Source organism: Lactuca virosa, chromosome 8 (assembly GCF_052849685.1).
Source record: "Lactuca virosa cultivar CGN04683 chromosome 8, Lactuca_virosa_CGN04683_v6, whole genome shotgun sequence".
Classification (NCBI taxonomy): domain Eukaryota; kingdom Viridiplantae; phylum Streptophyta; class Magnoliopsida; order Asterales; family Asteraceae; genus Lactuca; species Lactuca virosa.
This window is the reverse complement of record NC_136433.1, coordinates 145,873,016-145,945,104: the sequence shown is the minus strand read 5'-3', so window position 1 is coordinate 145,945,104 and position 72,089 is coordinate 145,873,016. Positions and strand designations below refer to the sequence as shown.

The following is a 72,089-nucleotide window of genomic DNA, read 5'->3' as shown; positions in this document are numbered from 1 at the left end:
TTTCATGTACTTCTTAGGATCGCGAGAAGGCGTCGGCTTGATTGTACACACGGGATGGAGTTATGTTTTTGAGGATCCTGGATTTTATTCAAACAATTATGAATATGTGTTTTCGATAATTTGATAAATTGGGGATTTTGTGAAATGTGTTGATGAGATTTATATGATTTTAAAATGAAAAAAATTGTTTGAAATTTTACGGTGTTACAATATGGTTGGCAAATCTTCCATTCCCTATAAATGCCTTGTACTAACTAAAGAGCTCTACTTTGTCTTCCCATGTAATACTCTAGTCCAACTTTCAATTTTGTCACATGGCCCATTCTTATGATTTCAGTTTATTGCGGTTTTGATCCCCTCGTCGACTAATTTAATGTTGGATTAGGTGTCTAAGCCCATAACTATAATTGGTGTGTACTTGAACTGATAGCAGCACAGTCCTTTTGGGTTGCCCTCAACCTAGCAACTGGACAAGGAAATTATGAAAGGAGAGATATTAATTTATAAGATTAATGAATTAATATAAATGATTTATTAATATGTTAAAAGATTAATATATTAATTAGAAATCATTATGTTTAATTAATAGTTAGCCAGAAATTAATCAGAATTAATTTTGGGGTTAAAAGTATTAATTATAAAGTGCAGGGACTAGTTTGCAATTATCTAATAGTTGAGTGGAAGGATCCAGAACCTCCTTGGAAGGAGGTGGACGAAATCTATAGGGGAAACCCTAAGGATTTCGTCCAAGGGGCTTTGGATAAGTCCTTTGGGTTAGCTTAGGCCCTAAGCAAAGGAGTATTAGGGTTTTCCCTAAACCCTAGATCCCTCAGCTATATAAGGAGCCTCCCAGCTCACAATTTCGGCCACTCCTACCTTGGAAGAAACCCTAGGCCGAAAATTGCATACCCTCTCTCTCTCTCTCTCCTTCAAGTTTCCTTCTTGCTAGTTCTTGGGTGTGATTCCATTAGAGGCATTACATTTGTGGTGCTAGGCTTCCAAGAAGATCAAGATCAAGAGGATTATCAATTGTTTGTTATAACAATTGAAAGGTATGTAACTCTTAAACCCTAGTTTGTTAATTTCGAAATTAGCCTCTCTCCTCTAGGGTTCTTGTTTGCAATCAAAGTTGTATGTTCAATAGTTAAAACATAGATCCAAAGTAGGTTGCATGTGAACTTAGGAATTGTTTTCTAGTTTATTTGTTTTACCCAAAACCCATCAGTGGTATCAGAGCCATTGTTTGTTTTAAATTGAATTGCTATAATAGTTGAATTGCAAATTAGGGTTTATAGCCATTAAACCCTAAAGGCCAAATTTTCGATTTTAGGGTTTTGGTTCAAAGGGTTTTTCGAAAAAAAACCCTAGCCACCATGAACCCTAATCGAAATTAGAGTTAGGGTTTTGGAAAACCCTAGCCTCCTCCCTTGAATTTCGAAATATGCTAGCCCCTTTTTTAGGGTTTCCTTGTTTTGGATAATAGTTGCCTTATTGGATAATTGAGAAAAATAAGGAAATTATCCTATCCCCATATTTTCGAAATCTAGAAGGGATATGGATTAGGATTAAATTAATTGTTTAATTTAATTAGATAATCCTTACAAGATTTAATAAATTAGTTAAAAGTTAATTAATAGATAAATATTAAATCTAGTTATTTGGTTTATTTTAAATTTAAAATTAATATCTTAATTTTCGAAATTTATATATAAACCTTAAAGTTTTAAAAAGTTTAAAACACACCTTATATATGTATTATAATTAAAAGTTTAATATTATATATGTATAAGAATATGGTCAGTCAAATCGCTAGTATGCCTCATTCACGAAGCTAGTCTATAAGGGGGGTATAAGGAAACTGCCTATAAAATGGTAGTTGAATGGGTGCCCACTCTCACCCACTGCTTCCTTGATTAGTGGAGGGTCGTTAGCAGAACGGGTTTGATAGGACAACTACATCTCATTAAAAGTATAATGTTATTAAAGAAAGTACTAGAACATTATTTTACAAAAATCCCAACTCTAGTTACTTTAGGAAAAATGTGAAAAGTATGCTAATCCATGAAATTGCACATTATGCTTTATTGGTCGTTAGTGGAGCGTGTGTGGTTAACCAGCACACTAAAAGGCACTAATAAAGAGTAGTAATGGGTATCTCATAATTGTCATTTTGATGGAGCGTGTGTGGTTTACCAGCACATCAATAGTTAATGATAAAGACAATGAGGTTACCAAGCACATTTGCATGGTTATTCACATCTTGTTTGTGATCCTCGGCACCCCAGTCACAAATAGAAGAGCATAATCTGAGATTAAAAACATGCCATTGAATAGTTTCAATGTATCTCAAAAGAATTAGGAATCTCACTTCGTTTATTTCGTCTAATGGTGGAATTGGTGAATCGTCATTCACCTACCTTTATGAAATTTACACTTGGATCTCGGCATCCCATTTCTAAGTTGTGAATCTTCATAGTTGGATCCTAACCTTGATATTATATCTTTGGGTTATTATATTAAGGTATCTTGAAATCTAACTAAAACTTTCTTTCTTTTCAGATGTCTACTCCTGGAAACACTTCTGCTTCATCCTCCTCCAACCACAACTTCTCTTTGCTCAACATTTGCTCCAAAGTCGTTATGGATGGCTCTAACTATAACGATTGGATGCGTAACATCAAGATGGCGCTTCGATTTGAGGACAAAGAATATGTCCTTGAAAAGGAGCTCAAAGAGCTTGATGAGTCTAAAGCTACTCCTGAAGAATATGCTGCCTACAAGAAACATTACGATGATGCTACCAAAGTGGCATGCATCATGGTGGCAACCATGTCCCCAGAACTGCAAAGGTACTATGAGGACTACTGGCCTTTTGAGATGAACAAGGACCTTATGGAAAAGTACCATAAGCGAGCTCGTCAAGAAAAGTTTGAATTAGTCAAGTCACTCATGGCTTGCAAGATGAAAGAGGGGGAGTCGGTTGTGTCTCATGTGCAAAGAATACAACGCTACATAGAGCGTTTGGTCAAGCTCAACATTCACTTTGATGAGGAATTGACCATTAACATGGTCTTGAACTCACTACCTGATTGTTATGGTCAGTTTATTCTAACTTACCATTTGAACAACACTGAGCAGACACTGGCCCAATTGCACAACTTGTTGCAGACAGCTGAAGCAGGGATGAAGGGTAAAAGTATAGCCTCCACTCCTGCAAGTGCCCCTGTCTTGGCCATTGGACAGGGAAAGGGGAAAAAGAGGAAAGGTCCTCCTAAGCAAAACTGGAAGAGCAAGGCTCAAGCTGGGTTATTTAGTAATGGCCCAAAGGCTAAGCCCAATGCTACCACTCCCCATGTTTCTGATCCAAAGGAGGCCGTTTGCTTTTATTGCAATCAAAAGGGTCATTAGAAGAGATCATGCCCACAATATCTGCAAGACATCAAAGATGGAAAAGTAAATCCATCTTCGGCAGGTATTTACACTATTTCTTCTAATAACTCATTATCTTCTCGTTCATGGGTCCTTGATACAGGATGTGGTTTTCACATCTGTTCTGATTTGCAGGGGCTAAAGGAAAGTGAGGAGATAGAGCGAGGAAGGATAAACTTGATCATGGGGAACAAGAAGTCTTCACCAGTGACCAAGATCGGAGTTTATCAACTTTTGCTTAGCAATGATGTTAGATTAGATTTATTAAATTGTTGCTATTCGTCTGAGATGACGAGAAACATTATTTCATTTCATGCATTGTTCAGACAAGGTTTTAAATATTCTTTTAATGATTTGAATGGTTCAATTTCTGTTTATAAGAATGGTGTTTTTGTGTTTGAAGCTTTTCCTTGTGATGGTGTGTATGAAACAGTGACTTGTGTTGATAGCTTAGGAAATAGTGTATTTAATATTGACTTGTCTAATAGTGTAGACAAGGCATGCTTGTGGCATTGTCGTCTTGGACACATTAACAAGAAACGCATAGCCCAACTCCAAAAGGATGGAGTGTTGGAATCATTTGACCTAAAATCAGATGATATGTGTGAATCTTGTCTTTTGGGAAAGATGACAAAATCACCATTCACAGGGTCTTGTGAAGGAGGTGAAGGTCTGTTGGATCTCATACACACAGATGTGTGTGGGCCCTTCAGATCAACTACAAGGGATGCTAATCGATTCTATGTGACTTTCACTGATGATTATAGCAGATATGGCTATGTCTACTTAATCAAACATAAGTCAGAAACCTTTGAAAAGTTCAAAGAGTTTAAGCATGAGGTCGAAAATCAATTGGGCAGAAAGATAAAGGTACTTAAATCCGATAGAGGCGGGGAGTATCTTAGTATCGAGTTCAACGACTATCTAAAAGAATGTGGGATAGTCTCACAATTAACTCCTCCTAGGACACCACAGTTAAATGGTGTAGCTGAGAGGCGTAATCGAACCTTATTAGACATGGTTCGTTCTATGATGAGTCGTGCTTCGCTTCCTATTCACTTCTGGGGGTATGCCTTAGAGACAGCCGCTCACATCCTCAATCTTGTCCCTACAAAGAAGGTTGCCAAAACACCTCATGAAATGTGGACGGGGAAAGTTCCCTCGTTGGCACATATTAAAGTCTGGGGTTGTGAAGCTTTCGTAAGACGAGAGACTCACGACAAGCTAGCAGCTAAAAGTGAGAAATGTGTTTTCATTGGTTACCCAAAGCAGTCTTTTGGATATTTGTTCTACAGACCTAGTGAAAACGTGGTCTTTGTAGCACGAAGAGGAGTCTTTCTAGAAAGAGAGCTCATATTCAAAAAGGACAGTGGGAGCACCATTGACCTTGAAGAAATTCAAGAGTTAGCCAGTGAAGGAACCTTAGATGACACTAGCACTCAACCAGAGGAAACAGTTCCTATTGAACCAGTTGATAACTCATTACCTCTTCGAAGATCCACTAGGGTGAGTGTGCCACCTGAGTTGTATGGTTTTCATATTACTTCATATGGTGACACATTCATCAGTGATAGGACACTGGTAAATTTAGATGAACCAGTCACTTATAAGGAAGCAATGGCAGGCCCAGAGGCTTCCAAGTGGAAAGAGGCAATGGACAGTGAGATTAAGTCCATGTATGACAACCAAGTTTAGAATTTGGTTGATAGTGCACCAGGTCGTAAGACAGTTGGGTATAAATGGATCTTCAAGAAGAAGACAGACATGGATGGAAATGTGCACACATTCAAGGCTCGACTGGTTGCAAAAGGTTTCACTCAAACCCCAGGGGTGGACTATGATGAGACCTTCTCGCCAGTAGCTAAGATTAAATCTATTAGGATATTGTTCGCCATAGCTGCCTTTCATGACTATGAAATCTGGCAGATGGATGTCAAGACTGCTTTCCTTAATGGGAAGTTGGCTGAGGATGTTTACATGAATCAGTCAGAGGGTTTTGTTGATGCAAAGTTTCCCAATAGAGTGTGCAAGCTTGAGAAATCCATTTATGGATTAAAACAAGCATCTCGCAGCTGGAATCTTTGCTTCCATGAGAAAGTCAAAGAGTTTGGTTTCTCTAGAAGTGAAGATGAGTTTTGTGTGTATATCAAGGCTAGTGGGAGTATAGTAACTTTTCTGGTGTTATATGTCGATGACATATTACTCATTGGTAACGACGTTCCAACCTTGAAAGATGTTAAGTCTTGGCTTGGAAAGTGTTTTGCCATGAAAGACCTTGGAGAAGCTGCCTATATTCTTGGGATTAGAATATTGAGAGATAGAAAGAAGAGACTAATTGGACTTAGTCAGAGCACATACTTGGATAAAGTACTAAAGAGGTTTAGTATGGAAAATTCCAAGAAGGGAGAGCTACCTATCCAGAGCAATACCAAATTGAGTAAGACTCAATGCCCGAGTACAGATGAGGAAATAGCAGACATGAGTCGTGTACCTTATGCTTCCGCTGTCGGATCGATCATATACGATGTGACATGTATTCGCCCTGATGTGGCATTTGCTTTGAGCATGGTCAGTCGCTATCAGGGAAACCCGGGTAGAGCTAATTGGATAGCAGTTAAGAATATACTCAAGTATTTACGAAGGACGAAGGACTGGGTCCTTGTACTTGGTGGCAATGATACTTTGAGAGTAGATGGTTACAGTGATGCCAGCTTTCAGACGGATAGAGATAACTTCCGTTCTCAATCAGGATGGGTATTTCTACTGAACGGAGGAGCAGTTACTTGGAAAAGTTCCAAGCAAGATACGGTGGTTGATTCTACTTGTGAATCAGAGTACATAGCAGCGAGTGAAGCATCAAAAGAAGCAGCTTGGTTAAGGAACTTCATCGGAGATCTCGGAGTTGTTCCAACCATCCAGGAGCCTATGGAACTGTTCTGCGATAATGAGGGAGCGGTTGCCTTAACAAAGGAACCGAGAGATCATGGTAAAACCAGACATATCAACAGAAAGTACCATTTTATCAGACATAGAGTAGAAGAAGGCCATCTTGTAGTAAAGAGGGTGTCATATGAAGATAACCCAGCAGACCCCCTCACAAAGGGTCTGAGTAGGGCTAAGCATATTCAGCATGCTCGGAGCATAGGACTGAGAGATGATATTAGTTTTAGTAGTTAGATTAGTTTTGTTCTGAAACTTGTAACAAAGTAAATGTAATTGACTTTTGGTGATTAAATAATAAAGTATTATTTATAAGTTTGGTTACTGCCTTTTGTCGATTGTTTATTATTGTGTTTCATATTTTGCATGTTTTACTTCCCGAATAATAAGATTATTCAAACTCCACAGTCGCTCGTACTTTTGGAAGTGAGTAGTGAATTAAGACTGTCGTGAATGGATTGTAGATTGTCTGAGGATAGACATGGCAATAGAATTGCTGCAATGTTCATGAGTACTCAGAATTGAGATTTGAGTATTGGATAAACCCTCGCTCAGAGTATCACTTCATGGAATTCATCACGAGTAATACTGAGACGATAATATCTTGTAATCTTGAAACGAAGATATATGAGTTGTAATTTACAAAGTCGGTTATACATTGGTGATACGAAAACGCATCAGTAACTTGGTGTTGTAAAACGTATTGTCATGAATAATTTGATGAGTAAAAGATACAAGCATATGAGTCAACGTTTATTCGTTCCTTTTGCCCTAACCGGAAAAGCGATATATGTGGGCCCCTCGATGATTTGGTGTTGACTTATGTGCTGGGCCCAGCCAGGACTAAATTGATGTGTTCAATTAGAAGTCCTACATCATCACAAATCAGAAATCGGGAAACTTAGATTCTAGACAAAGAGATTGATTACGTTCCATGTCTTATGTCTGGGGATATCTTGCAGAACGAAGGATTATATGATCACTTATATTAGGACATGTAACTGACTGGGTCAGAGTTCAGCAGCAGCTTTTGGAAGCTACAATTTGCTGGTCAAATTTAGAAGGCATACTAGCAATTATAGTTACAGACTTATCCAAGTGGGAGACTGTTGGATTAGGTGTCTAAGCCCATAACTATAATTGGTATGTACTTGAATTGATAGCAGCACAGTCCTTTTGGGTTGCCCTCAACCTAGCAACTGGACAAGGAAATTATGAAAGGAGAGATATTAATTTATAAGATTAATGAATTAATATAAATGATTTATTAATATGTTAAAAGATTAATATATTAATTAGAAATCATTATGTTTAATTAATAGTTAGCCAAAAATTAATCAGAATTAATTTTGGGGTTAAAAGTATTAATTATAAAGTGCAGGGACTAGTTTGCAATTATCTAATAGTTGAGTGGAAGGATCCAGAACCTCCTTGGAAGGAGGTGGACGAAATCTATAGGGGAAACCCTAAGGATTTCGTCCAAGGGGCTTTGGATAAGTCCTTTGGGTTAGCTTAGGCCCTAAGCAAAGGAGTATTAGAGTTTTCCCTAAACCCTAGATCCCTCAGCTATATAAGGAGTCTCCCAGCTCACAATTTCGGCCACTTCTACCTTGGAAGAAACCCTAGGCCGAAAATTGCATACCCTCTCTCTCTCTCTCTCTCCTCTAGGGTTCTTGTTTGCAATCAAAGTTGTATGTTCAATAGTTAAAACATAGATCCAAAGTAGGTTGCATGTGAACTTAGGAATTGTTTTCTAGTTTATTTGTTTTACCCAAAACCCATCATTTAACAACTCAGCGGTTAACTTTTATTAAAATGATCAATCTACTTTTGAAAAAAAAAATATTATACATACTAGGGACAAATTTTGTAATTACTCAAATTTTACTATTGAAATACAAAATCTAAATACTTCTATTAGGTCTCACCCATCCTTAAAATGACTATTTTACTTTTAAATTGGTGTACAAATGGAGTCGAGCGTGTTGCCGGCTTGAGTTAAGAAGAAAGCAAAAAAAACGAGTACTATTTGACTAGGATTTATTACTTTTAGACGCCATACGATCCGACATTTGACCAGTGATTGAATTTCATTTGTCTTTCTTCCTCTTCGTCGTTGATTCAATTGTTAATCAGTCCATACATATATTTTTTCATCAAGGGAATTAGAGAGAACGGTTTTTCAAATTATAATTGGTCGTGGAGAAAGGAAATAGTTGTTTTTCTCTAAAATTAATATTATCATAACCAAGAAAAACTTTTTGATTTAGTTGTAATTTATTTTAACAAATTATATAAAGTAGTCTGTACAAATTCAGAAATCAAACCGTAAACTTGAACAACTCTCTTTTATTATAAGATACAGATCTCTTTACCGTTACAAATCAAACATTTCTACATTCACACTCGGCACTCTCTCTCAAACTTACAAGAATAATCTCACTACATCATTTTTCTAATCTACACTAGACCTGTATTGTTAACCAAGTTAATTAACATATCTAAACCTAAAAGAGAATAAACAAGTTAGGGTTTCGTAGAGGAAAGAACATGACAACTTTTTAGAGACGCACACAAAAAACCCTAAAAAAATTACTCAAAAATAAGGAATCAATAACCTTATATAGGTTTCAGTATTTTAGCATTAGCCCTTTAAGATTTTCATAAATGCTTCGTTTGCCTTTCTATATCCAACTTCTTTTCACTTTAAAATCTTCTACAACTCACACTCTCACAGCAGCAAGTCACTCTATTTTCCATTGTTTATAATTAACTTCTACAAAACAATAAAACCAATATATCCATAGTTTACCATTTTCCATTGTTTATAATTAACTTCTACAAAACAATAAAACCAATATATCCATAGTTTACCATGACAATAATGGAACAAATATTTCTCATGAAACACATATAATATAATATAATATAATATAATATAATTATATATATATATATATATATATAATAAACAAATAGGTTAGAATGATAAACAATTTTCTATTATAGAAATCATGAATATATTAAAGAAAATTTGACTTACTTTTTCTAAAATGTTAGCTATATTTAAAAGGACGATGTCGTTGAAGTTGACAGAGTTTGGAGACATGTTATGCGGACAGATATGTGATTGTTGTGGAAGGATATTTGAGTAGGGTGATGGTGGAAATTCGGATTCCTTATGGATCGTATATGTTCACTTTCTGAACTGATGTTTCCACCTTATGCATTGGTTACAGGAAATCCAGCCTAGGATAATCCAAAAGAACACTTGTGTATCTAGGCACAGAAACACAAGCCAAATCGTGATAAGGTTCTGAGTTCGAATAGAAGAAGAAGAGTTAAGAAGGGTTCTTCTAACGCCTCAATTAAGGAGTCGTATTTATGCTAGACAGATTAGGGTTTTCGTCTTCTATATTAGTTAGGGGAATCACGAATTTAATGGCATAATCAATGGTTACCAAAATTGATAAGATTTATCAATTTTACCATAATCACCCATTACAATTTAGTTTTTCCATAATGTAACAAATTCAAATTTCTGAAGACCTTTTGGGGCGTTGCCCTAAACCCCGTGGGACCACCGCCAGGGGCTCTTCCCCTTGGACCCCGCTTGGGGCGCTGCCCTTAGGACCCTGAAAAGGGACGCGGCCCCCTTGACCCCTGCATTTCTGTCGTACCGGCTTATAATTCGATATTATATATGCATGCTCTATGCATTCTCCAAAGATATAATATATAATACAAATGATAAGCCCCTTAGCTCACATATTAGTTTCAGTTACATAAAATGTCTGGTGACACTAAAATCACTAACAATCTTCCTCCATTTTAGTGTAACACATGAACTAACATAAAATAATCTAAACAAACCAAACTAGTATATAAATGAAAATGTTGAAACGATTGAATTCCCATTTTAGTATCAAACAATTCAAATACTCGAGAACCTGGGTGTTCTAAGAATTGAACCCTTCAACCCAACTGAATACCTAAAAGTAGAATACATACTAGTTTATTGAACATTTTAGCGAAATACAACTTGACATTATTATAGAGTCGTGTGTCATAATCCTCTCATGATTGTATCAAGGCCAAGTCCTCAACCTCTTGAAATGCGGCTACACTTCGCAATCGCGTAGGTAATTCCTTTACTTCATATATCCGCATATACATTTTATCAAATGAATTATTAAGAAGTTAAACTTCAACTTGGCTAACTTGTAGAACCGAACACATACCTGGGATGTATACTTCATGTGTTCTAATCTATAAGTGTGAGTTTTCAACATTGAATTTAACTCCTAATGTCATATTAGAAGGGAATTGGGTGTCTCACAATTACATAATTGAATGGACTTTAATCTCATCCCTATAACAAACTTATGCACTAAGTCTATTATCAGACCTTTAGTCAAGTGATCAGCCAAATTTTGTTGCGATTTTACAAACTCTACCGAAATCACACCATTCATGATTAATTATCTAATCATACTATGTCTAACACCTAAGTGTCTAGACTTGCGCTTATAAACCTGGATGTAAGCCTTAGCCAAAGCGGATGCATTATCACAAAGGATAGATATAAGTGTTATCGGCTTTGACCACAAAGGAATCTCATAGACCAAATTCCTTAGCCATTTTGCTTCTATACCAACAGCAGCTAATGCAACAAACTTAAACTCCATTGTGGAGTTTGTAATGCAAGATTGCTTCTTGAAAGCATAGGAAATGGTACCTCCCCCAAGCAAGAACACCCAACCTTTTATTGAGGAATGTTCCTCCATGTTGGTTATCCAACTTGCATCCGAATGACCTTCTAAGTCTGAAGGACTTCCCAAATAACTCAATCCATAATTCATGGTTCCCTTGAGATACTTAAACACTCTATTGACCACTTGCCAATGTTGAGAACTAGGATTACAAGTGTACCTGCTCAACTTTCCCACTACATAAACAATATAAGGCCCTTGGACCCCATCAGCGGGCTCTGCCTCTTGTCCTCCAACGGGACCACCGCCAGGGGCTCTGCCCCTAGGACCCTGCAAGGGGGCGTAGCCCCCTTGACCCCCGCATTTCTGTTATATCAGCTTATAATTTGATCTTATATATGCATGCACTCTGTATTCTCCAAACATATAAAGTATAAATGATAAGTCCATTAGCTCACATATTAGTTTCAATTACATAAAATGTCTTGTGACACTAAAATCACCAACAATTACATAAAATGTGTGGTGACACTAAAATCACCAACAATTGTTATCATCTAATATAGTAGGGGTTTTAACAAAAGTATATAGTATCAATACAAAAACATAATTTATTATCATTACATATATTTAGTATTTATATTAATTTTACTTGAAAATGTTATAAAAAATTAGGGTATTCATGCTAAAGATGCACCCTTCAGGCCTTCACGTTATGTTATTTCTAACATAAATTTGTCCCGGCACAAGGTAACACATCAATTAAACGATGTTATACATCGTAGAGTTACACACAAGAATACAAAACAATTTGGCTTTTTCCTAAAAAATTACACACATAACATACATACCTTTAAATAAATTAGATATATTTTATCTTCTCGTTTCATTGTGATTGGGGTGTTAAGGTATCATCGGATTTGAAATATTGTATCCCCCCTCAATCATAACACTTGTGTTACAATTGTTGCAAGTTGGTGGAACGAGAGTTCAAATGCAGCTGTAGCCAACAAATTACCACCATATACACCTTGGCTCCTAAAAGCATCTTCTAAATAACCCAATGCTATGTGGACAGATATGTGATTGTTATCATAATATCATCACATGCAATATAGTAGACCTTCTTTCTTTCTTTCTTTAATTAAGTTCTCTTTTGTTAATAACAATAATACGTTTAAGAATTTGATTTCTATGGTATAGTAGAAATCATGGGCATGGACCTTATTGTTTATTTATTGTGGTTTTTGTTCTTAAAATGAGAATATCATTTTTTTCCCTATAACATCATGGTTGTCAAATTTGTATAAACTAGGGTTTGGACCATCCGCGCGTTGCTGCGGAAGCTCCGGTATGTTAAAAAACGCAATTTGACACCATATATACAACGAAGACGATTAAATCATATAAAGTGGAGCACAAAAATATCAAAATAAAACATGGATACAAACAATTGACTTGAAAGTGTATCTTTAAGAAATTAATAAAAAAAAAGATTATTAAAAAATTATATAAGGGGCCAAAATGTAACTTTAAAATATAGTAAGGGACCAAATTATAATGTATAAAATACTAATAATTTAATTTTAAAATTATAAGGGTTGAAAACTGTTAAATAAAAATTAATTAAGGAGAAAGAATATAAATATATATAAATTTTAAAATTATAAGGATAAAAATTGTTACATCAAAATTAGTTTAGGGGTACAAAATATAAAAACAAATAAAAATAAAGGGAGGAAAATGAAAAAAGAATTGAAAGTAACGAAGAGAGTGAATCCTCTCAAATACCAATTTTGGTAATTAATATATATATATAATTTGCTATGGCCAAATACTAAATCTTTATTTTCAAAAGACTTATTTTATATTTTGTCTTAAATGCATCAAAATATGTAACTTAATTTGATTTTAGACATTTTGACTCTATACATAATAAAATGAAATGAATAGTAAAAGCTCTCATATCACCAATTTGGTAATTAATATATATATATATATATATATATATATATATATATATATATATATATATATATATATATATATATATATAAAATGCTTATCTTTTTCATACACTTTCTTTTCTATTTAAAAATTTTAATAAAATTGATAGTGAACTATCCCTTTTGGGTGTTATTTACCTCATTTGACATTTTTTATGGGATAATGACATAAAGCTCTTAAGTCGTAAAATATTTACTTTTTGCGGATTTTAAGTTTGCTAAAAACGGATTTTTGCAACTTTTTTATTTTAATTTTACCTTTTTATGTATTTATGGTTTATTAAAGCTTTTATGTTTGACAGAAATGCTCGGTTTTACCCTTTAAACTGACTCATAAAAGCATTAAAGCTCTTCAGTTTTGCAGAAATATCCAGTTTTACTGGGTAAATCTGTAAAAAAAATATAAAATTAAAAAAAATTTGCAAACATCCAGTTAAGGAACCTAAAATCCACAAAAATATTAATTCGTACATTTCCGTCAAATTTAAAGACTTTTGTCATTATCATTTTTTTCATGTATGGAAGCCCGACTTAAAGTATTAGTAGAAAAGAGGATTTAAATTTGTTATTATATTCTAATTATAATTAGATTTCCGACATAAAAGAGCAAAATAAACTTCAAGGATTATTTTATTTTTTACTTACAAAAATTCTCGTTTTGTATTTATCTATGCGAAATTTATATTATAGATTAATATTTTTTATTATTATATAGAATTTTGTCTATAGTTATTTGAACAGTGTTTGTAAATATCTTTACTATATTATTAAACATATTAATTGTTTCTTGAAATTTAAGAGGTACAACTATTTGAACATCATGTATAATCATATTAAGCTTACAATCTAAAATTTTCAATCTACAAGTGTATACGCTATTATCTCCGAGGAGCCCTAATTTCCTTTACACGCTACCAGCTGCCGTCAAAGCGCATATCTTCCGTCTCTCTCTCTTTGCTCTCTTCAGTATCCGACAACCCTTTGTTACCACAAAGCCGCCGTTACAAACTCCGCCATCACCTCTCTCTCATCTGCCAATGGCACCTAAACCCCTAACCCTAATTTTCCTACACCATCGCTACATGACATCGGCAACATCACACACCATTCGTCAGTAGTATAACCCCCAATGACGAACCAATAATTCACCACCAACCATTCTTCGTTTCTCACACCACCAATTGTCTCCACCCAATTCCCTCACAACCCGACCACATGCCGTCTCAATCTCTGTCTTTCTATAAACCCTTAATCTAAAGATACACCATCACTCATCGTCATTAGTAGCACCATTGCTCTCACCTCTACAACCAATCGCTGACTAATCGTCGATGTCGATTTCCACCCTGTTAATCTCTATACAAAAAAAGGTAATACATTTTTTCTATATTTGATTGGTTTCCCCTAAAAGACTAAAAGTATATCCAGTCTACCATTTTGGTTTCTGAATAATAGCTTTTAATGATTGTTAAATTGGAATAAATTGTTATAGACATTCTTCCCCATGGTTTTTTTTCTTATTGGATCTGTTAGTTAAGAATGGAAGGAGGATAAGGGAGTTGACAGCAGGTTTGCTAACCAACCACTGTTTTCACATCTTTTCAGTGGTAAGGATCAGTTGTTACCAAGTCGACAAGAAGGTAAGACACTTCATCGACTACTACCAAAATCCGACATTCGTATATTTGAGGACAATGGTTACATGATCTTTATGGTAGCAATCCTCAACATTTGTTTTTTTTTTCTTTTTTCTGAATAAATGCTAAAGTATAATATCTAAATGTGACAACAAAATCTTTTGAAGTATTGAGTTGAAGTTGAAGTTGTTTCTGATAAAACTCGAACATGATATTTTAGAATATTTTGTTTATTTATGGTGTTCTTTTTGCAGTTTTTACCTTAATCCATGGATCTGGAAATGCAGTGTATGCATTATTGTGTTGTTCATCTAGGTATTTGATTTCTTAGTTTCATCTCGAAAGGTAACATTTTGATTTACCTAAGAAAGCATGTTTATTCTCTAAACTCAACCTTATTTTCTTGGTTATCTGTTCTCTTTGGTAGCCTATTCTCACTGGTTTAATAAATTATTCATGTTTTGTCAAAAAGGGGGAATTTGCTTGGAAAAAATAGATGTAACCGGTCAAAAGAAAGGAAGAGAGTTTAAGATCACTGTTGTAAGTTTATGCCAATCTGAAGTTGAACAACTTCATTTTCTACTTGAATGGTTGCTCATTATTAATTTATTCTTTCGATTTCTAATTTTTTTCCAAATATGTTTTGTTGTTTTCTAACTTGAAATTTTATTTGTTTGAAAGATTTTTGCTTTTTAGGGGTTTGATTGTATGATGGTAGCTAAAAAGAAGTGAAATCATATTTTTTTTTCACATTTATATAAGGTATTATTATATGATTTTTGATCTACTCTTTAGAAAAGTATTCATAGTACTATGTCTCCGAGTTCCTTTTTTTATGTTTTATATGCTTTAACTCTCAATATATCTTTGTGGATGAATCTTACTAGAGGTTTTGATTTTGGAGGCAATAGGCTACAAATTTTGATTCAACAAGATTGAGATGGAGCAAGTTTTCGGTTAAATCTACTTTAAAGCTGAACTTCTCTCTATGGATGAATGGCTACAGGTTTGATGTTGTCATGCTATATCTTTCTCTATGTTTTTCTTATTTCCTCTTTTATATGGAAATTATGTAATTAAACTTTTGAACATATATTTGCATGTACTTGAATATGTCTATGTGTGTAGGTGGGATCGTTTCTCATTTCTCAGCTTGGTAAATCCATGCCATAGCTCAAGAAAATGACATATACCATGGAGGATATATTAATAATATTAAAGGATTCATGAAAGTACAAAATTGTCATGTCAATATTTGGTATTTGAAAAATATGGGGCTTATAATGCATTGATATTGAAAAATTATTAATTTTTCGTTCTTGGGGTTATTATTGCAGGCATGTTTCCATCGGTGGAAAAGAGCTTCACAAGCACCTAGCTTGTGAATTGTGTGAAGATATTGTTAGAACTAAACGGTTAGTGAAATCTCACAGTTCTAACATTCTTAAATTCCTACTTTTCAGTTTCTTATATGTATGCCCATATTTATAAATGTGATTGTAGTAAGTGCAACTTTTTAAACATTTTAACTGAGGTGGCCAAGTGGGTCTCTACCATAATCATGGTTATAATTCTGTTATTATCTCTAAAAAAACAATATGAGTTAGGGATTTTTGGTTTAATTGAATTGGTTTTGAGTTTTTTTTTTTTCTTCATTTTTTTAGTGTCTAAAGCATAACTATCTAAATATTAATTAGTAAGTCTTAAATAGTATATTTATATCTTTGAAATATGTTTTGTTTTAAAAAGACATAACAATAAATATATATTTGTTATAGTAAATTATACCATTAATAAAGATATCATTTTCTAACAATGAATTTAATGGATATTGTTTTCATGGGATGGTAACCATGCACTCAAATATGTACATGAATATAGTAATAAAAAATGAGAATATTTTATGGTATATTATTTTAATGTGTACATGACAGGTAGCAGAGATGTAATAGAAGGAAATGGAAGTAAGTTGTTATTTCTTGCTAATGAATGAAAGTAAGTTGTTATTCATCACATTTAATTTGACGTAAATGCAAGAAATAACAACTTACTTTCTAAGTACATTGTCATCATGAGAATAAATTGAAAGTAAGCTACTTTTTCTTGCTAATAAATCAAAGTAAGCTGCTATTTGCATTTATTTTGGGTACAGTGCAAGAAATAGCAAATTACCTCAAAATTAAAGTGCCCCATAATGAGAATAAATTTGAAATTAAATTACTATTTCTCGCTCATTGGCTTATTTGGCATATTTCTTTAAAATAAAATCAACGCTTTTCGGTAAATTGCAGGAAATGGCAAGATACTTAAAACCACTATTATGATTTGAAGTTGATTACATTTTCATTTGTAAGTATAGTTTTTTTTTGGAAATAACTTTCTCTGAAGCTTCTAACTGTGTTCTAATTTTGAACCTTCTTTTGGCCAATTTGCTCCAAGCATGTCTATGTTTGAAAAAGCACCACAAACCAAGCGTTAGGCATGGAGTTGGAGTATGTTCTTGGGAAAAGTAATGTTAAAAATGTCGTATTTGTGTGCCCTTTAAGACCAGAAGTAAAATTCTAAACAGTTTCTCTTTGTGTGTTTCTAAATGTTTTATTATGATGAATCATCCTTTTCCTATATTTCTAAAGTGCATGCTCAGGTAATTAATATTTTCGTGAGCATGTGTTGTTTTAATTGTATGCTTTTAAAATAATTAAGCAGATGGAGGTTACATTATATCCATACATTCAAAGCCGCACAGGCCTTCAAATCATTTGTAGAAGATATATTAATTGAATTACGTAACTAAATCGATTAAAAAATGGAAAAGGAAAGAGTTGTTAAATTCATCAAACAATAACAAAGTATCCAATATGTCCCATGTTGTAAGAATTAAAACAAATATAAGACTTATGAGGGGATGCTTGTCTCCCCACTCTCTATGGTTATCTCAACCGCCCTACTTCCGAGCCCCTATATCTCTCGGAAAAGATGAAACAAAAACAAATTCTCACACAAAATTTTGTATTTTAAATCTTTAATGAAATAAATCAAACTGTAAATAATAAAAACTAAAACAAAATTTCTTAGTTACTTGGACCATATACATTTCGAAAACAGACAATACTGCATTCTACTTTCAATACTGCATTCTACTTTCAACAACATTTTCACATACCTTTCTTTACAAATAGATTAATAAAAAAGAAGACCACACTTACTAATATAAAGAATAATGGTTACAAATAAAAGATATACCTTGCATGATAATATTAATTCATAAATATCCGACTTATCACAAAACTTTAAGAATTTAATTTTTTTTTTTTTTTTGTAAAATGTCCTAAAAAGGTTTAAATGCAGCAAAATACATTAAATTTATTCAGATTTTCTAAAACCATCTTTTAAGTTAGTAATTTATTGATTTTGATGCCCATTCATATCATATTTACCAGTTGATTTAATGCTTCTTTGAGTTCATTTTGACCTACTTTGGTGATTGAAGTTGGCATACACCGCAATGAGACGACATCAAATAATATTTGTTAATGCATTGTATGGTAAATGATAGAACCAAAAGAATGTAGTCACCGTCCGCTGCATTGCGCGGGTAAACGGCTAGTTTGATATGATGTCGATACCACGTACAAAAATGATACATGTGGACCTATAATTGCTAAGATGACGTTTGGTATGTAGTAATAGAAGAGTGAATGGAATGAAAAATTACAAGGGAATAAAAAAAATCTTGTTTGTTTGTCATAGTAATAAAATGAAATGTCATTCCCTCTTTTGTTGACAACATTCATGGAGGATAGGTGTTTTCTTTTCATTTTATCATGAAATCGAATGATATATATTATAAAAAATATATTTTATTAATATAATATTCAATAATATTAATCTTATAAAAATTTACAATTTTAATTAAATATTCTTTTTTTATATAAATATATGATTTTAATAGTAATATTTTAAGATTTAAAGTTAGTTTTTATTTATATTTTATTATTTTATAAATCTTTTGAGACCACAAATAAAGCAAACCGTATAACATGCATCTTTAACGAAATAAAATATGTTTTATATATAATTTTTTAATATTAACTATTTATTTAACTAAATTTTATTATTATAAATTAATACTTTTTTCTTTATTTATTAATGTTATTCGTTTTAGTTTTTATTTATCGATCACAAACAAATGTGTGAATGATTTATTTTAACCAAACAACGCAGCGGAATTTAATGATTCATTCAATTATCTTGTTCAGTTCATTGTGTTGTGTATTATATTCCTTGATGTTTCATTTTAACCAACTATCTAGTGGTCTATTGGGTAAGGCATTCGTATATCCATATGAGAGGTTTAATGTTCAATTCTTGGGGGTTTAAACTAGGGATGAGATTTAGAACCGGAACCGTTAGAACCGGAATATATAGAATCGGTTCCGGTTCCGGGTTTAAAAATTGGTTTTATCCGGGTTTCGGGTAATCCGGGTTTGGGTCCATCGGGTCCGAGTAAACCGGGTCTAAAAACCGGAACCGGTGTTAGGAATCGGAACCGATTTTTTGTGAAACGTTTAAAAGATGCATATCTCATTCGTTTCAAGTCCGATTGACATGCGGTTGTTTCCAACATGTAGTTTAGAGTTTGTACATGATTTTAGACTATAAATTTGCCATTTTTAGTTTTATATTCATTGACTTACAGTCCCCCAAAGTCGAGATATCAAAGCTGAAAGTTTTTAGTTTTTCAGTTTTTTTGTATTTTGTGAAAATTTTAAAACACGCATATCTAATTTGTTTGAAGTCGGATTGACATGTGATTTTTTCCAACTTGTAGTTTAGAGTTTGTACATGAGTTTAGACTACAATTTTGTCATTTTTGGTTTAATATTTAATGATTTACAGTCCCCCGAAGTCGGGATATCAAAACTGAAAATTTGCAACTTTTCAGCTATTTGTTTTTGTACTTTGTATTCTGTGAAAATGTTAACACATGCATATCTCATTCGTTTAAAGTCGGATTGACATGCGGTTTTTTCCAGAGTGTAGTTTAGAGTTTGTACATGATTTTAGACTATAATTTTGTCAATTTTGGTTTCATATTCAATGAATTACAGTCCCCCAAAGTCGGGATATCAATATGAAAATTTTCAAAGTTCAACCCACTAAGTAGTAAGTAATTACCAAAAAATTCCGGTTTTTTCGGGTTTTCCGGTTCTAAACCCACTTTATCTGGTTCCTACCTACCCACTTTGATGTTTCCGGGTTTTCCGGTTCCATACCCACTTTACCCGGTACCGTAATCGGAACCGAATAGGAACCGGTTCCTATATACCGGTTCTGTAAAATCCCGTTAACCGGTTCCGGGTTTTCCGGGTCCGGGTCTATCCGGTCCGGGTTTGGACCCACTTTCATCCCTAGTTTCAACTATGAGTTGTCTAGGAGAGGGTATGCGACATACGTTAGTATATTATTCTCCTCATTAGATGTTTCAATTCCATCGTATCTTTATATATATTAAAAGAGAAACTTGATGACATCATCTTCAACAATCAGGGTCATTCATTATGTTTCATTGATTAATTTCAACCATTAGATCATTTTGATGATGTCATCATAAAATAAAATAAAATTAATATTAACAAAATTCAATTGACTATGTTTGGAAAGTTGAAAACTTATTAATGGTGAATGAAATTTTTAATTGGAATGTACTGAAATGAAATAAATGTAGCATAATTGTCAAAACATAAATATGGTTCATTCCTTTTTAAAATCAATTAATTTGTATATACCTTTCATAATTATAGAATTTTAAATCAAAGAATTCAAAATAGTATGATATGAATCCAGTGGCGGACACAGACATTTTTACTAGCAGTGGCACAAAAAAAATTCGTCCAAATATAATAACATAATTTTTTTAAAGTAATAGTACATTAAACCGATTATTACATCTTAATATTTAAATTTGACATTTACGAGTACACATTTGTGGATTTTTTTTTTCTCTTCCTGTTGATGGTTCAATCCCAGCTTCACATAGAGGCAGAGATGAGCTCTCTTTTTTGTTTTGTACGATTGTTCTTATGGCTACACCCATAACTACAGAATTGGGTATTGGGTTTAAGTGGGTTGTGAGCTAACTTGGTGGTGGGCTTACCTAGCCTTAAAGATTAGAGTTGCACCTATAACTTTTTTTGGACAGCAGGTGCACCTATATAAAATAATATTTTTTTTTTACACTTGTGGACAAAATTGGAGCAGTGGCCTGGGACCCCATTTGCTCCATATATGTCCGCCACTGTATGCATCACAGTATTAATTTCTTCATATCCTTTCCAAAATCGTTGTTTAAAATTATGTATAAGTATAATCTCATTAAGTTGTTATCACAAATTCATGAAATCTGGACTTTGCAACATCACGTTCGAATACCAGCTTCATAAGGTTAGCAAATATTTTTTTTTTGATTTACTGATTAATTTCTTACATCTGGTTATACTTTATGTGTTCAGTATATGTATCAATGGCTTATTAGTGGGTTTTTGATAAACGGACTTAATACTCTGTGTGTGTGTTTGCGTGTGTGTGTGTGTTTGGATTGGATTCTATGTTTGGATTAGATGACGTAAAATTCAGTTTAATTAGTTTTGTGTTAATTGGATTGGATTATGTGTTTGGATTGCGTGTGTGTTTGTATTTGGATTGGATTCTACTGTCATCGGTTTTGATTTAGACGAAGGCTGGTATTCTTTTTATTGTTGTGACTTTTTAAAAAAAGTAAGTAAGAATGATGATGATACTAATGTTGAACCATTTACTTGTGATGTTTGTGGTGGAGTTTCTGATGTTTACAGCAAGTAAGTTCATAATTTACATTTGTAAAGTTCTTGTGCCATTAATCTGTATTCGAATGTTTCCAATATTATTTTATTGTCCATTAAAGTGTCATTTTATAATTTTTAGGGTGAGGGTCGTAATTCGTGTTCAATATGAAATTGGGTATGCTTCTTTTGTATTGTTTGATCGTCATGTTAAAGATGTTATTTATCGTGGTAATCAGTGGCTGATGGAAAATATATCAAACGTAGCGTTAATTTTTTTAATCGCCAACTCATCTCTTATTTTGTTTTATAATATTAATTTTGTTTAATATATGTATCGAAGAATTGAATAAATTCATTTTAACCAATTAATGCATCCAATTCTTTTTAACATAAAAAGTTGTCTACAGATATGTCCTTCAACGATTTGTACTTTTTTTTATGCATTTCCCCGCGTTTAACGCGGGTTATAATCTAGTTTTCATATTATAGTGAAAATATATAATAAACAATTGACGGGAATAAAGGAATTTCATGGACTTAATTTGACACTTATTCGTTCATAAGCTCCTTATTTCAATTTATATCATTTTTGTTTATTGTGTTATGCATGGAACATTACTACAATTTAATAAAAACATATAACTTTTTAAAACATAATACAAGACAATACTAACATATGTATTATTTTAAGTTTCAATAGAAACATAAATACATAATAATTATTTTAATTGTCTACATACAGCTCAAAAACATGCATAAATGTCTTAGTTGTTGTCCAAAACTGTTCAAACTTGTTTTAATCTCTCCCTGGCCCCTCTAAACCACTTCTAAAGGTCCTGTGAGTGCTCTAACATTAACATACTTATTCCAAGTCATTTGATAACACTATTACACATAAACCAAGTGTTTAAAAGTGATGATACAATGATCCAAAACATAAAAATCAAGGTAAAATTCATGTGCTTCAAAAGCATTTCAAAATGTATTGTATTGTGTAAATCAACTTTGGCGTAACAAACTAGGTCATCTTATTCCATTTTATGTTCGTGAAGCTTGGCTTAGCCTTCGGCTTGAGGAGACAGATGTTGACTGGCACCAACATATGTGGTTCTCTCAAAATATACCCCGTCATGCCTTCATCTTATGGGTTGCCCTTAAAGATCGTCTCAAAACCCATGACAGGATCTATAACTAGGAGCCCAACCAAAACCTGTCTTGCAGCTTTTGTTATCTTTGCCCTAACTCTCTCAACCACCTTTTCTTTGAGTGTTCATTTCCATCTCAGATTTGGCATGAGATAACAGCCTTGATAAATCTCAACAATGTTCCTGACAAGTGGTTTGACGTCATCGACCTCCTCAAGCAGGCTAGGTAAATCCATTTGGTCTGTTATTCGTCGTTTAGTTCTTGTAGGTACTGTCTATCATATTTGGATTGAATGAAACCATAGGATCTTCAAGAATAAGAGAAGGCCCTATGAAACTATAGTCAAGACTATTATTAATGAAGTCCGCTCGATACTCATGAGCCTTACTCTCAAGGCCTCCCCAAATGTTTCTAAAGCTAAGATCCTTTGGAGGCTTCATATGAAGAACGAAGATATTGCCACTCAGCACCCCCCTTGACTTTGTGTCCAATGTTTGTCTCTTATTTTTGTCTCTGTAGTTGGTAACGCTTTGTCTTGGGGTTCTTTCCCCTTTTAGTAGATCCTTAGTCAGTTAGGTTGTTTTGTTCCTTGGGTATGTCCTAGGGGCCTTTCTCTTTTTTATGGGTGGGGAGTCCCCAACCTACTATTGTATTTATCTATTTATTTTTAATAAAATTTAATGGAGGCGTCGCCCTCTTTTACCCAAAAAAATTAAAAAGTAAAAATACAACCAACTAGTCATAGATTCGAATAATTGTTTACAAAAAATCATAGATAAAAAAATTAAAAATACAATGGTAAATGGTCAAAAACATCAATTAAAAATTAAACTTGTTACGATTTTAACAGAAAAAATAAAACAATATAGAATATAGGAAGGGTACATATGACATATTGATTATACAAATATATCAAAAGGCCAATGTATGATATGGAAAACAAAAAAAAACATATCATCGTTCCAAATTATGGTATAGCATTTTCTATAACACTATAAGCAAAAAAAAATAATAATAATAATAATAATAAATAATAATTGTGGTTATTTGAAGAAATAAATATCAAAATTGTTGCATCCCATATTAGTACATTGATAATAGTAAAAAGAGAACGTAATATAGCTCTAAATCACAGTCCCAATATTTATAGAGAGAAACAAATAGATAATTTCATGAATATACTTTATTCATATCGTAATCGAGAGTGAGAAAGTGAGAGATCCAATGCAATTTACACCGTCCCATTTAGCAAAACACCATCCAACATAATCAACACCAACCTTCGTCTACTCAAGGCTAATTTTCAATTGTTACATCCTCCTATCGCTGTCTCTTTTTTCTTTATCTTACTCATACAACACAAACCCACAAAAAATAGATCTTCGAAAGGTTGTTTATGTAGATTTTTTTTCTAATTTTTGTGTATGTTTTAAATTTTCACATATTTTATATTCTTGGATTTCAATTTGGATTTATTTAGATCTAAAGCCTCCAAAACAACAACCTTCATCAATTTTCGCAATATTCATCGAAGTTGGTGTGCATGTGTGTGTTCACTAGAAGTCGTAGAGTTAGCGGTGGGGATGATAGGGTTACACAAAAAATCAAAAAAATAAATAAATAAAGGAAGTTCAAGGTCATCACCAAGAGTTTGTTTTTTTTAAAACCTCCTCTAACCTCTTTTCGCTTCGTCGTGCAAAACAAGCGCATCAGTTGGGCTTTTGAAGTTGTTTGTTTTTTAAAAGGCTTTTAAGTAAAAAAACATATGCATGTGTGCTTCTTGGTACAACATTGGACCAACCACATCAAAACACTTCTCAACCCTAATAAAAAATGGACACGCGAAAATAACACAGCATCGCTCCATCCTCTACTTCGCTCCATCGTTCTTCCTTCTCCATGAACTGGTTGTCGGCCTCAACCCTTCGTTGGTGTCAGCCCTTCATCGAAGCACCTCTATAGCTCTCATTTCTCGTTGGTGCACCACTGCAGCCTTTCTGATCATCGACATGTATGTTGATTTTTGGATATACTGTTTTGGTCAAATCGATTTTGATATGTTGATTTTCTCAAATCGATTATGATAAGCTAATTTTGTGAAATCGATTGTTGTTAAATGATTTTTTTGATTTGCTTCACATTCATAGAATTGATTGCAGATATGAATGTCTATTTTGTGACATCGATTTCAACTATTTATGTGTTAAAGATTCAAGCATCATCCAAGATTCTTTTCTCGAAAAACTAAGCTAACGTGGAGCTCTGTTATTCAGATATAATGGTGATATTAATGAATGTCTATATGTTGTAGACGAAAATTGCAGGAAAACTGTTTGGATATACCAAAGAAGTGGTGAAAATAGGATACCTGATTCTTTCCAACACGATTAACAACTCAAAAAGAAAGAGAATGGTGAGAAGAGAACCAGTTATGAGGTAATTAGAGGTATTGAGGAATGAATTAGATTGGCCAACTTAAGGGTACAATAGGAAAAATGGTAGTTATCTTGAAGGATTTTAGTATATATTTCTATACCAATTTTGGTAACTTTATCAAATAGTAGTAATGATGAATTATAATAATAATATGAGTGATTGGAATTGCATAACTTTTTGTAGACACGTAAATGATGTATAACTTTTTTAATTAATAGGAAACAAGTCGACCTTATTTTAAATGTGAACTTGTCCAAGATGAGCTTGATAGATGAAAGGAAAAAAGGAAGAGTTATATTTGAATTTTTATGTAAATAAATTTGATTTTTGTGTTGCTAATTTGCTTTATCATATTGGCTTTTAGCACCTTATAGACATATTTGAGCAGTATTTGTCTATTATCATGAAAATTATGTTTTGATTTGATATAGGCTTTGCTAAAATCACTTTATTTAAATTTTAGTTTATTGCAGCAGTCTGTAAACGTTAAAACCAAACAGACTTTTTACTATAGGTTGCAGTCGTATGATCCACCTCTTCTCCAGAGGGTTGTAGGTTGTAGATGTGGTTCGTTGATTTCAAGTGTTTTTGCTTCGAAAAAACAAACGGCACCCAAGTAATTGGATTAATCATGAATTTTCACATGGTTCCGATTATCAACACCAAAAAATGCTCCAAATTAAAATAAAGTGAAAATCATCTTATGGAAAAGTGCTTACACGATGTTCACGGGTGCATAAACCTGCAACTAGATATTTTGTCACCTTTCTTTTTTTATTTTACCGTAAGTTTGCTTTATGTTTGTGCAGTACACAAATAACAGAGATGCGGAGATAACACATATATGTAGTATAGAGCTAATTTGAGGAAAATTGATCGAAGATGGTGGATGATGTTTGTTTTTTGGAAAAGTTTTTTTTTTCTCTCATACTATTTGTTTTTCAAAAGACCACGACGTCAAAAGTCTGCATATCCTCGTCTCCAAAAAAAACATGGACCAAAAGTTTACTGAAAGGAACACATTTCTCACAAACATCTTCTAGACAATAAATAAGAATTAAATTCTTTTGTATATAATTAAGAATGATTCACTTTTTATTTTTTATTTTTAAGCGATTATATTTGAATTGATTTTTATATATAATAATATTATATTATTTTATGATTCAAATATGTAATATCATAAACATAACCGGTTATTTGATGACATTGCATGAATTAAAATCTATTTATCTTATAATGTATGTAAATCTAATAAAATCATAATATTTTATATGTCAATTTACTAAAAAAGTAATTATATTAATTTTGTGCAAATTAAAATCATGCATTTTCTGAAATCTTTGAATTATTTTTTTAAGATTTTTTTCAATAGGATTTATATATCAGATTATATTTTTTGTTTATGTATTGTGTTTTATACAAAAAGTTCTAAATGTATAAAATTTATATGAAGATTATAACAGACAGAAATTAATGTATACTTTTTTTTTTATAAAATCTTTTGTTTTTTCTCTAAAATTCAGTCATATCCTTATAACAAACTATACGGATCAATTGTGTACTCTCATTTAAAAATTAATAAAATTATCCAATCGATTGAACCATCATTTGAATTATTTTGTGATGATTACGAACTTGGAAGAATCTTATGAAAACAATGGGTATATGATCATTAGTTTGTTGTGTCTAAAATATATGATAAATACCAAACAATAAGTATATTTTATTTTTAATTTTATATACAAAAAATATGTTACAAAGTAAACGATTATAATTGTTTTTGTATTATTGAATTTGTGTGGTGGAATGATGAAAATGTCTCATTTCCAGCTCGCAACATAACCCAATCATCCATAATTCAGATTTCACTGTTGTTTTTTTTTATTTTTTTAAATCAACTGGATGTGTATTACGTTTATTTTGTTATCAAATAACTAACTTATAAGTTGACACGGCCAATGGTATTTCTCGTATCATTCTATGTAGTGTCATTTAAAGCAATTGCAAATATGACCACAAAATTACGAAAGAAATAAAAAAAATAACTTGAATTTTGTTTATTTACTGAGATGGCTAATCATTATCTATCGAAATGGTGCATTTTGGATTTAACGATATATAACATGTATTTTTTTCATTTACATCTAATATTTTTTTTTAAATCCTTTGTGCAATGATATCATCAGTTATCAACTAAATTGTACATTTATGCCATTATATGAATCTATTTCATTTTTTGTTATGTTTCTTTAACTTTTATTTTTATTTCAATACAAAAAAAGTTGAAACTTGAGATGTATTTTAAAATTTGGATAATGACTTGTAAAGGTAACCAACTATACCCTTTGTACATATTTGGTCACTTGATTTTTTTCGTGTATTGTTAACCCTTCAACTCGTTTTTTTGTTTAAAACATATCATTATGACCGGGTATAGAGGGTTTTTCCAGCGTCTTTTCCGGCCAAGTATGATTTTGTCGGTCATCTTCTCCGACCAAAATAAATTTTCCGGCGAGATTAATTATTAATACATTTTTCAGATTTCTTGTTTCTCTCTTCCTCTCTCTTTCTTAATGGTGTTCTTGAGTCTTTTGTGGGGTTCTAAGATCTAGAATATGAACACAAACAGATTTGAGCTTTAGATTTCAAGATTCCTTTCAAATTTCAAAACTTCATTTCATATTTTGAACAAGAACGAAAAAAACCCTAAATGATTTCAGAAATCAAGCTTCTTTTGGAGCTTCATTTTGTTTTTTCATGTTCATATTGGATTTTAAAGAACAATAACCCACCTGCAATCAATTTCCTTTGGAGAACTCATCGATTTAGATCCGATTTTGGGGTTTTCAGGAAAAGGAAACCGATTGATTTAGGGCTTTTCTGGGTTATACACATACACACACGATGAACACAAGAAATGGGTTTGTTATCATATTCAAGTTTGTTTTTCATTTGTTCATATTCAAGTTTGGGTTTTTTTCCGATTTATGTTTCAGATGCAGCTTCGATTTCGATTAAGTGTGTGCATATGGATTTTGATTTATTGAATTTCAAAAAGCTTAAACTCGAAAAGTTTGAACTTCAAAACTTGAAAACCATTGAAACCCTTTTTCAGAACTTGAAAATCTCTTGTAACCTTGAAAATTTTATATGGGTTTTGATTTATTGGACTCACAATGAACAAATGATATTAGAAATGGAGTTCTCAGGTTTCTTCTTCCATAAAAGAAAAACTTCGCCGGAAAATTCATTTTTTGGTCGGAGAAGGTAGCCGGAAAACTCATGTTTGCCGGAGAAGACGACGGGAACCAACAAAAACCACTATACCCGGTCAAAATTGTATTTTTTTTAAACAATAAAACAAGTTTAAAGCTTAACAATGCACGAAAAAAAAAAGTTAAATCTCCCTATGTAATAAACAAAACCTAAAGTCCACGTGTCCATTGAAAACAGCTTACTTATTCCAAAGTTAAATACCTATTATACTCCTTCTTTGTTTCAGCTACATATCAAAACATATACAACACCCTGTTTTCTTTCCATTTACTCTGTCATTACAGCTGTAAATATTAACTCGAAAATTCATTACATTCCCGTTTCATAGCATGTTATTATGGTATCCGATCTCATATATAAGGTATGCTATCAATTGCTTTCAATTTGATCGTATTCCGGTCAATATATATTTCAAACATATTATATCAATCGTTTCTTTACAGCATCGTGTTTCCAACATTTTCAATCATCGCAGTAAAAAATCGTCCGCTCAATCACAGTCGAAAATCGTCCACTCAATCACAGACTTCAATCCTTTCGGTAACTTTATTAAAAACCTACTTTCAGATTGTTTGTTTATCTTTTGTTCCTTCTTGTGTTTTTTTAATGTCTGCGTTGTTTTTTACACATCAGTTTCTGCTTCTCATTGTATATGCGTGTGTTAATCATAATCGAAAATTGTTTCTGCTTCTTAATGTGTATGTGTGTGTGTGTTTTTTTTAGTATGTAATTAAGAATTGTGATTTAAACAACTTTAAGTATGAGATTAAGTTTAATACATTTGACATCCATGATCATTGATCTATCGTATAAACAGAAAAAAAAAATATCCTCAATGTTACCCCTGAAGAGAATAAAAAAAGAGTTTAGGAATGAAAATTTGTTGTTGTGATGAGAATAATCAGAACATAATATCGGATAGAATTTTAACTTCTCTGTTCTGGTCTATGTGGAGGAAATCACAAGCTCCCCATATTTGTTGATTCGATTCTTTTCCTGATCAAACAACATAAAAGGAATTTTTTATTTTTTTATTTTTTTTAATACTTTAAGCATGCCATTTGTAGAATTTTATCTCTCACCCTCTAACTTAACCAATGTGTTGCCTTAGAATTAAACCTCATATCAACTTTGGTATTTACTGTAAACAAAGTAATTGAAGTGGTGGAGGGTAATCTGGGTATAACAAGAAGAATAATAAGAAGAAGAAGAATAAAAAAGTTTAATATGTGAGAGTAAGTAGTAAAGTCAAATACTGTATATGCAATGTTGTTGAAAGAGTTATAAGAAGTGGAACCTTTGTTGACATTTTGACCTCCACGTCCACCACTTCTAGCAAAGCTCACGGTAACATGAAAATAATATTAATAATAATGTTAACAAATTGAGTCAAATTAGCCAGTTATCATTTAAAAATTAAAATTAAAAATATACGTTCCAAAAGATGTTATTTTTTTGGAAATAAATTAATTTTCCATATACAAAGCAATGGTGCAGTTTGCCACTACCTCAATTGGACGTAGTCTATTCATGATATCAATCAATATTATACAACATGCATGCACCATTGAATAATCTTTTTCTAGCTAAACTGTTGGTTGAATCATTGTAAATTGTTTGTATTTTATGTGTTTTATTAATTGAAAATGGTTTATTTTAATAGTCCATGGACATAATGGTAATTTTCTGTACATGGGTATATAGTTTGTGTTTTTATGTGTCTTTCAGTTTTGTTTTCTTTGTTTGAATGTTTGAATATACTTTATTGCATTATTGATTTTGTTCTTATACTTTATTGTATAATGGTAATTTTCTTCCATTGTTTTTCTTATTATTGTATATCTGTTTTTCTGTTATAGTGACAATGGCAGATAGAAACATCACTTTGATTAAAGAATTGGACAATATGAAGGATGATTACACACTAAAAGTGTCTATCATCCGGCTATGGAGATCAATTTCAGATGTTAACCCCACTATTGTCAAATCAATTGAGATGATATTGATGGATGAAATGGTAAAATCTGTTATTCCAAAAGCATTATTCAAAATCATTGTTTTGTTTATTTGCTCTTTCCAATAATATTATTCAAAATCGTTCATGGTTGAATAACATCTTCATTGTTGACCAATTTATATTTATTAAAACACAATTGTTTTACATTATATAATATTCTTACCCTATGTTAATAGTGTACTAAAATCCGAGCAAGTGTCTATCCAAGAGATTTTCAAAGGTTTGAGTCGAAACTTAAAGAAGATCAAGTTGTTTACATCCGATCCCCCACTATCGCTCCTAACAGATACAGTTTTAAAATAAGTGATGTAACCTCCAAGTTAAACTTGCACGGAAGAACAACTGTGAATTCGTCTACACTTTCAACGCAAAACAACATATGGGTTTTATTGTGTTTCTTTTGAAAGAATTATCTCAGCAACAACTACCTCTAATGACTCAATTGGTAATTTTTCCCCCTTCTTGATTGTATATTATATTTAATTCTTTAATTTTACATCATTTTGACATATTGTATTATCATTTTGTAGATGTTATTGGTGAAGTTGTTTCATTAGGAAAGCTTGATTCCCGTGATGTCAGCAAATCTCGACATAGGCTACATTTACAAATCAGAAACTTAGAGGGTTGACATACCACATCGAGGTTGCCGCTTTAATTATTGGAGATATTGGTGATTCAATTGATAATAGAGATATTGTTGTTCAAACTTCATCTGGTTCTCTACGGCGTATTAGTGAATTACATCCATCATACATTCCTCTTCAGTATCCACTACTGTTTCCATATGGTGATGATGGTTACAGGGTTGACATACCACATCGAGGTATTACACCTTCAAGCAACAGCAAACGGCCCAACTGTACAATGAGAGAATTTTTTTCTTATAGAATACAGGACAGGGATCAATATTTTTCACTAATTCTTAATTCAAAAAGGTTGTTCCAACAGTTTTTGGCAGATGCTTATACTATGATCGAAAGCGAGAGATTACATTTCATAAGGAGCAAACAACAAATTCTTAGATGTGAGTCTTATGAGAATTTACGTAATCAACAAGACCTCGGGAATAAAGATATATCCAACGTCGGACAACGTGTTATCTTACCTTCTTCATTCACTGGCGGTGCACGTTATATGATGCAAAACTACCTTGACGCCATGTCCTTATGTAAATGGTTTGGATATCCTAATTTCTTCATAACCTTTACATGTAATCCAAAATTGCCTGAAGTTAAAAGGTTTCTTCATAACACTTCACTGCATCCAGAAGATAGACATGATATCTTATGTAGGTTATTCAAAATAAAGCTTGATGCTTTTATTAAAGACATACGGGAAAATAAAATTTTCGGCATCGTTCAAGCAGGTATTCAAAATTGTTGTTTAATACAAAAAAATTTTATAATGATTTTCTCGTTTCTTAATATTTTTTTATTATTTTCAAACATATTTCATCCAGTACAAATCATATCTTATTTGTAAAAATAATTTGTAGTGGTCTATACAATGGAATTTCAAAAAAGAGGTTTGCCACATAGTCATATTTGTCTATTTATGCATGCTGACTCCAAGCGGCCTGCTGTTGAATATATTGATCCGATTATTTCCGCTGAGATTCCAAATATCAATGAAGATCCAGAGTTGTATTCACTTGTAAGTGAATTCATGATACATGGTCCTTGTGGAGCTGAAAATATGAATTGCCCATGCATGGTTGACAAGCAATGTTCGAAAAAATTTCCAAAGCAATTCTATAATCATTCTTCAGTTGATGTCAATGGTTATCCCTTATATATGAGAAGAAACAATGGATATTTTGTCGAAAAATCAGGTGTTAAGTTAGACAACAGAAATGTTGTTCCATACAACAAATATATGTTGAAAAGATATTAGACACACATTAATGTTGAATGGTGCAATCAGAGATCTTCCATAAAGTATCTGTTTAAATATATAAACAAAGGTCCAGATAGAGCTACAATTGTTGTTGACATCAACACTGCTTCTCATCAAGAAAAGGTTGTGGATGAAATAAAAGATTATTATGATTGTGTGTGTGTGTGTGTGTGTGTATATATATATATATATATATATATATATATATATATATATATATATATATATATGCATGTGAAGTATCATGGCGAATATTTAAATATGATGTTCATTACCGATATCCTTCTGTGATGCGACTACCTTTTCATCTTCCTGATCAACAACAAGTCATATATGTTGCAGACGATGATATTGACGATGTTCTTGAACAACCTTCAGTTGTTGTTTCTATGTTCACATCTTGGATGGAATGTAATAAAATTAATAAAGATGCACGAAAACTTACATATGTTGAATTTCCAACAAAGTTTGTTTGGAAACCTAATGATAGGTTGTGGAAGCCAAGGAAAATTGGACGTTCAATAGGAAGGATTCACTCTGTTTCACCTAAACTTGGCGAAGTCTACTTCTTACGGATTCTTTTAAATGAAGTGAAAGGTCCAAAATCATTTGAAGAAATTCGTACGGTAAATGGTGAAGAGTTTCCTACTTTTCGAGATGCATCTTATGCTTTGGGCCTCTTAGATGACGACAAAGAATACGTTGATGCAATTAAGGAAGCAAGTCATTCAGGAACTGGTTTTTATCTGTGTTTCTTATTTGCTACGATGTTAATGTCTAACAGTTTGGGTAGACCAAAGTTTGTTTGGGAAAATACATGGCAACACTTGTCGGATGGTATTCTTTACAACCAACAACGTAGATTAAAGTCTCCAGGTATTATAATTTTCTATCATTATTTGTAAAAACGGATATTATATATTTTCAATATGCAGGGTACAATTTTTTTTATTACCATTAAACTGTTTAATATTATATTCTTTTTGACATAATGTTCATTTTTTACAGGTTTATCACTCAATGAGGATCAACTTAAAAACCTTACTTTGTTCGAGATCGAACAGATTTTACTTCGTAACAACACCAGTCTTAAAAATTATAAACAAATGTCTTACCCTGATTCTGATACAGTTTCTTCTTCAACAAATCGCCTTATCACGGAGGAGCTAGACTATGACATACCGATTTTAAAGAAAGAGTTTGATAGTATGTTTCATGCATTAACAAACGAGCAACGCAATATTTTTCTTGATATCATGACTACAGTCAATGATAAGAAAGGAGCTGTTTTTTGTGTATGGATATGGTGGAACGAGCAAAACCTTTCTTTGGAAGACAATATCTGCAACAATTAGATGTAATGGTGATATAGTTTTAAATGTTGCTTCAAGTGGTATTGCATCGTTATTATTGCCTGGAGGTAGGACAGCACACTCTCGATTTATAATTCCGTTGAATCTTACGGAGGATTCTGTTTGTAAGATACCGCCTGATAGTGAACTCGGCAGATTAGTAAGAAAAAGCTCATTGATTATCTGGGATGAAGCACCTATGGTCCACAAGCATGCATTTGAAGCTTTAGATCGAGCTCTGAAAGATGTATGTAAGTTTGATAAGTCTAGCAACTCAAAAATTCCATTTGGAGGGAAAGCGATTGTTTTTGGAGGAGACTTCAGACAGATTCTACCTGTTGTTCAAGGCGGTAGTAGACAAAATATCGTTAATGCTTCTTTAAGTTCTTCATATATATGACAACAATGCAAAGTCCATAGATTAACAATAAACATGAGACTAACCGTTGGAAGGGATCCATCTGATATTCGAACATAATTTTGCAAACTGGCTTTTGGATATAGGAGAAGGAAAAGTTGGTGGTTCGAACGATGGTGAAGCGATTATTGATGTTCCGGATGATATTCTCAATAATGATCCACATGATCCTATTGGTTCATTAATTGAGTTTGTATATCCTTCAATCTTGGAAAAATTCAACGTTACGAGTTATTTTCAAGAAAGAGCTATACTAGCTCCAAAAAATGAAGTTGTCCAACAAATCAATGATCGTTTGTTAGCATTGTTTCCCGAAGACGAAGTAGAATATTTAAGTTCAGATAGTCTTTGCCAATCAGAGTTTGTTCATGATCAGTTTGATCCCAATTTATACTCCCCATATATTTTAAATGGTCTTAAAGTATCAGGTTTGCCAAATCAAAAGTTAATTTTAAAGGTCGGTGTTCCAGTTATGTTACTAAGAAACATTGATAAGAAAAATGGCTTATTAACGGCACTAGACTACAAGTAAAATCTCTGGGCAAACGTGTTATTGAGGCAATTATCATATCTGGAACTAATATTGGAAAGCAAACCTTTATTCCGAGAATGTCTTTAAGTCCATCTGGAAAAAAATTCCCTTCAAATTTCAAAGAAGACAATTTCCATTGGCTGTATGTTTTGCAATGACAATTAATAAAAGTCAGGGGCAGTCGTTATCAAAGGTTGGTATGTATCTCAAAGATCATGTTTTTTCACATAGACAGTTGTATGTTGCCTTATCTAGAGTTCAAAGTAGAGAATGATTGAAATTGTTAATTTTAGATAAGGATGGTAGACTTACAAACAAAACTTCCAATGTTGTGTATAAGAAAGTTTTTAGAAATTTATAAATGTTTCCTAGTTTTTAAATTCAAACAATTGTGTTTTTTTCTTTTTTTTATTACAATTTTTTAATATTTTATTTTTTATATAGCATTGTAATCCATAATATTGAATTTGTTTCGATATTTGATTTTTAGGCTTTAATAGATGCCACATGGTGTTTCTTGATTGCTCCCTCAAATCAAAAAATAATGATTTGCCCTCACACTTCATAAAGCATTCACATATTGAAAAAGCATTTTAGTTATCTTCATATTTACCTTTCAATGGATTGATTGTGTTTCTCTTTAACATATATTCAAATTTATATATCTTTTTACAAATTTATATTAATATTAATTTTAAATAATCAATGCAAAAAATGCAAAACAAAATTAACTCTTATTAATAATATAAATTTGTTTTTAAATTTTTTACTCGTGGTTTCCACGGGTTGTAACCTAGTGACCAAATATAACAAAAAGGTATAATTTGTTACATTTTCAAGTCATTATCCCTTTAAAATTTTAAAATATACTTTTTTCTGTCTACAATACTTAATGTAAAATCTTAAAATATTGTTTGGTTAGAAAATATATTGCTTAATTAAAACAGAATAATTATTTTTCTAAAATGCCTCATCATACATACTTATAAAGCTAGCATTTTTTCTTAAATCTCATGCATTTGAAACCCCATTTTTTAAATTCCTTTCACCACATTCATTTGAAACTCCCATGACTTTTCAATTTCTTTACAATAATATTATAAATAAGTTAAATAATGTTCTATAAACAAGAAATGGTGTTTTATTACAATGTCTTCATCCCACATCGATGGTGAGAGTAAACAAGAGAATGTTTCCTCTTCTATAAATAGGAAAGGTTGTGAAATGTTTCAAATGGACCAAACAATGAGAACTTCCGCATGCCTACCTTTGTAGGATTTTGAAGGTATTATTTGGTGAGATTGTCTATATTGGCAAGTGTCCAGTTAACTTTTCGAATTCCAAAAATGGTTTTGAACCAAATTTTTTCAGGTTTAAACCGTGTTTCAGTTAGAAAAAAAATTATGTAGTTGGGTATATTGAGTTGAACCGGAGCTAGATCAATTTGGACCGATAAAGGAATCATTTTCCTTTCACAACAAACATTTGAAACTCCCATGATTTTTCAAATTATTTCTAATAATATTATAAATAAGTTACATAATTTTATATAAATATAAAAAAGCATCTACCTAAACCTAAAATTATAACTATTTGAAAAATCACTTTGATTTAAAAGCACGAAATATATACAAATCGGGTTTCACTAGAAAAAAAAATATGTAGTTTGGTATATTTAGTTGAATCGGTCCGAGTTTGATCTATTTGGACCATAAAAGAAGCATTTTCCTTTCACTACATACATTTGAAACTCCCATGATTTTTCAAATTGTTTCCAATGATATTTTAAAAAAGTTATATAATGTTATATAAATATAAAAAAAAACATCTACCTAAACATAAAATTATAATTGTTTGAAAATTCGATTTGATCAGAAGCACGAAATATATACGCATATTATATTTTATAAATGAATTCTTTTTATAATGAACTTTTGAATCTTGAAAATACATATAAACAAACTTTCTATATTAAGTACCTAACTGAATTTATGATTTTAGAATTGAACAAAAAGTTATTCAATAAAAACTTACTTTTTTGGATAGCAACTTACGAGATTATAGAAAAATGGAACTATTGAACAATAAAGAAAGGGTAAACAAGAGAAGGGGTGTTTTACTAAATAAGTTGAATAATGTTTTATAAACAAGAAAGCGTGTTTTATTACAATGTCTTCATCCCACATCAATGGTGAGAGTAAACAAGAGAACGTTTCCTCTTCTATAAATAGGAAAGGTTGTGAAATGTTTCAAAGGGACCAAACCATGAGAACTTCCTTATGCCTACCTTTTTAGGATGTTGAGGGTATTCTTTGGTGAGAATGTCTTTATTGGCAACTGTCCATTTGAGTTTTAGAATCCCGAAAATGGTTTTGAACAAGATTTTTTTAGGTTCAAACAGAGTTTCAGTCGAAAAACCATTATGTAGTTTGGTATATTGAGTTGAATCGGTCTGAGTTTGATCAATTTGGACCGATAAAGGAAGTATTTTTCTTTCAGCACATACATTTGAAACTCCCATGGTTTTTCAAATTGTTTCTAATAATATTATTATAAATAAGTTACCTAAACATAAAATTATAATTGTTTGAAAAATAAATTTGATTAAAAAACACAAAATATATACAAACCGGGTTTCAATAGAAAAAATGTTATGTAGTTTGGTATATTAAGCTGAATCGGTCCGAGTTTGATCAATTTGGACCGATAAACGAAGCATTTTCCTTTCACCACATACATTTGAAACTCCCATAATTATTCAAATTGTTTATAATAATATTATAAGTTACATAATGTTATATAAATATAAAAAAATCTACCTAAACATAAAATTATAATTGTTTGAAAAATCATTTTGATTCAAAAGCACAGAATATATACTCGATTATATTTTATAAATGAATTCATTTTATAATGACATTTTGATATCATGAAAATATATATAAACAAACTTTCTATATTAAGTACCTAACTGAATTTATGATTTTAGGATTTAACAAAAAGTTATTCAATAAAAACTTAATTTTTTATAGCAACTTACGAGATTACTGAAAAATGGAACTATTGAACAATAAATTTTCTAGATAACGTTTTATTTTTATTATTTAATATTTTATTTAACAAAATGAAATTATTGGCAAATAAAGAAATGAGTTTAATTAAAACGTCTTCATCCCACATTGATCGTGAGAGTAACAAGAGAATGTATTCTCCTCTATAAATAGGAAAGGTTGTGAAATATTTCAAAGGGACTAAGCCATGAGATCTTCCTTGCATCTAACTTTATACGACGTTGAGTGTATTCTTTGGTGAGATTGTCTTTGTCGACAAGTGACCAATTAAATTTCAGAATTTCGAAAAAAATGATTTTGGGCCGTATTTTTTATATTTGGATCGAGTTTAATAAGGATCCGAGTGTCTTTTGGCTGAGTTAGGCAAACTCGCTTCCATTGGAGGCCGAGTTTAAGTAACATGCCGAGTATTTGGTTGTGTTAGCCAAGTTTTACAACCCTGTATGTAATACAATTTAAAGTTTTAACCTTATAAAAGACGTCACTATTATCATATGTTCTACATAATTATGGTAATATTTATGATACAAAACATTTTTTTTACTATTTAAGATAAAAAGTTGTCTCTATTATCATATGTTGTACAGAATGATAAAATTTAAGATAGATAAAAAGATGTCTCTATTATCGTATTTTCTACATAATGATAATATTTAATATAAACGTTTTAATTTAATATGAAATTATTATTTAATAGATAACAATAACGATTTATTTATTTTTAAAAATTATTTTTTTTTTCTATTTTAATCATATAACTTTGTATATACAAAACAACTTCAAGTTCCAACCTTATCTCTTATAATATAGTTCAACATAATAACAATACTAAAAATCATTTTTTATATTTTTTATGAAATTATTATTAATTGTTAATAACAATGATTTAGTTATTTTTAATATAAAATATTTTTTTATATCTCACGCAATGCACGGGGCATTCGTCTAGTTATTCAATAAATATCGCTATGCTAATAAAATTATATGTGAAATTGTTTTTGGTTCATTTATTAAATGGCTCTCATGCATGAATGAAGATAAATGAAGTGTGCTAAATCAATTTTAACTAAAGGTCTTCTAGCCCGGCGGTATCCAGTGCTGTCCTTTCTTCTTGAAGTTGAGGGTTCAAATCCCACAGTGGACATAGGTAGAATAATTTAGGTAAAAAAAACTTAATCAATTTTAAAAACATAATTTATAAAATGACTAATAAATAAAAATAACTGGATATTCGATATCCGAAATATATAAAAAAAATAATAATAATTTTGGATTTTGGATATCCGAAAATTTATAAAATGACTAGCCGTATCCGAATCCAAAAATATGGATATCCGAATTTCGGATTGGATATCGGATATTTTTTAACACCCCTACTGAACGGAACTTGATTGGACTAGACTAAACCAGACTATACCATACTAGACTATAATGGACAAGCTTTCTAAGGCTATAGCCAATAACACGGATAAAGAGGCTTCACTTCTCTTACTTAGTACTTTAGTAGAATCAATGTCCATCTTCTTCCACCTTTTGGGGTGAGAATTGTAGTTTTTGTCTCATTGATATCGGTCACAATTCAATCGTGTCAAGAGTAGTACATATTCTACAGTGTGTGACAAACGGGGCCTTTGAGTATTCCGAACTTCTTGAAATACCAAATCTTCATATTGTGCCTAAATTTAAAGAACATACTTTATGTTGTGTTAGTTACATGGTTGTCGAGTGAATTGAACTTGATTATACTTTCGACTCGACTACACTGGATTCGACTCGACTACATTGGAGAACCTTTCTATGTTTATTTTCAATGGTGAGAATAACGAGAACATCCACATCTTTTGAGAGGGTATATAGTCATCTCCCACCGTTTTAGGTGGGACCCAATTGAAATTTTTGTTACATACACATGACTCCCAATTACAGTCCAATACATGTCAAATAGATTAGAATTTTTTATGTCATGTCCTATGGAGCAAACAATAAACACACGCTTAGAGTTTTGGGAGCTTACCTCTTGAAAGATTCTCCTCCAAGCTTCCATTAGGTATGAACTCAAACACTAGCATCCTGTGCATGCCTTCAGCACAATATCCCAACAGTTTCACTACATTTGGATGTTTAAAACTGCTCAAAATCTTCAATTCATTCTGAAAAATTAGTGGGGAAGGGATTTTAATGAGATTTATTTATATAAAAAAAATACATTTCTGGTTAAAAAAAATTCATACCCTCCATTCATCTATGCCTTGAACACCTTCCTTCTTGATCCTTTTAACAGCAACAGTTAAACCATGTCCTGGTTTTGCAGAATCTTTTGTGCGATAATCTATCCACCCTTTATAAACATCACCACAACCTCCTTGTCCTGCTAAATTCTTGTATAGTATAATCATATGCGGCTATAAATGAGTAAATAATATTTTTTAAATAAATAATGGTTCTTTTTATTGGTGTTCTGGCCCCACAGTCCATAGTGGATGGCTGGCGTGAATGCATAGAAATGTACGTGGAACCGTTTACACCTTATCATATTCTCTTTTTTCGTTCACTAATCCACCAGCCGACGCTTCTATATTTTACCATCTCACTAAGCCTGGATCACCTGCTCGCCTGACCACGTAAGTTATCCTATACTAGCATCATTTACTGTTTGCCACGTGTCTTTGAACCAAGTTTGAGCTCGTTTGGATGCATTATGTCGGCTCGAACTCAATTTAGAAACTCCAAAATATGTATAAAGTTATGTTTGATGATTTAATTGTTCATAAACTCACTATAAATGCATATTTACTAATACGTATATTGAGAAAGTCAATATATATTTGAGTGGAATTCTTATAAATAAATAAGAAAAAAATTATTGAAAACCATCAAGTTAGTTGTAACTAGGATGAGAAATTAAGAATAGATTTTAAATAAAAAAATACATTATAATTTTCATAAATTAATCAAAACAGTTCTTGTTAGTATGGCTAAAATCTTGAAATCGCAACCATTACCAGGCCCATTTATATAATATACATTTATAAATAATATAACATTTGACTTATATTTAATTTAATATATTTTATAATAAACAATAAAATATCTTAAAAACTATTAACAATATTATAAACTAACATACTTTTATTAAATTACATATGAAGTTACAGATGCTTTACAGGTAAATAAGAGTTTATTGTGTTTTGAATGTGGTTAATAATATCCCATAAGCTGGCGTCTTTTCCTCAACCAACCAAAAAAAACACTCGTTTTTTGTAATTTGCAGGAGAAATATAAAGAAAAAGAAACCATTATACCTCTCACCCTGTCTCTATCTCTGTCTCTCCCCTCTCTCTCTCCCTTCTCCTTAGCTTTCTCTCTCTTCTTTCTTCTCTTCTTTGCTTAAAGAAAGCAAAGAAGAGAGGAAGAAGAGAACCCCTTCGTAATCCAACCTCCTAATTTTTTCACGAAACATATACCAAAAAGATCAAAAACAAACGAAATTCCATTTAATTTTTTAGAAATTCACGAAAATATGTTGGTAGCAAACACCTTTGATCTATGGCAGAAAGACATCTTCTTTTCAGCCGCAGAGGAGGTTCAGGCATCTGCAGATATGTATGTTTTCTTCTCAACCTTCACCCAAATTCATTTAGGGTTCTTGTTGATTCCTTTATTTTGTTATCTGGGTATCGTTTATTTCGATTCAATCCCTAGTTTTTTCCGTTCGATTTTGTGTTAGGGTATGCCAATATCTTTAACTATTTATGGTTCGACCATGCATCAGGGGATTTTCTCTTCTAGACATATCATTATTCTTTAATTTTTTATGTGGGTTTTTCATTTCAATCCAAAAAGTATTAATTTTTATGAGATGATTCTGTTGTTTTTTGAAATTTTTAGAATGGAGTCAGCTTATAGGACATGGGTTAGACAGAAGAGGGAAGGGATATCATCCATTGCTGTAGATGAGCTTTGTAGGGAGCTTCAAACTGCTTTAGCCACAGCAAAATGGCAGGTATGAACACGATCATACCCAAAATTCAAAGGATTTTGAAACATAATCTATGTTTTTAAACTTTAATTCTCGAATTCAGTTGGATGAATTTCAACGAGCTGTAAGAATGAGCTACAGAAACGTCGACGAAATTAGGTCAACGAGACATGAACAGTTCGTTTCCGCCATAGCTACCCAGATTTCAGGAGTCGAAGAAGCATTGAAAGAGTATTTCAGTGACGGAGTCAGAAAACCACTTCGTTGGGTGAATTTAGATGAAGACGAGCGTGATGACTTAGCTATGTTTCTCTCCGGGAATCCAGGAAGCTCAAATAGCACAAAAGACTCGGATTCTGATATTAAAGATTCTTCGAAAAAAGATAGCCCAAAAAAAACAAATTATATCACAAGTTGTAAAGATGTTAGCCATGAAGTATTGGGAACTAGTGATGGTTCTTCATGTGATAAGAAGGCAAGTTCTAGAAGAACATGGGGTTCACAAGATGTTGGCACACTAAAGATTACAATTGGTCATGATAATGAAGAAAATAAATCATTAATGGTGAATAGTGAGTCCACATCGAAAGATAAAGGTTATTTATGGAGACCAAGATGTGGGAATTATAGGATCAACCAGGTTAGTATGTCAACTTAGCCAATACAGAATAGTTGTACTGTGTTTGATATACATTAAACTGAAACTGAGGTAACCAAAAAGATGGGAGATATCTTGTCTGTACAAAAAGACGTGAATGTCCTATCATGTCACATCCATATTCAGTTCAGTCTAGTCCAGTTTTATCATGTGTGACAAATGCAGGCGTATTGACATTTAGTTTAATATTCAAAAGTGAATGTTTACAGATATTTAAAAGGGCTGTTGGTGGTCAAAGGCAACTACAGACCTCAATACATTTGCACAGAAGTTGTTCATTTCGAGTCATGCTTGTTTCCATGCTAACAATCTTTTTGCTTGGTAAGTTTTAATCAATTTCACCTTTTTCCCAAATTGAAGTTGACTAACTACAAAGATGATCCCTTTTTTTATATCATGTTTTCCCAATTCTTTATTCTACAACTGAATCTTGTTAAAAAAGTATCAAACTAAATTAGATGTGTGTTTTTTAAAACAATACTAATTTGTTGCATGTGTGTTTTCAGTGCCATTCGTATTCATAACGTATTCCAATTGAGCATGATATTCCCAGTTCTCATCAACAAGATAAAAGGAGGTAAGTCGATCTTTCTATATTAATATCTAGTTTTGTCTTGTTAAGTCCATTAAGTAAAAAAGAAACAGTTTGAGATGACAAATAGAAACTAAAGCTATTTCACTTTTTTGCAGGTAATACTAGAGGTTGAAATCACAAAGCTATCAAGACTTTTACAACTAATATTCAAATGTAACCATGAAAAAACCGAAAAGTTTTCAAGATTATATGGTATAGCTTCTAGAGCATGTGGTAGGGTTATATACTTGTAACAGATGATGATGTAATGTGTGCTTCATAAATGCAGTTTGTGGAACAATATTCTCAGAATGACATTAAACTTTTCTGGCTATAAAGAATTGTTTCTTACAATAAAAAATATGGCAGAAAAAAAATAAGACAGGATAATAATAAAAACACACTAGTTAGTCTCCTACAACATATTCAAGCTCAAAGATAATATTTTTTTTTTTCATTTCCAGAAAAGGGAGTATACCAAAATCATCATAAATCAAACATATTAATGATGAACCCTATGGCATACCTTAAATTCCCAAAAAAAAAAAACTAAAATCTAATGTTAAATAAGCCAATAACAAATGGGTATTCTTGAATTGCTTTCAAGTATGATAACATTTGCTACAGAAGGTAATCTCATTTCTTAAAGACATTCATCAACACCAAAAACACCCTCCCTTCGTATAACAAACTCACAAGATGAATGAGGTAAATGGGGGGCAAAAACAACATGAAGTTCCCTCCTTTTTCGTCTACTGACATAACCACTATAATCAGAATCAGGTAAACCATTTTCTACACCTTCTATTACCTCGTGTCTTGACAAAAACAGTCTTGAGTTAACACAGTTAGCCCAAGACAATCCCAAAGCTGGAAGAACTCGTCTTCCAGATGTATACAAAGACTCCAGATTCCCAACTCGGACACCACTTGACCCATGATTATCTTCGAATGAGTCAACCACCTGGTTTGTAACCACAATCGCAATACCACGACGCCTAGCGTGTGACTTCAGAATGGAGGAGATTTTGAAGAACAACGAGGACCTCCGCTTAAGATCTGTTGGATTGTTGTCAAAATCGCTTCTGAATAAAGCAGCAATCGAATCAATCACAATCAATTTGATATCCAACCGGGTTTCCTTTGGTTTCTCAAGACGAGACTCCAACAAGAGCAATACGTCGAGCAGGTCTTGTGCAGTCTGGCAGTTGCGGGTGAATATGTAATCACGAGGGTCACGAGAAGAGGCGAATAAGATCGGATGAGACGACCGGAACGATTCAACGAGTTGGTCTAAACGGCGGTTGGGAAATGGGTACTCGGAGTAAAGATAGAGAGAGGAGGCGGAAAGGCCGTTGAGGTGGAGAGGAAGTTGAGCGGTAAAGAGGAGTTGGAGAGAGAGTTGGGTTTTGCCGCAACCGCTTTCGGCGACGAGTTCGGTGATTGAGTTGCAGGGGATTCCGCCGCCGAGGAAGTCGTCGAGGATCGGGCAGCCGAGAGTGCAGTATTGGGTGTGGGTAGGGCGGTGGAGGAGATTCTCCGGTCTCATTGGGCGGATAGAGAAAGAAGAAGTTCAGGGAATTTGTTTTTGGTTTTGTTTTCAAAGTTTGGATCGAAACATTTCGCGGGCATTATTGTCTTTTTCGTTTGTATTGAACTCCTATGATATTTGTTTAAAGCTTTGATTTCACTTAAGAAACCGATAAGTCTGATGATTTTATCAATTTAATTTAAAACCATTTTTCGTAATAAAATCTAGACAAAACTTCAAAAATGGTCCCTGTGGTTTTCGAAAATATCAAGTTTAATCCCTAAGTTCAAAAAACCTCAAAGATGGTCCATATGGTTTCAAAACTTTTAACAAACAGTCCCTTAGCCACATAAAAAGACTAATATGCCCTTTCTATTTCTTTTTAGAATTAATTTTACCTAATCATATTTAAAAAAAAATAGAAAGACAAAATAAATAATTCATTGGGCCCACCTGCTCTCTCTCTCTCTCTCTCTCTCTCTCTCTCTCTCTCTCTCTAAACATAAAAAACGCACATCGTCTTCTTCATCTGTTTGGGGATTTGGAGGAACGAACAAATCGGAAGCGATGAGAAGTTCCGATGGTGGTCATTCAAATCGCGAGGAGAGACAGAGTCGTCGATCTCCGGCGACCCTCTGAGGCTTTAACTTGCATCATCTCCGGTTAAGAGCTAGGGGAACAGGTCTCCGTCTTCGTCTGTTCGGAGAAGCTGAAATCACGAATAGAAGGCTGCGATCAGGAAGCTCCGATGGTGGAGTGTGGTTCTGCAGTAGTTAAGCAGTCACAAGGGGGGAAAGGCGGAGGCGGCTATAATGGTGGAAGAGGGAAGAGCAGTCGGTTTTTTCGATGAGCTCCTTCTCGGCTGATAGCTCACTCATCGGAGCTGTGACTTCAAATCACCAACAGTAGGCGGAGAGAGGAGGTGCTGGAGGTGACGGAGAACCAAGTGAGGATGGTTGGGGAGTTGTAACAGCTCGCTAGTTTATCGGTTCTTCTTCCTCTCACTTTATCGAAGCCAAAATTGAGGACCACTGCAAACGAGGGGATGTTTTGAGTTGTTGATCGATAGGGAAGAATGAAGGAGGAAGGAGAGAAACTGAAACAGGGGCGGCAGCCTTGGTTCGTCGGATTCTTTCCTCACGAACACCCCCACCTGCTGTTGTTTTCCATTCTTGCTTCTCCTTTCTCGATCAGACGAGGATCGAAGAACCTCCCTCAATTTCTGCCTTCGCTCGATTTCTGCTGGTGTTATTGCTTTTAGGATTGATTGTCGGAGCAGGAGAGGGAAAAGGGGGGTTGTTGGTTAACAAACGGTGGCCAACGTTGGTGATTCACATTTGATACAGGTGGTTCTATGGCTGAGTAGTGGTGGAGCAGTGGTGATGTTTCAAAATCAAGAGGCTTGGGCTATGAACTGATGTAAATGAAGTGCCTGTTTTTTTATCAGTCAAAGGGTGTTGGGGATTGAGTAGAAGAAGATGACAAAGACTTTCACGAGAGAGAGAGAGAGAGGGGGGGGGAGGTGGGCCCAATGAATTATTTATTTTGTTTTTCTATTTTTTAAAATAGGATTAGGTAAAATTAATTCTAAAAAGAAATAGAAAGGGCATATTAGTCTTTTTATGTGGCTAAGGGGCTGTTTGTTAAAAGTTTTGAAACCACAGGGACCATCTGTGAGATTTTTTGAACTTAGGGATTAAACTTGATATTTTCGAAAACCACAGGGACCATTTTTGAAGTTTTGCCTAAAATCTATAATTTTCTTATTTTTTCTAAGGAAATAGACTTATTAAGGTAATTAACTTTTCGGTTTGTTTAAATCTAGATAGCTATCTTTTTTTTATACATCTAGGTAACGAACTTTTTGGAAGTGTTCACATATAACCATTATGACCAGCTGTAGCAGGTTACATCCGGTCATAATGGTCATATGTAAACATTTCTACAAAGTTCGTTACCTAGATGTGTACAAAAAAAGATAGTTACCCAGATGTGAACAAACCGAAAAGGTAAGTGTAAATTACACGAATAATACTTGTGATATAGGTAATTTGTGCGTTCGGTCACTAACTTATTTTTTAACTCAGACGATCTCTACTGTTTATTTTTGTTGTGTGTTTGATCCCTGTCTTATCTCAAAAGACTATTGTGCCCTTTTTAATTTATTTTCTTATTTATTTTTAATATATTTAAAAAAAAATTAATAGACCGTACATATCTGTATCTCCTCACCCTAAACCTAAAACCACATTTAAGAAATTTAAGTTAGGTCTCACCAGTCACCATCTCATCTCCCATCCTCCTCAACTTGTATTTCATTTCCATCTTTAGTGACATCGACGTCTTCAGCATCCCTTTTTTTCGGTCATTCAACTCCGGCGAACCAACACCACAACCCTTCTATTGGGTTGTGGTGGTGAAAAATTCGATGAAGAGACAGTGGGTTGTGGTGTTGGTTCGTCGGAGTTGAATGACCGAAAAAAGAAGGGGTGATGAAGACGTTGATATCACTAAAGATGGAAAGAAAATAGAAGTTGAGAAGGATGAGATGATAAGAAGGTGACTGGTGGGACCCAACTTAAATTTCTCAAATGTAGTTCCAGGTTTATGGTGAAGAGATACAGATATGTGGGGTCTATTAATTTTTTAAATATACAAAAAATAAGAAAATTATTTAAAAAATAAATTAAAATGGCACAATAGTCTTTTGAGATAAGACAGGGACCAAACACACAACAAAAATAAACAGTAGGGATCATCCGAGTTAAAAAATAAGTTAGGGACCGAACGCATAAATTACCCAAACCACAAGTATCATTCGTGTAATTTACACTTACCTTTTCGGTTTGATCACATTTGGATAACTATCTTTTTTTGTACACATCTAGGTAACGAACTTTTTGGAAATGTTCACATATGACCATTATAACCAGTTATGACCGGATGTAACCTGTTACAGCCGGTCATATGTGAAACTTCCAAAAAGTTCATTAACTAGATGTGTACAAAAAAATAGTTACCCAAACGTGAACAAACCGAAAATTTAATTACCTTTGATAAGTCTATTTCCCTTTTTTCTATTTTGCTTGATTATCAAATTTGAAAGTTAACTTTTGCTAATACATAACTTTTTTTCCAAAAAACCTTAACATCCCCATTAGTTTTCCTGAATTACCAAAACATTATATATCATATATAACACCGAAAAACAGTTTATAGAATGTTTGATATGTTACGATATATCTCTACATTAAGAATAAGTAAGATATCAACAACAAAACGAGAACAACGGTCAATTTTAGTAGGACAAACATTCTTAATATTCATGAAAAAAAAAAAAATAAGCGTGATCTAAATATTCTTAAGATCATATTATATTTATCCCATTGGTAAAGCATTTGGAGCATGTTTTTGTGCGTCAATTAAAATAAGTTGATAGAATAATTAATTGTATTAAAATAAGTTGTAGAATTTAACTTTTCATGGTAAAATTGTTGTTTTACCTCTCGAAAGAATTATGCCTTGATGAATCTTAAAACGTATTTGAGACTGAATATGAAAACAACAATCATTTTTTATTACCAAACTATTTGATACTAGGTTTAAGACTGTCTACTACACGAGTTGATTAAAAAAGGTTATATATGAAGATATAAATATTAAGTATTTTTTAAAGAAAATGTTAAATATCAAAGTGTAAACATTAAGTACTTTTTAAAGTAAAATTTCAAAATAAATACTAACGAATTGAAAAATAAATAAATAATTTAATTTATACTAATAAAACAAACTATGTAGAAATAATTATATTTTGGTCATATGTGTGACTTAACCATATTTGTTTTAGTTTAATCAATGAAAAACAACAAAGTTTAATTATTTTTCCTATATATATATCATATTGGCCTAAAATGACAATGAACTTTGAAAGAAACATGTCAACTTTAAATTATATACATTGAAAGAAACATATTAAAATTTGAAAATATAAGGAAACAAATTAACGACACATTAATTATTTTCTATAAGCTAAAAGTTATAATAGTTAATTAAGAAAATCAAAAATTACCACAAAATGATAAGTGAAAATTAATTTCTAAGAATTAATCACAAAATTACATGTGTCAAAATACATGAAAATGTGACAAATGGCATAAATGGCTATTCATTAGAGTAGATTTATTTATTATTATTATTTATATGGAAGCAAAAAAAACAATTGTTTGGATTAGTGGTAGAGCTAGCAGGGATAGATGGTTGTTAAACCACCTTTCATCCATATCTTTTAATTGAACTATAATCCACAACCAGTTAAAGTTTAATATACACAATCCTACCGCTTATTTTAAGCCTTCATTATTCTAAAATCGATTTAAATCTTAGTTTATACGGCAGCAAAAAATTGTAACTTATAAGTACTTTTTTTGTGTTGGAAAAACTATTTGTAGTTGTAAAATGATTAGAAAGAGATATGAATGAAAAGATAGAATGGACCGAGTAAAGTTATTATAGTTTTTTTATTTCAAAATGTTGAAGAAATTAGGAGAATTGACTTGTTGATAACAGAAGTTTCAGGAAATTAGGAGAGTCGACATTTAACACCTTGTTAGTTTGCAAAAGTTATTGCCAGAATTAACGACAATAATCAACACACAAAAAAGACAGAATTTATGGTGGTTTGGTTGATGTTATCTACATCTACACTATATGATTCTTATTCTCAAACTTGAAATAAGATAATACAGTACAACTCAAACACTAACTATCAATCATTATATATATGCAAAGCAAACATGTAAACACTAACTAAAACATGATCGGACCCAACTACACAAATGCCGGTCCATACCATACAAGTCTCCACCCACCGCATCCCGTATAGGACAAGCATTTGCCGTGTATATTTTTAGGCCAACTGGTCTCCTCCATATACTTATCCCATTGAAAATCAGTGTTGGGTTTAAATTTAATTCAGATATTCTCCTGTCAAGTTAAATTTAATCGTTTCCATGTTGAAATTAACTTCAAAACACATTCTCAAACCTCTTACTTGGGTATTTTTAGTATTTTATGAATTTATGCCATGGCATTTAATACGAAACCATTATGTGATTAGGTATGTCAATTGGGAAATGGTTCCTTTCATAAGTAGCCAAAGCAGGAAGTAATTTCACTGTGAAGAGTTTACCAACAGGTGAATAAGTATCTAAAAATCCACTCCTTGTTGATTGAATCCCTTTGCAGCTAAAGAAGCTTAACTTTAAATCGATCCACTGTTCCATCATCTTTTCTTTTGATCTTATATACCCATTTACACCCCAATGGTTTTCAATATTTTGGTAGAGGAACAACTACCCAAGTGTTATTTAATTCCAAGGCTTGTAACTCGTCATTCATAGCTTGTTGCCACTCAACATATTTTGAAGCTTTATTATAATTATTGGGTTCTTCTTGAGCAAACAAAGAGATACTGTAAGCTTTACAATTGGTACCATGATTATCATAAGAGATAACTTCAGATAGAGGATATCTACAGAAACATGAATCATGAATCAAAAGTAGTATTAACTTTTGTGAGATTGCAATGATAGACCTCTAGATATGATGGTTTGTTCCTAATTCTTTGTGTTCTATGAGAATGAGCTTGTGATAAATCTAAGGTGTTCTTTGTTTTTTCTGAGACAAAATGTATGCAGTCTGCGTACCACATCTGTAGACCTCTGCAGTAGAAGAGGTGGACCAAACGTCTGCAGTCTGACAAAAGAAGACTGTTTGTTTTTTTAACATCTGCGGGCTACTAAAATAAACTGAAATATAAATAAACTGTTTTTTTAAACTTCAAAATGATTTTTTAATATTTTTATGACTTTGTTATAACTAATTAACGAATCTAGATCAACTTTTATGTATTATTGTATAAAAAATAAAAATAAAAATGATATGAATTAACGTATATATTTGATAAAAACCAACAACTTTGGTTGCAAAGTTATAACTAAACATTATAATTAGTGATCAAATAATTTGCTACATAAATAGATGGAAATAAACTTCGGTTTTTTCAATTAAATCCATTAAAAACATACTATAAATATTTTCTTGAGAAATTGACGATACTGTATTAAATAATGTTTTACAAAATTTGGCAAAAATAATATAAGAATATATTATGATTTTTTTTTCATATTTATATAAACAACTTCAGCGACTATTATTGTAATAAATCTTTATTTATAAATTTGTCAAAAATATCATGTTTGTATAGTCGAACGTTTTTTTTTAAGTTTTGTATTTTTTTTTTCAAATTGTTTATCATTAATAAAGTTTGAAAAAATATAAATTAAAAAAAAAAAACTTAAAAAAATAAAGATATATATATGTTTTTTAGGCTAGAAGATGTTAGAAGACTCTGGTCCACATCTGCGCCAAGAAAGGGGGGCGCAGACATTTTTAGGTCTGCAGTCTTCAAAAAAACAAACAGTCTGCGAAGGCTAATATGTGCACGTTGTCTGCACGGCACAGACCGTAGAGGCCACGCATATCTGCACGGCACAGATACCATATCAACTTATCAAAGAAGAAATGAAAGATGGGAGAAAGATGAATTATCATTGTTATTTAATATTGATTACAACGAAGCATATATACAAACTTACAATCCGCATATAATGCTATGAACTCTCGAGTACACATTCCATCAAAACATATCAACAATTGTGTTCAGGGATTTAAATAATCATATTGGGCGTATTTCTGCTTAAACTTAAATGCAATCATGTGATCAAAATTTTAGAGCAGCAATTAGACGAAACTCATATATCAAAACAAAATCTCACATACTCGAGAGAAACCACTCTTAATTTATGAACATTGTAAACAAGAATCAACAGTCGTAACGAAGGTATTTAACTTGAAAATTGGGTAAAAATAAACCATAAATAGTTTCAATTTTCAGAATAATAACACAACCGAAGTAAAATCTAACATGAAAGTGAGTTTAAAATTCATCTTAAATCGGAATCTAGCTTCAGTTATACCGATATAACAAGCATCTCTACACAAAAACTAACCAAATCGGAAACGTAAATGAAACAGGACAGAAACTAATCTAAAAACCTTAACTGACCCTAACCACCGAAACCGTACAGGGTTCGTCCCTGACGCTTCAAGGCATAGACAACATCCATGGCAGTAACAGTTTTCCGACGAGCGTGCTCGGTGTAAGTAACAGCGTCACGAATAACGTTCTCGAGGAAGATCTTCAACACACCTCGTGTCTCTTCATAAATAAGACCGCTAATACGCTTCACGCCACCACGCCTCGCCAGACGGCGGATCGCAGGCTTTGTGATCCCCTGGATGTTGTCACGGAGAACCTTCCGGTGACGCTTTGCTCCTCCCTTTCCCAATCCCTTGCCTCCTTTTCCTCTTCCAGACATTTTTCTCTATTTGTTTTCTGTATTTCTGTGAATTAAGTTGAATCGAATGTTCTGAATTTGGGGGAAGGGTCTTTTCTTTTATATAGTGGATTGGAAGAAAATGTGTGCTTTAGAAGAGATGTGTATTAACCGTTGGATCGATGGATAGATAACCGTTAGATGGTGATCCGTGTATTCACACAACTCGGCCTTTGGTTGGTCAATTAGTGGAGGCACGGATTTATCTTAGAATTGCATGTGAGTGACACTTTTTCATTGGTGTTTAATGTTATTATTTTAATTTTAAATGCATAAAACCTATTATTAATGAGATTTTTTTAGAGAGCTGATTTTTCATTTTTCCAATGAGGTTTTTGATACTTCCACTTAATATTTTATGTATAGACTATGATACCCTTCAATTCATTTAATTATTTAATTAATGTCTGGATAATTAATATCAGAAGCTGATAACATGGGATCTCACCTATCTTTACGTGAATTATAATCTCTAACATATATACCCATTTTCTTTTTCCAAAAATACATACACGACGCAGGATCAAACTTTGGAAATCTATAGTCGGTTGTCGGCACAACGATCTTCATCAGCGGCTACTTCCATTCATCTTTGAATCGGTAACCTTCAAAATCTCTATTATTAGTCACTAAAAATTTATAAATAACTAAATAAAATGTCAATATTCAATTCGTATCATCATGATTGGGTTAGGAAAATTAAGACTGTGCATATCACAAAAAAGGGAATAGAAAAGTCACTGTGGGCCACATGCCAATGGTGACCCTAAAAAATTTACTTTGAATAATTACATGCTTCAACAACAAATATTAAATTTTGAATACCTAATTTTTCTTGAATAAAAAGTTTTTTAATTAAGCATCTCAACAACAGCACATTCATTCATGTAAAAAGACAAAGGTATGGATTTTTTTCATTAGTAAAAATAATTGTTCAATTTTTATTTTTAAATGTGAAGGTCAGATGAAAAAACTGATCAAGACTTTGACTTTCTTACCTTAAAAGAGAATTATTCAATTGTTTAACGAAGCTATATTTTAGACTTTTGATTATGTTAACACCATATGATAACTCCACATTTAAACTTGAATTGGTTATGATTATGTTAAACTTGAATTGATTATGATTCAAAATTGAAAATTGAATTGATTATGATTCAAAATGTGTTAAAATTGATTTTGATTATGTTAACTTTTTGATTTAAACTTGAATGTGATGTTTGATTGTGTTAAAATTGATTGAACAGAGAGAATGGATTCATCAAGTTTTACGGTACAAAATGAAGAACTCTATTTAGCTAACTTGAAATTTGAATCGTATGATGAATTACTAAAGAGTGTAAGAGATTTGTATTATGCTAAAGGATATGGAGTATCTATTCGAGATTCAAGTAAAGATAAATATGTCACATTACAATGTGATCGAGGCGGTTCCTATCGAGATAGAATGTGTATTGGAGATAAAAGGAAGAAGAACATTGGATCTCGTTTGATTAAATGCCCCTTCCAGGTTGTATGTAAAAAAGGAAATGATGGTGTTTGGGTACTTAAGGCAAAAAACTTGACTCACAACCATGAACCATCTACGGATATCTCTGGGCATCCATCATTTCGTCGATTATCACCAAATGATGTACAAAGTGTCAAAACATGACGCTTTCTGGCATACCCCCAAGGCAAATTCTTTCTTCTTTGCGTCAAAGAAACCCAAACCTTCCAACAGTCTCTCGAACTATATACAATCTGAAGGCGAAAATCCGCAAGGAAAACTTGGGCAATCGATCAATGGTTAGTGCTTTATTTGAAGAGTTTGAAAAGAGGGTTTTATATATGATATTTTACATAACTCAATAAGGCATATAACCATTTTTTTATTGCACATCCTTTGCCAATTAAATTGGCAAAATCTTTCTCTAATATCTATATAATGGATTGTACATATAAAACCAACAAATATAGCATGCATCTCTCCTTGACATCATTGGGGTTTCATGTTATAATACATCTTTTTATTATGGGTATGTATTTATTGAGAGAGAGGATGAAGATAGTTATATTTGGGCATTAAGTGTGTTTAAGAATACTCTTAAAAACCGTGAACCGTCTGTGATTTGTTAGCATATTGTATTTATGTATTTTGTGTAATTCTCATTATAGTTTGGCCCATGATGTTTGGCCCTTATTAAACCTAATGTACCGTGTATATATTTTGGAGGGTAATCTAATGAAAGACACATTGAAAACTATAGACGATTTCGTGGTGAGAGTTTATGAGGAGCATTAAGGTGAGGAAAACAGATGCATCCAAACATACGAAGGTGATCATAGGATGGTGGTTTGTTGAAGAGTTTGTGATACGGAGTATCATGGTCGAGGGTGGTAGAAGGTAGTATGTTAAGTAAGTGGGCCGCCATGTGTAATGCTTCGGCCCAATAGGTTGGTGGAAGTCTAGCATGCATTAAGAGGGTTCAAACCGTATATTAAGAGTGCGGAGCATGCGTTTAGATTTTCCATTTTGTTGTGAGGTGTATGGACATGAGAATCTAATTTGAATGCCATGGTGAGCAAAGAGATGGTGAAATTTTGTGTTGTCATATTTACCTCCATTATAAAAACCTTTCAATGTGATAATGGAGGTGAATATGACAACACAAAATTTCACCATCTCTTTGCTCACCATGGCATTCAAATTAGATTCTCATGTCCATACATCTCACAACAAAATGGAAAATCTGAACGCATGCTCCGCACTCTCAATAATACGGTTCGAACCCTCTTAATGCATGCTAGACTTCCACCAACCTATTAGGCCGAAGCATTACACATGGCGGCCCACTTACTTAACATACTACCCTCTACCACCCTCGACCATGATACTCTGTATCATAAACTCTTCAACAAACCACCATCCTATGATCACCTTCGTGTGTTTGGATGCCTCTGTTTTCCTCACCTTAATGCTCCTCATAAACTCTCACCATGATCAACTCCTTGTATTTTCCTTGGTTACCCGACAAATCATAAAGGATATCGGTGCCTAGACCTTGATACAAATAAGATTATAATATCCCGGCATGTTGTGTTCGATGAAACGGTGTTCCCCTTTGGCTCACTGATGCCTAACCGTGCCCCATCCTACTCCTTCCTTGACCATGATAAACCTAACCTGAACCATCCACTATTTACCACCCCTATACCACATCATGATCCTCCAATGCAAGACCAACCTTCTGCCGAATCATCCGAATCTATCTCAACCTCTATTGCTTCCCCTACCACACCTACTGGCCCAACGCCCTCTTCAGCCCGTGAACAGAATTCATCCAACCTACCTAACTTCAGTCCACTTCACCGCAACCCATCCTTTACATCATCCACAAATTCCTCTTCCCCTGACCGTGTAATCGAATCTACACATCCCATGGTCACACGAGGAAAAATGGGTATTACAAAACCCATACGTCGGTTGAATCTACATGTTGACACCATTTCCTCTGTCCCTAAAAATTATTTTCAGGCTTTTAAAGATCCTAATTGGCTTAATGCAATGACAGAAGAATATATTGCTCTTATCACTAACAAAACTTGGGTATTAGTTCCAAGACCTAAGGAGGCTAATGTTATTAACTGTATTTGGCTGTTTAAAAAGAAACTTAATGCAGATGGTTCCTTATCTCGCTACAAAGCAAGGTTGGTGGCTAATGGTCGTAGTCAAAGACCGGGTGTTGACTGTGATGAAACTTTTAGCCCTGTTGTCAAACCTGCCTCCATCCGTACGGTCCTCACGATTGATGTCACCCACAAATGGCCCATTCGACAACTTGATGTCAATAATGCTTTCCTTCATGGTCATTTGCAGGAGACCGTTTACATGCAGCATCCACCTGGTTTCCGAGATCCGACGCGTCCTGATCACGTGTGCTTACTTCAACGATCACTCTACAGTCTTAAACAGGCCCCGCGGGCATGGTTTCAGCACTTTGCGGCGTTTATTTCTAACATTGGTTTTGTTCATAGCAGGTGTGATTCATCTTTGCTTATCTATCGACATGGTGAGCATATTGCATATTTGTTATTATATGTCAACGACATTATTCTCACAGGATCATCCACTCAGTTGCTTGCTCATTTTATCTCCCTGCTAAGTGGTGAGTTCTCCATGTCCGACCTCGACGATCTACATTACTTCTTGGGGGTCTCAGCTGTTCGATCTCCTCATGGTTTGTTTCTCTCTCAACAAAAATATGCTGTTGAGATCCTTGACCGTGCCTCTATGTCGAATTGTAAATCTGCCTCCACTCTTGCTGATTTATCTGCCAAGTTTGATGGCTCCGGGCCTCCTGTTGCTGATCCCACCTTATACCGCAATCTTGCTGACGCTTTACAGTATCTCACGTTTACGCGTCCTGATATCACTTACGTTGTTCAACAGATCTGTCTGTATATGCATGATCCACGAGAACCTCATTACACAACTCTCAAATAGGGATGAGCATATGACCCGTTGGACCGGACCGGACCGGAAAAAAACCGGTGTCACACCCCGAAACCGATGCGGAAGCGTTCCGGGGCGGAGGACGTCATGTATAGCATCACAACCAATGAATAACAGCAATCATAGCAACACAACCATTACAGTGAATACTTAAATAAAGATGTTTACATCAGTTTGAAACTTAGTTTAAATTACATCCAATAGTTTTGTATAGTAAAAACTTAAAAACTCTTAACGCTTCAGTTCCTCAAAATCCAGCAAGTACCTGTCTACTGATTTCCTGAGAATACAAGCAGTTTGAAAATATCAGCATAAAGCTGGTGAGTTCATAAGCGGTAATTTGTAATGAAAACTTGTTGATGAGCTAGTCAAAAAGTTGTAAAGTTTCAAGAAAATCCGATATTTTCTTTAGTGAAAATGTAGTGTTATCAGTTCTGTAATAAACCATGAATATCAGCATGCTTCCAAGAAAATCCGATATTTTCTTTAGTGAAAATGTAGCGTTATCATTTACGTATAAAACCACGAATGTTCGTTACTGAAAACTGTATTGATAAGCGAATATAATACCACATGTGACTAGCTAAAGCTAACCATGAAGGATAAATATTTTGAATGCATAGCCATAGCAAGTGGCTCTGCTTGAAAACCCTGGCCTGGCCAGTATGCGTAGTGTGTTTTAGTTCTATTTAGTATAAATAAAACCGTTGAAGAGTGTCATGTTTGTAAACTAAAGGTGATTTATACATAATGTGAGTCATATAACCATGCTTGATATGACTAGAGACCTTTCCAACGTTCTTCAGGCGTCGAGTTAAATGACATTTGTACATCTCAGGCGTGCCCGCCTAACTGTAGCTAGCAGTCCAGATGTGGGATTGTCAGTCCCGAATAGATCTATTCACAAATCTCACGCTCTCCCTCCAGGAGACTCTGGTTATACAGTGGTAAGATTTATCCCTATACACCTAAGGGTACAATAGTGAAGTAGCGCCTCACAGTATCGTACAATCTAGTTTACATGTAGTGTAGTAGCGTTCTACCGTAGTGAAAATCCCTATGTATACCGTATATAGTGATAATTTCAGTTATGAATACCATGATAAAGTAGTGATGTAAACTGTAAACGGTTTCTGTTTCAGCACATATGTTTAGTAGTGAAAGTTTCTATACTTGATATGTTTTAGAAAAATCCCAAACTATACCGATTATAGTTTGCATGTATAATGTAGTGAATAGCGAATCCGGAAAACTATGCAATTTTAGTGAAAACGTCCCTTATGCTCAACACAATACAAAAGGGTTAAAGTATGAGAATTGCATGAGTTTTGAAAACATTTATGTTTAGCTTGTATTCCCCCCCTGAAAACATTAAAAATGCGGAAAAACGTAGGGGTATGAACTCACAGTTCTTGTTGTGAAATCGTTGACTGAAATGAAGATCCACGAGTTGTTGCACGTGACACTTAACGAAATCCTATTATCAAATAAATACATATATGTATCTAAATTAGCGATTTCGTTAGATAACGTGTTAGAGGAACACTTGAATTTGGTTGAGGAATGTTACCGGGACTTGGTCGAATCGATGAAAGTGAGTTTTCAGTCAAAAGCACCACTTAAAAGGTGTTTAGGGTCGAAGAGGAGTTTACGGTTCCTGAAGGCTCGGTGAGTTTACGGTCGTAAACTCAAGAACAGAGTTTACGGTTCTTGAAGGTTCGGACTGTAAACTCAAGAACAGAGTTTACGGTTCTTGAAGGCTCGGACCGTAAACTCAAGAACAGAGTTTACGGTTTCTGAAGGCTGACCGTAAACTCAAGAACACTAGAGCTGGATGCTGATTTCGAAGAGATGAGTGCCCTGAGACGTTCCAAAGCGACCCAAACGTGGTTTTCTCGATGATTTTCGAAATTTGAAGGCGTTTTGAGTGTTTACGGTTAAGGTTCTTAGAGAGAGAAGGAGAGAGTTTTTGGCCAGAAATGTTCAAATGAAGGTGGATGTCTCATATTTATAGGGGTGAGGTGGGGGGTCCACTCGTTACTGACCGTAAACAGGTTTACGGTCGTAAACGAGTTTACGGCCGTAAACACGTTTACGGTCGTAATCTCATCTAGACCGAAAATGCTTGATTTTTCGAAATAATCGGGTTTCCGTGCGATTTTTGGTTCCGACTCGTAAATAATTTAATTAAATATAAGTAGATTATTTTCTAAACCAAAAAGTTTGACGGAAAAGCTAACAAATTCGACATTTTATTAATGGGAATCGCGAAACGGAAACGGACAAGGTTTCGGGTTGTCACAACCGGGACCGGACCCGAACCGGACCGGATATACATATTAATGGGCCGGTTTTCGGGTTTTGTTTTTACCACTAATCGGGTTTCGGGTTTGGACCGGACCGTACCCGGAATACGGGATTTAACCCGGACCGGACCGGAAATTTTTTTCTCCTTAAAATATATAGATAAGGATATTGAATTATTAGTTAATGTTATATATAACATTATGTATAAAACTTGATGTTTTTATTGTAACATTATTTATAAATATTGATCAACGTTTGTTCCTATCACTTTACAAGAAAGAATGTATCTAGCATGTTATTTTTTGTTCAAACATGCAAATTTTTTTTACAAAAACATGCAATTTTTTTTATAAAAACACGCCGTTTTTTTATAAATAATGCTGTTTTTTGTTGTTTTTTACACAAAAAAGCTGTTAAAATGCAGTTTTTTATTAACAATGTTGTTTCTTTTTTGTTAAAACATGCATTTTTTTATTAAAAAGTGTAGTTTTTATGCTAAATAGTGTAATTTTTGTTTGTTCCAAATGTTAATAAGGTTTGTATTTTTTTTGTACACACCTCATTTGCACGTGATCTAAGTAAAGTCCCGCATTGTACCAATTTCAAAGCCTAGTTCGGTCCAAAACCCGAAACCCGGTTTAGTACCTGAGACCGGACCGGATCGAACCCGAACCCGATACATCCAAAAACGGTCCGGTTTTCGGGTAAGAAAATTCACGATTTTCGGTCTTCGGGTTTTCGGTCTTCGGGCCGGTCTGGTCCGGGTTTGGCCCGTTGCTCATCCCTACTCTCAAACGCATCCTGCGTTATATTCGTGGTACACTTTCTCATGGACTTCAGTTGTACTCTTCTCCTAGCCGTGATCTTATTGCTTATTCCGATACTGACTGGGCTGGCTTGTTGGATTAATGTCTAAGTCCATAACTATAATTGGTAAGACTTGACCTGACCCGGCATGGTCCATTTGGGTTGCATGGCATCGGGACAATTGGATAGACAAGATGAGGAAAAAAGATACTAGTGATTTATATTAATATATTATAAGTTCTAATATATTAATATATAATCATATTATTTAATTAGTATTGATCAAGAATTAATTTATAATTAATTAAGTGATCAAAAGGAACTAATTAAATATGGACTCTAAGATATATGTGTGTGATGAGCCAAGTTCATTTAGGTTGGGATAAACTTTCATGGATAGTCCATGGAGTGTTTAACCCATGGATCATATGAAATGAAAGGTCATGGGTATTAGGGTTTAACCCTAATCTCCACACTATATAAAGATGTCCTTGGTTGGTGAAATTGGGAACTAGTGTGTGTACACAAAAGGGCAAGGCCGATTTCACTAGAGAGAACCAAAGTATCCTTATTCTCAAGGTTATTCCAAGTGTTCATGGTGTTGTGTGAACCATTTGAGGTGTCACACTTGGGGCACTAGGCACTCAAGCTTCATGAAGACAAGTTACAACAAAAAAAGGTATGTATTCTATCTATTTTATTATCCCAAGTATATGATATTTGTATGCTAGTATAGGGTAATATCTTGGAAACTTCATATTTGCATGTATAATAGAGAAAACATAGATCCAAGGTATTTAGGGTTGTATGTGTACCATAGGATGTTGTAGTATACTAAAACCCAACAGTGGTATCAGAGCCATGGGTTGTTTTCTATTATATTTGATGCAAATGTATTTTTTTTTCAAAGTTGAAAAAAAAGGAAAAAAAACATGAAGTTTGTCAAATTTTAAGATAATTACTTGATTTTATGAAAAACTAATTATTTGTAAAATTTGAGTCACTTTACTACAAGAGTTGAATTAGGTCAATTTATTAAAAGATAGAATGATGTGATTATTTTATTTGTTTTAAAAGTTTGATCTAAATGTTTTTATGGAGTTACAAATTTTGTCATAAAATTTTGGAGCTCAAATTTTTTTTTTAAAAGTTATGATCTTAAGAGTATTGAAACCTCCATAAGTTATGGATATGAAAAGGTTTTTTAAAAAAATTGATTCAAAGTTTTTATGGAGTTACAAAATTTGGTGTTAATGTTTTAAAAAATTCCATAACTTATTCTTAAGTTATGGAACATGAAAAGTTTCATCATAAAACAAACATTTAACTCCATAAGTTATGGATTACCAAAAGTTCTATGTTTCCTTGATTTATGAGTTAGTTTAGATTAATGGAAAAAAAAATTGTGTTTTAGTTGTTTTCAATCCTAATTAATCTAAAAGTTGTTCATAAAATGTGTTTTTTTGTAACTTGTCCTCAAGTTATATGAAAAGTCACATTTATGAATCTTAAAAACTCATAAATATGCCTTAGGTTACAAAAAAAATGAAGAGTCTTTTCTTATAAATAGTTTTTATGGTCCATAACTTGTCCTCAAGTTATGGATGTCCAACAGTCTCTTCATTAAAGGTTTTAAAGCTTTACTTAAAACTCATAAGTTATGAAAATCCAAGAGTTTTGAATAGTTTCAAAACTTGCCCTCAAGTTTTGGAATTTGAAAAGTTATCTCTAATGAATACTTTAATTCCAAGTTAAGCCATTAGAATTTTAAAAGTTAAAATTCAACCCTTATACTTTATAATATTATAAGTTAATAATATATATGTGTATAAGAGCAAGTCATTCTTACCATTAGTAGGCCTCATTCACGAAGTCGGTCTATAAGGGGGGTATAAGGTTGTTGCCTATAAAATGGCAGCTTAATGGGTGTCCACTCTCACCCACCGCTTCCTTGACTGGTGGAGGGTCGTTAGCCGAACAGGTAGGACAAGGACTATAATTCTCCCTTCATTAAAAGTATTAATGATAAATACTAAGTAACTAAACCTTTTATTAATTCCCAATCTTAGTTACTTAGGAAAATGTGAATAAGGTGCTAATCCATGAAATTACACTTTGCACTTTGTTTAAACCGTTAGTGGAGCGTGTGTGGTTAACCGGCACACTAACCTGGATTTAACAAAGTAGGCAAAGGGTAACTTAATATTTATCATAGTATCGGTGGAGCTCGTGTGGTTAACCGGCACATCGATTGAGGGGTAAATATTAAGGGTACCAAGTATATTTGCATGGTTACTTCACACCTTGTTTTGTGATCCTCGGCATCCCAGTCACAAAACCTGAAGGGCACACTCGAGATTGAAACATGCCATTGAAAAGTTCAATGAATCTCAAAAGATCTAGGAGTTTCAAATCCAATTAAAAACCTAATTAAATTATTTCGTTTTTCATGGTGGAAATTGGTAAATCGTCATTTACCTACCTTCAACTATTTTATAACTCGGATTACGGCATCCCTCTTCCAGTTATAAATAGGTTGTTGGATCCTAGCCTTAATATTTCATATTGGGTGTTATATTAAGGACTTTAGATCAACTATCTTGAATATCTCCCAAAATATGTATGGTTCAGACATCTATGATCTTCCCAAATCTCTTGGAACTTTACTTCCTCCACCTCCTCCAATTATTCTCCCTAACCCACAAGTTCAAGGTCACTCAAGCCCTAATGGCAAGCAAGGTCTATGTGTGATCACATCTTAGAGATGAAGTCACATATTGACAAGCCGGGAGAGTTGGGTGTCAAAGTCTTGAGAAAGTTGGATGTTCAATCACTTTCTAAGTCACATAGTGAGTTCCTTTGGGACTACTATGAAACAGACTATGACATGAACCTTAATGATCATATATATTTGCTTGGTGCTGCTGAATCAACAATGATTTGGAACGATAGTAAAGCAAATTTGATTAGAAGATCAACTTCCCAAAAACTTTATGGACAGTGACAATGGTGACACTGGAAATCCAGAAAAAGCATTCTCTTTCCAATGGAAAGGGATTGGCCATAGTCAACCCGGTTGACCAAATGGTAAAGAGAAAGGCTAAGTCTGAGATAGTCTCATTACCAAAGGGTCCATATGTTTATTTTGCCAAAGGAAGGGGCGTTGATTGCAAAGCTGCCAAATTTACCTAAGGATGTTAAAGTCAATAAGTTTGACTCTACATCAGGTAGAGCCCATTATCTAACCCTGTTAAGTTCTATCCTCATTACATGATGTGACTGGGTCACATGTTGATGTTTTAAGAATCAAAGAATAGAGAGAAATCTTAAAGGAAGTATATGCTGATTCTGATCGCGAAGCTGGATTTTGATCGCATCAGAATTTTGAGCAGTTGCTTAAGAAGTTATGATATATTGCTAAGGAATAGATAACAACAATTTTCCATGTGGATTGTAAGGATAAGTTTTTCCGCAAAGTTTTAAAATAAAAAAAAATTGTTTAATTTTATTTATTTGAAGTATCCTTACAATGGCATTTGTGGAAAATTGTTGCTTATATGATTCCACTGACAGCAATATTGGAAAATGGATTTGATTCTTTCATTTGTGGTAGTGTCTAAATTTACCAAATCAGGAAAGTTCCTCATCGCCCAAGTTTCAATTGGACCGAAACTTGGAATCATGCAAGTTGAATAGTATGATGAATGAGAACTTTCAAGCATTGGAAAATCAAGACTAATTACTTGTTCACATGGATGTGTGAGTCAAGTGAAGGACTAAAGGGATCGAGTACACATTCTTGTGCACTGGTCATGTCCACCACAAAGCTCGTTAAGACTATTTGATTTACTAAAGTTTAGTAAATATGGTTATACTTACAAGTTTAAGTATAATTCTGAAACATTGGAAAAGTCTCAATGTATGGCAGAACGAATGGGAAGAATCAAATTAGGCAGAAAGATAAAAGTTTCTCAAATATGAAAAGATGGGAGAGTACTTTAGTATCATGTTTGTGATCATCTTAATGATTTAGAAATCATATCACAACTAGTCCTCTAAAGGTCATCTTAGTGCATTCTTATGACTAAGAAGAGGATGATGGGTTTTGAGCATTCTAACACTTCCTAAGTGTACATGCAACCCTAATAACCTTGGATCTATGTTTGTCTAATAATCATGCAAAGTTGAATTCCAAGGTTATATTCCTATCTAGCATACATGGGGAACATTTTTAACTTGAATGAAAGATAGAATAACTTACCTTGTTGTTGATTATGATCCTTGAAACCTTGTGAGCCTAGCACCCCAAGTGTGATGCCTCAAATGCTTCACACAACACCAAATGCAAAGGAGTAAACTTTGAGAGAATCTTACACTTGCAAAATCGGCTCTAGCCCTCTTGTTTCTTAGTGTCGCCGATTTTGGTGGAGAACATGTTGCTTATATAGTGTGTCACATCTAGGGTTACACCATGTAAACCATAATGTGGCATGACTCTTCATTTCCATGACCCATGGGTTTGTAACTCCCATGGAGCCTCCATGGAGCATTCAATGGGTTTAACCCAACTTGATTATCCATGGAGCCTTTTAGCCCACTATACAAGTTATGGATGATTTACATGATCAACCCATATATTTAATTAGTCATCTTTTGATCACTTAATTAATCCTAGATTAATTCTTGATCAATACTAATTAAATAATACTATTAATATATCAGAACTTATAATATATTAATAAACCACAAGTGTTATTTCTCTCATTTAGTCTATCCAAATACATGATGCCATGCAACCCAAATGGACCATGCCGGGTCGGGTCAAGTACATACCAGAAATAGTTATGGACTTAGACACCTTATCCAACAGTCTCCCACTTGGATAAGTCTAATAACTATAACTGCAAGTATGACTTCAGGAACCGATCAGCAATCGTAGCTCTTTTCAAGGTTTCTCGGAACTGAGAAGATGATGATACGCCATTTCAGATAAGTGATCATATAATCCTCTGTTCTAGATATCAGCCGGACAAATACATGGAACAGTGTCTTACTTTGTGTCCAGCAGTTTGTTTCCCGATTTCCGATTTGTTTGACATAGAACTCAATTGAACACATCAACTTAGTCCTGACCGGGCCCGATACATAGGTCAAAACAAAATCATCGAGGGGCCCAGATATTAGCTTCTAATCCAAGAAGGAACAGATAAACTTCGACTCATATGTTTGTTCTACCACTCATTGAATTATACACAAAAGCACGTTTTATAACATCGAGTTACCAATGCGTTAACGTACAATCAATGCATAACCAACTCATAAGTAACAAATCATATCTCTAGGTTTGAAGACTTATATGATATTACCGTCTCACGATCACTCGAGATAACTTCCATGAAGTGATTCCAGTGAGCGTAGGTTGAGTCCAATGCTCAGAACTTATGAGCACTCATGAGTGTTGTAGCCATGTCCAACAACTTAGACCTCTGCAACCAATCATGACAGTCTTGATTCATACCTACTTCCGACATATGACCGACTGTGGAGGTTCGAATAATATGATATACCAAACATAATTATTCTGGAAGTCAAAAAATGCAAAAGAAATATAGTAAACGACCGACAAGAGATAGCAACACTTTACTCATAAATAAAACACCTTTTATTCATCATCTAATGTCAATTACACTTTACAAATTTCAAGGTTATCTAACTACTAAATCTAATATCATCCTTCAGCCCTATGCTCCGAGCATGCTAGAGATGCTTAACCCGAGTCAGTCCCTTCGTGAGGGGATCTGCTGGATTCTCATCCGATGATACCCTCTTTGCCACGAGGAGTCCTTCTTCTATTCGATGTCTGATGAAATGGTATTTTCTGTCGATGTGTCTGGATCTCCCGTGATCCCTTGGTTCCTTGGCTAAGGCAACTGCACTTTCACTATCACAGAAAATTTCCATTGGCTCTTTAATAGCTGATACAACTCCAAGGTCTCCAATGAAGTTCTTCAGCCATATCGCCTCCTTTGCTGCCTCGCTAGCTGCTATATACTCTGATTCGCAAGTTGAATCAGCCACTGTCTCTTGCTTGGAACTCTTCCAAGAAATTGCTCCTCCATTTAAGGAAAAGAACCAGCCTGACTGAGAGCGGAAATTATCCCTATCAGTCTGAAAGCTAGCATCACTATACCCTACAACTCTCAAGTCTTCACTCCCACCGAGGGTAAGGACCCAGTCCTTAGTCCTCCGTAGGTACTTAAGGATATTCTTTACCGCAGTCAAGTGTGCCTTGCCAGGGTTCCCCTGATACCTGCTAACCATGCTCAAAGCAAAGGATACATCAGGTCGAGTACACGTCATAGCATACATGATCGATCCTACAGCCGAAGCATAAGGTATTCGACTCATTTCTGCTATCTCAGCCTCAATACTAGGGCTTTGTGTCTTACTCAATCTGGCATTACTCTGGATGGGTAACTCTCCTTTCTTGGAGTCCTGCATGCCGAATCTCTTCAACACCTTATCCAAGTAAGTACTCTGACTAAGTCCAATTAGTCTTTTACTCCGGTCTCTCAAGATCCTTATCCCTAGAATATAGGCAGCTTCTCCTAGGTCCTTCATAGAGAAACACTTCCCAAGCCAGGACTTAACTTCCTGCAGAGTTGGGATGTCATTTCCTATGAGTAGTATGTCATCCACATACAATACCAAAAAGCTAACTATACTCCCACTAGCCTTGACATATACACAAGATTCATCTTCACTCCTAGAAAAGCCAAATTCTTTGACTTTCTCATCAAAGCAAAGATTCCATCTGCGAGGTGCTTGCTTTAACCCATAAATGGATTTCTCAAGCTTACACACTCTATTAGGGTACTCTGTGTTGACAAAACCCTCTGGCTGACTCATGTAAACATCCTCAGCCAACTTTCCATTAAGGAAAGCGGTTTTGACATCCATTTGCCATATTTCATAGTCATGAAATGCGGCTATGGCTAACAGAACCCTAATAGACTTAATCTTGGCCACTGGAGAAAAGGTCTCATCATAATCAACTCCCGGAGTTTGTGAGAAACCCTTTGCAACCAGTCGTGCCTTATAAGTGTGCACATTACCATCCATGCCGGTCTTCTTCTTGAATATTCATTTGCACCCTACAGTCTTACGACCTGGTACATTCTCAACCAAGTTCCAAACTTGATTGTCATACATGGACTGTATCTCGCTGTCCATTGCCTCTTTCCACTTGGCTGACTCAGGGCCTGCCATGGCTTCCGCGTAACTGTTAGGTTCATCTAGACCTATCAGTGTCTCATCACTGATAAGTGTATCACCTTACGCAGTAATATGGAATCCATAGTAAGATTAGAAAACTTAATGCAAGAAGCATGTCCAAAGCAATGTACTTTGAATACGAGACTTAGTTTCCATGGAGTTGATCTCCATTGGAATACCTTATAATGACTGTTGACAAGTCTTTGTGACTTTGTACATATTCATTACAGGAGGGTCAATGCATATAAGTTTAAAATCTAAACAGATTTCGATAAATGATAGGAATTTTAAATTCTCACATTTTTTCGATAAGGATTTGGGAGTGTGAAATTAGAATCATTGAAATTATGTTCAATTGGTTTATTTGACAAAGTAAGGATCATAGACAAACATAGAGTGCATACTTGGTGTATGGCAAAGCTATTGTTTAGAAAAACATAGTGTACATGCTTGGAGCATGGGACAACTAGTGTTTTTAATTCAGGTATAAAGTTGATAAAACCGAAACAATGAAATAATGAGTAATCAGTATGGTGATAAATAAAAGTGGTCTATTTATATTCATAGGGTTTGATACCATATTTGATTCATTTATTCTTGTGTTTCATTTTGCATGTTTTGACTTCCAGAATAAACTAGGTCATTCTTCCTGAATGACTAAGTTATTCAAACTATCCACAGTCGGTCATATGTTGGAAGTAGATATGAATCAAGACTGTCATGGGTTGGCTTGTAGAGGTCTAAGATGTTGGACAAAGTGGTGCTACAACACTTATGAGTGCTCATAAGTTCTGAGTATTGGATTCAACCCACGCTCATTTGAATCACTTCATGGATTTTATCACGAGTGATCATGAGACGATAATATCTTATATTCTTCAAACCTAGAGATATGAGTTGTTACTATGAGTTGGTTATACATTGATTGCATGAAAACGCATTGGTAACTCGATGTTATAAAACGTGCCTTTGTGTATGATTCAACAAGTAGTAGAACAAGCCATATGAGTCGAAGTTTATCCATTCCTTTTACCTTCGGGATAAAAGCGATATCTGTGGGCCCCTCGATGATTTAGCGATGACACATGTGAGTGCTTGGCCAAGCCATGACTGATTTGATTTGTTCAATCAGTCAGTCATCATAAATCGAAAATCGGGAAACAACAAATGGACAGAGAGAATGGTTGATAATCCATGTCTCAGTCCATATGATATCTATAATGGAGGAATATATGATCCCTTATCTAATGGACAAGTCATTGACAAATGTCAGAGTTCATCGGCAAGGTCAAAGTTCGACAGAAGCTTTTGAGAGCTACGATTGCTAGTCGGGGTTTGAAGTCATACTCAATAATAGTCTTAGACTTATCCAAGTGGGAGACTGTTGGATTAATGTCTAAGTCCATAACTATAATTGGTAAGACTTGACCTGACCCGGCATGGTCCATTTGGGTTGCATGGCATCGGGACAATTGGATAGACAAGATGAGGAAAAAGGATACTAGTGATTTATATTAATATATTATAAGTTCTAATATATTAATATATAATCATATTATTTAATTAGTAATGATCAAGAATTAATTTATAATTAATTAAGTGATCAAAAGGAACTAATTAAATATGGACTCTAAGATATATGTGTGTGATGGGCCAAGTTCATTTAGGTTGGGATAAGCTTTCATGGATAGTCAATGGAGTGTTTAACCCATGGATCATATGAAATGAAAGGTCATGGGTATTAGGGTTTAACCCTAATCTCCACACTATATAAAGATGTCCTTGGTTGGTGAAATTGGGAACTAGTATGTGTACACAAAAGGGCAAGGCCGATTTCACTAGAGAGAACCAAAGTATCCTTATTCTCAAGGTTATTCCAAGTGTTCATGCTGTTGTGTGAACCATTTGAGGTGTCACACTTGGGGCACTAGACACTCAAGCTTCATGAAGACAAGTTACATCAAAAAAAGGTATGTATTCTATCTATTTTATTACCCCAAGTATATGATATTTGTATGCTAGTATAGGGTAATATATTGGAAACTTCATATTTGCATGTATAATAGAGAAAACATAGATCCAAGGTATTTAGGGTTGTATGTGCACCATAGGATGTTGTAGTATACTAAAACCCAACATGGCTGTCCTGTGACGAGACGATCTACCTTTGGCTACTGTGTTTTCCTTGGTAATAATCTATTATCCTGGTCATCTAAACGGCAGAACACGCTCTCACGCTTGAGTGCAGAAGCTGAATACAGGGGAGTTGCTAATGCCGTGGCGGAATCATGTTGGTTACGTAATCTTCTTCTTGAGCTTCATTATATTCCTTCGAAGGTTACCCTTGTTTATTGTGATAATGTGAGCGTTGTTTACATGTCCTCTAATCCTGTCCATCATCAACGAACGAAGCATATTGAGATTAATCTTCATTTTGTTCGTGATAAAGTTGATATTGGTCATGTTCGTGTGCTACATGTTCCCTCATCGTCTCAATATGCGGATATCTTCACGAAGAGCTTACCGTCTTCTTTGTTTCTTGACTTCAGATCCAGCTTGAACGTTCGTGATTCTTCCCCCGTTCAAACTGCGGGGGGGGGGGGGGGGGGGGCTGTTAGCATATTGTATTTATGTATTTTTTGTAATTCTCATTATAGTTCGGCCCATGATGTTTGACCCTTATTAACCCTAATGTACCGTGTATATATTTTGGAGGGTAATCTAATGAAAGACACATTGAAAACTATAGACGATTTCATGATTATGTCTGACAGAGAGTTGACATTAATGAATGCCATAAATATGGTATTTCCTAACACGACAAACCTTTTGTGTATTTGGCATATTGAAAAGAATGTGTTGGCAAATTGCAAGAAGCATTTTGCACATACAGAAGAGTTTAATCTATTTATGTCAATTTGGAATAATGTAGCATATTCAACAACTACAACTATTTTTGAGCATAATTGGGGTGAATTTGAGTTGTTTTATCAGACGAAGAAAGTTGTAATTGAGTACATAAAAAACACATGGTTGCCATGGAAGGAAAAGTTTGTTAGTGCATGGACATAAAAATATTTGCATTTTGGTAATCGATCATCATCAAGGGCTGAAGGTGCTCATGCCAAACTGAAACAATATCTACAAGTATCTACAGGTGGCTTTCAAGACGTTACAGAAAAGATTTGTCTTGCAATCAAACATGAATTCAACGAGATTAAAGTGAAACTCGCAAGTGAGAGAATCCAAGTTCTTCATAATTGTGATGCACCTGTTTTTAGAGAGCTTTTGTGTCGTGTATCTCATTTTGCATTAAATGAGATATATATGCAATATGAAAAAATAAAAACTGGTAATATTTACAAAGTTTATAGTTTTACATTTGCACAACATTATTTTTTACATTAACCTTTATTATATTTGGTTTTTAGGTACAATGACTCCTTGTACTGATCATTTTATGGCAACCATGGCTCTTCCTTGTGCTCACAAGATAAAACATTTAGAAGGAATGACACTTTCATTGGATCTTATTCATCCACAGTGGATGATTGATACGTTGCGTTTGAATTCAGAAGATGGCTTACATAATGATGGAACCAAGGAATTTGATGAGTTGCTTAGTGAGTTGTCTTCGAGATACCAAATGTGGCCTCAAAGTAAGAAATAATTTGCTAAATCTATGATTACTAAACTTCTGGCTGAATCTGATACGTTATTTGAGCCTATGATTCGTCGACCAAATGGTAGACCTCCAAAATCAAAAAAGAAAAGAGGAATAAATTCTACCGCACAAGACCCTTCAAAATTTGAGTTTGTGGAATCATCACAAATACAAAAAGCTTCAAGTTCTGCCCGTGTCTTTCAAACGAACAACGAAGTGTCAGATAATATTGATGATATAAGTCGTGAAAACAACTTACTTGATTTAAATGCATATCCAATTTTTTCAAGTGATGATATACCATTAGAGTAGTTTTAATATTGGATATGCATTAGTTTGAATATTTTTGTTGGACTAATTTTCTTATGATTTAATATTTATTATTTTGAAGTTGTCTTTTTTTGTTGAATGGAAATAGATGGCGAAAGACTATGTACTTTGTAGTTAATTCATACCAAGATGCCACTTTAATTTATTAATGAAAAAACATCATAAATGGTCCCTATGGTTTCCCAAAATTTGAAGTTTACTCCCCGTGGTTTAAAAACATCATAGATGGTCCTGTGCTTTCAAAACTTTTGATGTTTGATCATTTTTGCTAACTCCGTTAGCCTTCTACCGTTAAATGAAGGGTATTTCCGTCATTTACCTATCCAGGGACCTTTTATGAGGTTTTAGTTTATTTTATTTTTTTAAAAAAATAAATTTAATATCTAAGGGGTCTCTCTCTCTTTCTTTCTTTCTCGCTCACTCTCTTTCTCTCTCTCTCTCACTCATACACACACACACTATCTCTCTCTCTCTCTCTCTCTCTCTCTCTCTCTCTCTCTCTTTCTTTCTTTTTTTTTCTCTCTCTCTCTCTCTCTTCTCTCTCTCCAACTATATGTGCTTTAACCAAAGAAATTCCCAATAAAGTTTCCTTTTTATCTAACCAAATTATTCAACAAAAATTTCACCAAAACAAAAATTTATTCTGCATTTGTTTCTCCCTAGCCCTATATCGGAACTCCCTCTTCCATTTTCCCTTTGTAATCGATTACAGGTGGTGGTGGTGGTTGTGATATGGCAGCATGCAGACGATCGGAAAAGGGTATAACTCATATCTCTATTTGATGATAAACACAAGGATACAAATACTACGACTTGGAATCAAATACAGAGCAAGAAAATCAAACCCATATATGAAATCTCTCTTTCATTTTTTTTTTGAAAACGTATTCCCTGTAATCAAATACAGATCAATATCAACGAAACATGAAGAAGACTGTAAATTGCTTGTACGACCTCCTCTCTCCCTGAAATCTTTCTACTGAGCCTTTTCTCTTGCCACAAATCCTCGATGGCTAGAAATTAAGGGCCAACACCGCCATTGCTGCAAGAACGGTTGCCCCGCCAAGATACGAGATGAAATTTCACCATTTTCCCAATCTGATACTCAGATCAACTACAAAAAACAAAATCATAACAACCTCCTTATAACCAAATCCAATCTACAGGCGACAAATTATAAAAAGGAACTTGAAAGTAGAATGATGAACGAAAGCGAACATAAAAGAGTCTGAAGAAACAACACAAGAAGCGATTGGAAATTTCACACTCACACACCTGTTAGTGAGTGGATATAGTTTTCTTTTGTGTTCGATG

General features: G+C 33.6%; 4 protein-coding genes across 22 annotated transcripts; 1 reads left to right on the top strand and 3 right to left on the bottom strand.

Annotated features, from left to right (window-relative positions):
- Nucleotides 1-29,139: 29,139 nt before the first annotated feature.
- LOC145132612 (putative serine/threonine-protein kinase PBL3) lies at nucleotides 29,140-40,125 on the bottom strand. Of its 19 annotated transcripts, none has more exons than XR_013718159.1 (7): nucleotides 39,930-40,122; nucleotides 39,713-39,848; nucleotides 34,692-34,767; nucleotides 31,063-31,686; nucleotides 29,707-29,741; nucleotides 29,492-29,585; nucleotides 29,140-29,405 (listed from the first exon to the last, which is right to left on the bottom strand). XR_013718159.1 is itself a non-coding variant. In XM_079067461.1 (5 exons), the coding sequence occupies exons 1-4, from the start codon at nucleotides 40,092-40,094 to the stop codon at nucleotides 29,495-29,497; spliced, it is 468 nt and encodes a 155-aa protein (XP_078923587.1). In that variant the 5' UTR covers nucleotides 40,095-40,123; the 3' UTR covers nucleotides 29,140-29,405; nucleotides 29,492-29,494. The 19 variants fall into 19 exon arrangements, 11 of the variants coding, with proteins under 11 accessions (XP_078923587.1, XP_078923593.1, XP_078923590.1 ...); XR_013718157.1 differs by lacking the exon at nucleotides 34,692-34,767 and having other exon boundaries at nucleotides 31,063-31,286; nucleotides 31,535-31,686; XR_013718154.1 differs by lacking the exons at nucleotides 31,063-31,686; nucleotides 34,692-34,767 and having other exon boundaries at nucleotides 29,140-29,253; nucleotides 29,341-29,405; nucleotides 29,666-29,741; nucleotides 39,930-40,123.
- An 860-nt stretch (nucleotides 40,126-40,985) lies between these two features.
- Nucleotides 40,986-43,221, top strand: LOC145132611 (uncharacterized). Its single transcript, XM_079067458.1, has 6 exons — nucleotides 40,986-41,301; nucleotides 41,587-41,701; nucleotides 41,781-42,317; nucleotides 42,545-42,656; nucleotides 42,842-42,912; nucleotides 43,026-43,221. The coding sequence occupies exons 1-5, from the start codon at nucleotides 41,219-41,221 to the stop codon at nucleotides 42,871-42,873; spliced, it is 879 nt and encodes a 292-aa protein (XP_078923584.1). The 5' UTR covers nucleotides 40,986-41,218; the 3' UTR covers nucleotides 42,874-42,912; nucleotides 43,026-43,221.
- A 281-nt stretch (nucleotides 43,222-43,502) lies between these two features.
- XRCC3 (homolog of X-ray repair cross complementing 3 (XRCC3)) lies at nucleotides 43,503-44,502 on the bottom strand. The gene has a single exon (XM_079068778.1). It carries the CDS (start codon nucleotides 44,456-44,458, stop codon nucleotides 43,553-43,555), a length of 906 nt encoding a protein of 301 aa, XP_078924904.1. The 5' UTR covers nucleotides 44,459-44,502; the 3' UTR covers nucleotides 43,503-43,552.
- Nucleotides 44,503-51,414: 6,912 nt separating this feature from the next.
- On the bottom strand, nucleotides 51,415-51,921 carry LOC145134773 (histone H4). Its single transcript, XM_079069606.1, has one exon. It carries the CDS (start codon nucleotides 51,877-51,879, stop codon nucleotides 51,568-51,570), a length of 312 nt encoding a protein of 103 aa, XP_078925732.1. The 5' UTR covers nucleotides 51,880-51,921; the 3' UTR covers nucleotides 51,415-51,567.
- Between the last annotated feature and the right edge of the window lie 20,168 nt (nucleotides 51,922-72,089).

What these genes read in the sequence shown, in the direction of transcription:
- LOC145132611 (XM_079067458.1), top strand. Translation starts at nt 41,219, where the DNA reads ATGTTGGTAGCAAACACCTTTGATCTATGGCAGAAAGACATCTTCTTT. An exon ending in GTTCAGGCATCTGCAGATAT is followed by an intron (nt 41,302 to 41,586) that starts GTATGTTTTCTT and finishes TGAAATTTTTAG; the next exon opens with AATGGAGTCAGCTTATAGGA. An exon ending in GGAATTATAGGATCAACCAG is followed by an intron (nt 42,318 to 42,544) that starts GTTAGTATGTCA and finishes GAATGTTTACAG; the next exon opens with ATATTTAAAAGGGCTGTTGG.
- LOC145134773 (XM_079069606.1), bottom strand. Translation starts at nt 51,879, where the DNA reads ATGTCTGGAAGAGGAAAAGGAGGCAAGGGATTGGGAAAGGGAGGAGCA.
- XRCC3 (XM_079068778.1), bottom strand. Translation starts at nt 44,458, where the DNA reads ATGAGACCGGAGAATCTCCTCCACCGCCCTACCCACACCCAATACTGC.
- LOC145132612 (XM_079067459.1), bottom strand. Translation starts at nt 40,094, where the DNA reads ATGATTATACTATACAAGAATTTAGCAGGACAAGGAGGTTGTGGTGAT. An exon ending in AAGGCATAGATGAATGGAGG is followed by an intron (nt 39,849 to 39,929) that starts GTATGAATTTTT and finishes CTAATTTTTCAG; the next exon opens with AATGAATTGAAGATTTTGAG. An exon ending in GGAGGAGAATCTTTCAAGAG is followed by an intron (nt 34,013 to 39,712) that starts GTAAGCTCCCAA and finishes CTTGAACAACAG; the next exon opens with GTAGAATCTGTCTGAAGTCT.